The sequence below is a fragment of the Solanum dulcamara genome, chromosome 12 (assembly GCF_947179165.1).
Source record: "Solanum dulcamara chromosome 12, daSolDulc1.2, whole genome shotgun sequence".
Classification (NCBI taxonomy): domain Eukaryota; kingdom Viridiplantae; phylum Streptophyta; class Magnoliopsida; order Solanales; family Solanaceae; genus Solanum; species Solanum dulcamara.
Window position 1 is genome coordinate 21,243,380 of NC_077248.1, and position 72,089 is coordinate 21,315,468.

The 72,089-nt window shown below is 37.0% G+C and overlaps 1 protein-coding gene and 1 pseudogene across 1 annotated transcript; both read right to left on the minus strand.

Annotated features, from left to right (window-relative positions):
• Positions 1-6,162: 6,162 nt before the first annotated feature.
• On the minus strand, positions 6,163-30,618 carry LOC129875679 (pentatricopeptide repeat-containing protein At2g15980-like; annotated as a pseudogene).
• Positions 30,619-35,086: 4,468 nt separating this feature from the next.
• Positions 35,087-39,084, minus strand: LOC129877518 (uncharacterized). The gene is made up of 7 exons (XM_055953033.1): positions 38,547-39,084; positions 37,993-38,384; positions 37,583-37,682; positions 37,430-37,489; positions 37,268-37,354; positions 36,960-37,088; positions 35,087-35,901 (listed from the first exon to the last, which is right to left on the minus strand). Exons 1-7 carry the CDS (start codon positions 38,934-38,936, stop codon positions 35,596-35,598), a joined length of 1,464 nt encoding a protein of 487 aa, XP_055809008.1. The 5' UTR covers positions 38,937-39,084; the 3' UTR covers positions 35,087-35,595.
• Positions 39,085-72,089: the final 33,005 nt, after the last annotated feature.

Consider the following 72,089-nt stretch of genomic DNA (forward strand, 5'->3'; position numbering starts at 1 on the left):
TAATTCGTGATTGGGCTAGGACCACTTCTCCTATTGAGGTTCGCAATTTCATTAGGTTGGCAATCTATTACAGATGATTTATGGAGGGGTTCTCTTCTATTGCAGCATCTTTGACCTGATTGACCAGAAGAATGTTCCTTTCCAGTGGTCTGACGAGTGTGAGGTGAGCTTCCTGAAGCTCAAGGCCTTGTTGACTTTAGCTCCGATTTGTACTCTTCCCATTGAGGGCTAGGGATTTACAATGTATTGTGATGCTTCAGGTGTTATCTTGTGATGCATTCTAATGCAGTAGGGTAGAGTTAATACATATTCTTCCAAGCAGCTGAAGGTACATGAGCGGAACTACCCCGCACATGATTTAGAATTGGCGGCGATAGTCTTCCATTGAAGATTTTGAGATATTACTTGTATGGAGCCCATTGTGAGATCTACACTTATTATTGTAGTCTTCAGTACATATTCAGCCAAAAAGACCTTAATTTGAGATAGCACAGGTGGTTGGAGTTGCTAAAGGACTATGACATCATTATTCTCTATCACCCGGGCAAGGCAAATATAGAGCAAATGCTTTGAGCCAGAAGGCGATGAGTATGGGGAGTTTGGCAATCTTATCAGTTGAGGAGCGGCCTTTAGCTTCGGACATTCAGTTCTTAGCTACCAAGATGGTTCATCTTGATAATTTTTAGCCAGGAAAGGTACTTACTTGTGTAGAGGCTAGGTCTTCCTTGATGGAGTATATTTAGGCACAGTAGTTTGATGACATGCATTCGTGATAGAGTTCTCAGTGGAGAGGCTAGAAAGACGACCTTAGATCCATAGGGCATTTTGAGGATTGAAGGTCGTATCTGTGTTCCTAGAGTTGGCGATCTAGTCAGGCTCATCCTTAAAGAGGCCCATTATTCCAGATATTCCATTCATCCCAATGCGGCAAAGATGTGTCGTGACCTATGATAGCATTACTGGTGGTGTGGGATGAATTGGGACATTGTAGATTTTGTAGCTAGGTGCTTGAACTGTCAGTAGGTTAAGTTTGAGCATTAGAGGCTAGATTGTTTGACCCAACGCCTACCCATTCCAGAGTAGAAGTGGAAGCGGATAGCTATGGACTTTTTAGTAGGTTTACCACGTACCTCTCGGGGTTTTGATTCTATATGGATCATTATTGATCGATTGACTAAGTCTGCTTACTTCTTACTGGTACCTACACTTCATAGATGTCGACTCAGATTTACATCTAAAAAGTGGTCCATTTTCATGGGGTGCCAGTATCTATCATTTCAGACCGTGGTACTCAGTTCACTTTGTATTTCTGTAGGTTTATACAGAGAGTTAGATACTCAAGTCGATCTCAGCACAAATTTCCAGCCCTAGACCGATGGTCAGTAAGATAGGACTATTCAGGTTTTAAAGGACATGCTAAGGGCCTATGTTATTGATTTTGGGGGGTCAATAGGATCAATCCATAGGTTTAACAGAGTTCGCATTTAATAATAGCCACCATTCGAGCATTGAGATGGCTTATTTTGAGGGATTGTATGGTAGGAGATATCAATACCCAATGGGCTAGTTTGATTCTTTTGAGGCTAGGCCTTAGGGCACTAATTTACTGCGTGATTCAAGGGACATAGTTCGTATGATCCAGGAGAGGCTCTGTAATATCGAGAGTAGGCGGAAGAGTTGTACTGATCGGAGGGTTTGGCTTTGGAGTTTATGGTTGGAGATCGAGTATTCCTATGAGTGTCTCCCATAAAGGGCGTGATGAGATTCAGGAGGATGGATGTCCTTTTAGTACTGGATGTTGTAATGACCTCTAAGGTCATTTCGTACTTTTGCATGTTTTTACTATTTTACCCCCTCCTGTAGATTCTTTATAGCTCTTATGTGATATTGATATGGGTGGCATGCTCCCCAAGGTGTTTGGTTGAATTTTTAGGTGCTTTAGCTATTTTTGAGGCTTAAGTCTTGAAAGAGATGACTTTAGTCAACATCCAAAGATTCGGTGTCGTATGAGAATTTTGACGACTCTAGAAGGTCCATTTTGTTCTACGAGGAAGGTTGGTTTGGGTTTTGGAGGCTTCATTTGGGGTTTCTGTGATTTGTCTTTTTAACTTTAAAGTTTTGTCCAAGTTTGACTTTGATCAAAATTTTGAGTAAACATGCTCCTATAAAAGTTTCGTCAGTGTGATTAGCTCTAGAATATCAAGTTTTGTCTAGAATGACCTTTAGTTTGATTTTTGAGGTGCTCGAAATGAGTTTTAGGTTGTTTGTGTGATTTATTTGTTTTCATCATTGACTTTGGTCAACTTTTCATCAAAACGACTTCCATTGGGAAATCCATTGATTTCATTGAGTCTGGAATATTATTTCCAATTGGGTATCAGAGTTTGTTTATGTCAATGGGATCCCGAATGAGTTTTGAGCCCCCATCGAGGGAGTTTTTTACCTTGATGAAATGCACCAGCACAATTGCTGGTGCACTTTTAATTTACTCTTCGCATTCGCGTGCCCTTGGCCACGTTCGTGGTGGTGAGACTTTTGTTCTCCACGTTCAAGGGCCTTTGTCCATATTCGTGGAGAATAAGTTGTTTGTTCTCCGCATTCGCGGAGCTTGTATCCATGTTCGCGAAGGCTAAACGGGGACTGGCAGTGAGGTCTTAAAGACCCAATTTTTTGTATCCTCTTGTTCATTTCCCTTCCATTAAAACACAATTTTGATAGCTCTTCTTGACCATTTTTAATAATTCTTGTTCCAGTGAGTTGAAAATTCTGCTGGAAATATTTCAGGACCCTTTCTCATCCTAAAAATATTGTAAGTTTTATTTAAATTCGTTGTTTCCTTGAATTTTTGACTATTCTAGGGCTTAAAATTGGTGGGGTTGTTTTAAGAACTTCCAGTGCTCGAAATGTGCTCATTTGTTGGGCACAAGTTCCTTGAGTTATTTGGGACCTTGTTAAGAAGTTGGTGTTTTGATTTCATGCGTAGGTCCAGTGTTGAATTTTGACCCTATTTTGGTTCCATTTTTATATAGTAACATGGGTATCGTTGGCTTTATTTTGACGTGTTCTTCTATAATTTGATAGAGTGACATCGTTTAGAGGCGGTCCAAAAAGGATATGTCCCAGTTTAGTGGTTTGTGTGCGTTTCGACCTTGAGTTAGGTTATGGTTTACTCTTGTTAGACTTGTCTTGGTTAGAATTGGTATATTTTGAGTAGTAACGTGTGATTAGGTTGGTGATTTAGGTATTGATATCCTATTGAGAAATTTGGAGTCGATGATCATCATTAGTAACTAGTTTGGGGTTTAGCAATTGGAGCCTTAGTTTAGCTGATATCTTAACTTGTTTGCATCGATTAGAATCCTTAGAACTTGCTTCTAGCTAATTTGAAAATAAGATGCCACTTGCTTGACTTGCTTGGTTTTGGTTGTCTGCTTATTGTCATTTCAGCTAATGTCTATGTCTTATTTACTTTTGACATTGAAATGTTGGACCCGAGGCCATGCTTATGGTATACCGGAGTCTCAGGTTAGTGATTTGATGCCTATGATGGGATGTTGCCTCGGCTTAAGTGTTGTGCGATTTTTGACATGCTACCCTTTTCGGTGTTAAAAACCCTTTTTAAAAAAAAGAATAAATGGTGAGATTAATACTTTTGATTGATGAATAAGTATGAGGAATTTAAGGAAATCCTGGTGATATTTTATTTATGGAATTTCATGGTTGATGTCTTGATGAGCTCAAGGCATGATTCTGGGATGCCCTTTTATTGACTTTGGGCTACATTTTTATATTCACTGTTGATAAGCTCGAGGTGTGAATTTTGGGCTGCCCGTTGATACATATTTCGAGTTATTGCTTCGTTATTAATGAGCTCAGGGATTCTTCCGGGTGCTCCATGATACTTTTGGGGAATATTGATCCATATCTACCAGCTTACATTTATGCATTCATCCGATATTTGTGAGTTGAGATTATTTATGTGATTACCTGATTGGTTGGATTTACTTGAATATTGTTTATTCTTCCTTTACCCTCTTTCCCCGTAATCGTAGTACGAGGCTTCTCTATTATTATTATTAGTATCATCGTGCTGCTTATTATATATTAGTTATTTTTGAGCTCGGTCGGCCTATGATGTCTACTGAGTACCCTCCATTTTCGTACTTATACTGCACTTCTGCATTTTTTTGATGCAGTTCCCAGTTTGAGCCACCCCCCAGCACGCGCTTGATCATCCGTATTTGTGCCAGATCCGAATTGTAGTGAGCTCCTATTATTCAAAGACTTGCTACTTTCCTTCTTTTGTATTGGCTACTATTTTGTATTTTGGACAGTCTGTTCTGTATTGTATATACATATGGTCATCTTCTGTACTTAGTAGCTTTGTATAGGTGACACCAGGTCCGGAGTTTGGTCTAGCGTCAGTCATTTTTGGTCACTTTCGGGCCTTTTTGTATATTTTGTATCGTATATACAAATCTATAACTTATCCCGATTTCTTTTGTTATATTAGTCTTGCTTCCGCCTTCTTATGTTATTATTTATTTATTAAAGATGTGATTTGACTTCCGCTTGAGTTGGGTTGGCTTGCCTTTTCGGGGGTTATAGTAGGCGCCATCATGGTCCGGATTCGGGTCGTGAAAGAATTTTTAGACACTTTTATTTTTATGACTCTTTGGGATTTCATCCCCTTTCTTAGACTAGTGATTTAATAAGAGGTTTGGTACAATGACTTTCAGATTCTAGGGGTAAAATTCCGCATGTTTTGGTTGAATGGTTTAACTTTCTAAGTTATGGGAACTCAATTTTTATTTCATTATTTAAAGGCAAAAGGGCTAAGAATACCCTTAACCTATGTAAATGGCTCAAAGATACTCCTCTTCTACTTTTTGGTCCAAAAATACCCCTAATCTACTGAAAAATGGCTCAAAAATATTCCCCTTCCACCTTTTGGTCGAAAAATACCCTTTATCTTTATTTTTGGCTCAAAAATGCCCCTTCTTCCATCTTTTATTTTAAAGATACTCTCAAACCAAATTTAATTGAATTAAATTCTTTTACTAATTAGTTAATTTTTTATTTGTTCTAAGACAAAAAAATTTTATTTATTCAAAATGTTAATATTAGCTCTCCTCAAAATATTTAAGTCCAAAAAATAAAATAACGAATTTATTGTGTAAATATGAATAATAACATTTTATTCTTATTATTAAAATAACGTAATAAAATTCTTAATATTTAACTTTTAAAATTGTAAGTTTTTCTTCAATCCTGATTTTCTTTCAACTTTTCCACATCTTTCAGTACTTATTACCTATCAAAAATTTATTTTCTTCATGCAATTTGATTCTCCCATCTCCAAACTCAATTTGCCAAACTGGGTTGTTTTAAAAATCTCTTTGAATTTAACATTTGAATTGATTTGAGAGAGGGAAAGAGAGGTAAAGGTTTAATTTTGTATTTTTAGGACGAAAGATGTTTACATTCAAAGTTGGGTTAAACAAAAAAATAAGATGTCGACTCCAAAGGTTTGTCTTTGAGGTGTACAAGCCCGTTTTTATGAAATTTTACTTTTTGGAGATGAAAAAATAATGTCTTGTCTTGCCTTTTTTTCCTCTTTTGCTTATTTATAAAAGTTTAGTGTGTTATTTTAATAATATGAGTAAAAATTTTATTCTTCATTTTTACACAATAAATTTTTTATTTTATTTTATGTTAGAATTAAATATATTGGGATGAGCTAATATAATGAATTTAAATAAATGAAAAAAATTATATTTTAGAACAAAAAAAATTAACTAATTAGTAAAAGAATCAATTTAGTTAAATCTGGTTTGAGATTAATTTTAGACCAAAAGATGGATGGAGGGGTATGTTTGAACAAAAAACAAAGGCGGAGTATTTTTAGACCAAAAGGTAGAATATGGGGAGGGGTAGTTTTGAGCCATTTTCATATCCTAGGATCAAAAGGTGGAAGAGAGGCATTTTTGAGCCAATTTCTATAGGTTATGGGTATTCTTGGCCTTTTCCCCTTATTTAAAATTGTTTCCGCATCTTTAAATATTTTTGTTTTGTTAAGTATGTTGAGTTTTGGGTGGAGTATCGGTTTCTCCCACCGGATGGTTAGTATGGGTAGCGTTGTTCATGGTTATGGTTAAAAAATCAATTTGAACAGCAATCTGAACCAAATCGATTAAAAATTTTGATATTTAATTTGGTTTGATTTGGTTTGATTTTAAATTTTGAAAATAGATACTATTTTGTATGGTTTTGGTTTTACTAAGAAAAAACTTCAAAAATAACCAAAGCAAACCGAGAAATATATATATATATATATATATATATATATATATATATATTATTCATAAATAAATATAAATATTTTATTAAATTATAATTAAGTTAAGTCTTTAACTTTACCATTTTCTCAAGCCCAACACTTAAATTTTGGTATATAATTTTCTTGTATCCCTTCCCCGATAGTTTCTCAATTGTTGAGCTTGGGATTATTTTTTTCTATAAAGATTTGATCTTTTGATCTTTGATGTATAATAAATTTAGTATTGGTTAACTAATTCACTTTGTTCGTATAATAATAACTCTAGCATTGCTTAATTGCTTAATTAAATCCACAGTAACATTCTTGTAGATTGTTAATGTACTAGGTATTTATGTCAATCGAGATGCGTACGTACTCCACAAACTTAATATTTTCAAATAAAAAAAACTGAACCAAACCGACAATAACCAAGCTGAAGTTTCATAGTTTCTTCCATCCACCCCTCATTACACAAGCCCCGTATCAGAAGTTCATATGTTGTCTTCTTTGGTGCAATATCGTGTTTCTTCATTACATCTCTCACGAATTCCAAGGCATCAAGAACTCCACTTTGTCCACAGAGAACCTTAGCCACTACATCTATTGTTGAACTCTCTGGCTTGAAGCTCTTTTGACACATATTCTGATACAAAACTAGAGATGTGTCAACATTCCCACTCATATAATGTCCATTGATGAGATGCTCAAGACTAACACAAGTACATTCTACCCCATTGAAGACCATCTTTCTGAAAACCTCCTCAACTCTCTCAACCTTTCCAACTTTGCAAAATCCTACGATTATGGTATAATAAGCTACAATATCATATTTCACATCCTTCTCACCCATCTCCTCCCAAACTCTCATGGCATTCTCCATCCTTCCAACTTCACAATACATATACATTAAAACACTATATGCATTTGGAGAACAAACTTTTGCCATCATTTCCTTCCAAACCTCCTCAACCTTCTCCACTACTCCCTCCCTATGAAAACAACCATAAGAATTCACCACGACACCCTTTACCTAACATCCATTCCCATTCCCTTTCTCACACCTAAAGATTTTCGTATACATATTGTAAGCAATAAAATGGCCTCGACTTTTTTGATAGTGTATGTCTTGATGATTTAACAAACCAAAGAAACATGTGAGGGATCTGATCCCTTACGAGAATTTAGAAACATTGAAAGTGACAGCCGACAATCATACACTACATACTCTGCCAAGTCTGCAAGACTTGGGTGTGCGCGGATGAGTCCTTTTGCAGAGGAACAATTTTCTAACCAATGAAATGCTTGCAACACTATGTATATCACCCATATATATACATCTTCTACAACTATTCTTCTCGGCTTTTGAGAATTTGAGTAAAGAAATACATTGAAAAGATTTTGCTCTCTAAAACGGAGTCTCAATGAACAAGAAGACCAGATAGGGTAATCAATCCTTATTTTGTTTTAGAGTCTCGGCTTCTTGGTCTTATTATTATAGATCTATTCCTATTCTACAAAGAATTTAGTTCTCATAATCATTCAATCTATGCCAATATAACCAGCGTTAGTTATAGAGATAGCTTGAAACCTAAATCAACTAGGGTTTGTTGGTTTAGTGGGCAATAGAGTTATTTCTCTAAATCTGTTTCCATTCCCTTTCTCACACCTGAATATTTTTGTATACATATCATAAGCAACAAAAGGACCTCGACTTTTTGATAGTATATATTTTGATGATTTAAAAAACTAAGAAAAAAAGTGAGGAATCTGATCCCTTTAAGAATTTAGAAACAATGAAAGTGACAGCCGACAATCATACACTGCATACTCTACCAAGTCTGCAAGACTGATGTGTGCGGATGAGTCCTTTTGCAGAGGGAAAATTGTGTAACCAATGAAATACTTCTATCACTATGTATATCACCTATATATACATCTTCTACAACTATATGTCACGCCCTGGGAGGGTACCCTAGGCGTGACCGGCACTCGAAAGCCATTTCTGGCCTTCAAGCGAACCACTTGGTCCAGTCACACTTTCACTCAATCACATTCTATTGGCGGAAGACTCTATCATAAGAATACTATTCATAAATTAGGGCCAAAGGCCAAACACATACCCAATAATTAACTAACTAGAATAAAACTAGTCAAAACGAACAATTCAACACTTCCACACTCTAGTCTATAAAGCCTCTATCAACAATTCCAGAGGTGCCAATAACAAGTCCATGGCTATCAACGATCAAAATAAAGGAACACAAAACAAAGCTCTAAAGATAATCTCGGTATCCTTCGGAAATTGGGAGGACTCACCAACTAGCTAGAAGTGAGAAGATCTTCAACAGTGCGCCGGTTGATGATCTCTAGTACCTGTCTTTGCATCATGAAATGATGCAGTCCAAATGGCGTCAGTACATGGAATGTACGAGTATGTAAAATGGTCGAATGAAACAACATCAAAAATAATCAAACCAACTCGGAATCTCAACTCAGAAAGAAGAATAACTCAAGCAAGTATCCTAAGCCTAAACAAGAATATGGTTTAGACGGGGCCAATCACATAAAATTTAACCCAATCTGACTCAGAGTACTATCAAGACCTTTATGGGAGTTTCTCTTATCTGACAACCATCACTTATGAGCCAGTGACAGTACAACAAACTGACATTGTTGCCACATCCGTTCATACTTTGCCAGGGTATTAACGAATCAACAAACCATGGATCCAATCCAAACAAGTCCTATAATGTCAGGACAATAATTTTGGGGAAACATCCAACTTAACGGTTCAATCCCCTCCTACTTTTGGCGACGTAGTTATTGGATTCGAGTTATTACTTACTCTTACCCAATTCGGTGCTCGGTACTCCTCCCAAGACTCAATGCTCATAAAACTCCATCCCATCAACTCAATCAAATTATATTGACAAGTCTCATTTGGAACCTTGTCAAATAATCAATTTTATCACAATCAAACCTCTCCCAATCATACTATCCGATCAATCCCAATCATATCTTTCATGAGTAGTTAAATATGCATTTATAACAACATACAAACCTATCCAATTGCTCTTCTATTCATTTAACACATCCTTTGGGACTCATCAATAACTCCAAGATTCTAAATCAACAATTCAAGATTAGCAACATATTTAAGAAAATTAACATATTTGACATAATCAACATAGTTAAGAAAATCAATAAAGCATGTTTAACAACTCATATCCATCGACTCATACTAACATGAAGATTTTAGAAATTTCTTGACTCAACAACATCAACATAACAAGAATCAAATTAATAGATGGAAAGACTCATTTGGACATAAGCCTATCAAGAAACTCCATTCTTATGAACATTTAACCTCAAAGAAGGTGTAGGGCACATGGGTGGACTCAACCCATGCTTTTAGTAGCCTTACATACCTTGTGAAGACTTTGAAGAAACCTTGATGTTAGGTCTTTAATGGAAGGCTTGAATTCTTGTAGTTCTTGAAGGCAATCCTTGTTGGAAATGAATTTGAAAGAAAAGAGAGGGGATTTCTAGGGCTTTTTAGAGAGAGGAATGGACTGAAAATTAATAGTCCAAATGTCCCAAGGCTAAGGTATATATAAATTGGGAAATGCCCAATTTGCCCTTTCTCTAAATATCTAGAAAAAGGGGCTAAAACACTCCTGGCGCTATAGTGGAGCGCCGCGCCACTGCAGCGCCAAGTCGAATATAAGCTTAAAACCTGCACATCTGATAGTGGCGCGCCGCACCAAGGACCAAACTACTGAGGTTGTTTTATGGCGCTATAGTGGCGCGTCGCGCCCTTATAGCGCCAAGCCTAAATTTCCTGGGTTCTGGAAAATAGGCTTAAAAACCCTGCACATCCAATAGTGACGCACCGCGCCAGGGACCAAACTATTGAGGCTGGTTCCTGGCACTATAGTGGCGTGTCGCGCCACTGCGGCGCCAAGTCCAGGTCTTCTGCAGTCACAACCCAGGCCTGAAATTCCTGCAGTACTAGTTCGTCTTAGGATAGTCATAACTTTTGACTCTGAACTCCAAAAATTACGATCTTGGTGGCGTTGGAAAGAAGACTCAAAGACCTTTAATTTAGTAGGTCATGGGTCATCCATATCATCATATTTCAAAAGATATGGTCATTAGAAGTCGACCCCTTATACGAACTCATTCTAAAACTTAGCCAAGACGAATTCTTTGGACTTAACTTGGTCTTAGGGATCCTTTGTGACCCCACATCACCTCTAACACTCTTCAATTACTTGGGAAATCATCCTAACTCATGCATACACTTTACAATAGTTGAGTTTGATCCTACACGCACGTGAAGAAGGGTCCGAATATTAGTGAAAATTTTTAGGGGTGTTACATTATCTCCCCCTTGGGATTATTCATCCTTGAATGATGAGTAAACCAAGGATGGACTCGAGGTACAATTCACAATCAGAGTTCATTCATTCAACCAATCATATTCTCAAAATAATTTACTATCCAAACTCAAAATACACATATGAATTCAAATCTAGAAACTGGGCATTACCATCAACATTCTTATAGATGGGCATAAATAGATGCGGCTATTTAGCTTTCATATCTTCTTCCGCTTCCCATGTGGCTTCCTCAACGAATTGATATCTCTATAAGACTTTGATTGAGGCGATCTCCTTATTCCTCAATTTGTGAATTTGGCGATCAAAAATTTGAACGGGAACCTCTTCATACAACAAGCTATCCTTAACTCCAATACTATCAATGGGGACTACCAATGAGGTGTCGCCCAAGCATTTCTTCAACATCAAAATATGGAATACCGGATGAATGGCGGCTAGTTCCGAGGGTAACTCCAATTCATAAGCGACACTCCCTATCCTCCTCACAACCTGGTAAGGACCAATGTATCGAGGACTAAGCTTTCCCTTTCTTCCAAACCTCATGCCGCCCTTCATGGGTGACACTTTCAAATACACCCAATCATCCACCTCAAACTCTAAGTCTCTCCTCTTCACATCGGAGTAAGATTTTTTACGGCTTTGGGCTGTCTTTAGACTATCTTGAATAACTCTCACCTTCTCCATAGCTTGGTGAACAAAATCAGGTCCAATCAACTCAACTTTACCGACTTTAAACCACCTAATTGGTGATCTACACCTCCTCCCATACAAGGCTTCATAGGGAGCCATTTGAATGCTTGTATGATAGCTATTATTATATGCAAACTCTATGAGAGGTAAGTGATCATCCCAATTTTCTTTGAAGTCAAGTACATATGCCGTCAACATATCCTCTAACGTCTGGATGGTGTGCTCCGCTTGGCCATCTATCTGGGGATGAAAGGTCGTACTAAGGTTCACCTTCAAACCCAGTCCCTTCTGAAAGGATCTCTAAAATTGGGAAGTGAATTAAGCTCCTCAGTCTGAGATGATAGACAAGGGAACCCCGTGCAATCTAACGATCTCCTGAATGTATAATTTTGCATAATCTTCTGCGGTGTCAGTAGTCCTAACTACCAAGAAGTGAGCTGATTTTGTCATCCTATCCACAATCACCCAAATTGAATCATGTTGTTTTCGGGACCTCGGCAAACCCATAATAAAGTCCATATTGATCATCTACCACTTCCATTCCGGAATTTCTATGTTTTAAAGTCCATAGTCTTTGAGTAGCTCAAGCCATCTTTTTTGCCTCAGATTGAGTTCCTTCTGGCTGAAGACGTATTGTAAACTCTTATGATCGGTTAACACATCAACATGCACTCCATACAAATAGTGGCGCCAAATTTTAAGAGGAAATACCATAGCTGCCAGCTCAAGGTCATGAGTTGGGTAATTTCTCTCATGAATCTTAAGCTCTCTTGAAGCATAGGCTATCACCTTTCCCCTCTGCATCAACACACAGCCCAAACCAACTCTAGATGCATCACAATAGATCAAAAAATTCTTTGTTCCCTCAGGCAAAGTTAGAACATGAGAAGTGGTTAGCTTGGTCTTCAATTTCTGGAAACTCTCTTCACAAGCATCTGACCATTGGAACTTAGCCTTTTTTGGGTCAGCTTGGTCAATGGTGATGATATGGATGAGAATCCCTCTACAAACCTTCGATAATAGCCAGCCAAACCCAAGAAGCTTTTTATATCTCTTGGGGATGTGGGCCTAGGCCAATTTTTCACTGCCTCAATCTTCTGAACATCAACCTGAATACCATTTCCAGATATAATGTGGCCGAGAAAAGCGACTAATACAAGCCAAAATTCACATTTGAAGAACTTTGCATACAATACCTGGTCTTTTAAAGTTTGCAAGACGACTCTAAGATGATAGGTGTGCTCCTCCTCATTTTTGGAGTACACCAAAATATCATCAATGAATACAATCACAAATATATCAAGATATGGCTTAAATACTCGATTCATGAGATCCATAAAAGTTGCAGGGGCATTGGTCAACCCAAAAGACATAACCAAGAACTCAAAATGGCCATAACGGGTCCGAAATGCTGTCCTTGGGATGTCACACTCTCTCACCTTCAACTGATGGTAACCCGATCTTAGGTCTATCTTTGAGAAACAAGTGGCACCCTGAAGTTGATCAAATAAATCATCTATTCTAGGGAGAGGGTACTTATTCTTTATGGTGACCTTGTTTAGTTGCCTGTAGTCGATATACATTCTAAGGTACCCATCTTTCTTTCACATGAATAGGATAGGAGCACCCCATGGTGAGATACTCGGCCTAATAAATCCCTTATCTAACAAGTCCTTCAACTGTTCTTTCAACTCTTTCAACTCAGCAGGAGCTATTCTATATGGAGGGATAGAGATAGGCTGGGTACCAGGAAAGACATCGATCCTAAAGTTGATCTTCCTATCAGGAGGGACACCGGGTAGATCTTCGGGAAAGACTTTAAGAAACTCGTTGACAATCGAGACCGACTCAAGGGATGGAGACTCAATGCTATCATTTTTCACTCGGACGATATGATAAATACACCCTTTTGAAATTAGTTTTCTGTCCCTAAGGTAGGAAATAAACTTACCCTTAGGAATGACAGGACTACCCTTCCACTCTATAATGGCCTCATTCGGGAATTTGAACTTGACAATTTGAGTCCTACAATCAATAGAGGCATAACAGACATAAATCCAGTCTATGCCAAGGATCACATCAAAATCGACCATGTCCAACTCAACTAAGTCAGCCAAGGTATCTCTGTGATGAATTGACACAGTGCAATCTCTATAGACTCTCTCAGCTAAGACAGAATCACCGACAGGAGTAGCTACACCGAAAGGCTCAAGAAGATATTCAGGAATTTTATTGAATTTACTAGCCACGTAAGGAGTCACAAAAGATAGTGTGGCACCCGAATCCATCAAAACATAACAGTTAAGAGAAAAGACTCGTATCATACCCATCACGATGCTTAGGGAGTTCTTCTGATCTTGGCGACTACCCATGGCATATAGACGGTTTGTACCTCTGCCCGTACCTGAAGCAGTGCCCCTCTAATTACCTCTAGCTGGTGGGGTGGTGGTAGAATACTGGGCTCTGTCTCCCCATGTTGGATACTCCCTCACAGTTATAACAACACTTATTCCTTTCTCTACACTCTCCAAAGTAGAGCTTACCGCACTTATCGCATGGTGGTTTTCCCCTCAAACCTTGACCTACGCTAGCCTGGGATTGAGAACCTTGGGGTCTGAAATTCTGGTGACTCTGTACCTGCCGATCGTACCTATTCTGCGACATAGGTGCACTTGCGGTAGATGAGGCATAGTTGGAAGACCTCTGCTGGAAAAAGGACCTGTTGCCCTTGTTCTGCCTTTGTTCATTCTCATGTCCTGCTGATTTTTCCTTCTTACTCAGATGCTCGTCCCTGTCTTTCCTCTTCTCATCCTCCACCTGTTGAGCGTACACTATTAATCTTGAAATATCCATGTCGGAGATTAACAATGCCTCTTTTCGCTCCTTTTTCACATTTCTTCCCAATTCGGAGACAAATTTCCTCATCTTCGATCTCATATCTTGGATCATCTCTGGAGCATATCTGGACAACTGGATGAACTTTAGACTATACTCCTTAACGGTCATACCTTCTTGTTTCAAATTCACAAACTATTCCACCTTTGCTTCCCTCAATTCTCTCGGAAAGAAGTGGTCAAGAAAGGCTCCCTCAAATTCATCCCACATAGCAGGTTCAACATCCTCACCTCTACCTTATTCCTATTGGTTATACCAGATGTTTGCCACATCCTTGAGCTGATAAGACACCAACTCAACCCCCTCGATCTCTGTAGCATGCATAGCTTTCAGGATCTTCCACATCTCATCAATAAAATTTTGGGGGTCTTCATCAACCTTAGAACTCGTAAATGCCGGCAGATTCATTCTCAGAAAGTCTCTAATTCTTGTGGCAGCAGACGACTCTTGGGAACTAGAGCTAAGAGTTGGCGAACTCTGGTTACCATTATGGGCAGCCACTAATTGAGTGAGCATGGCTATCGCTCCTCGAAAGTCTGGCTCTGAGGTTGGTGCAGGCGGAGTAGTAGGTACTTGAGGTACCTCAGCATACCTTCAGGTCGGCCCCTAGTCCTCAATAGGCGTACCTCTGACTGTGGCATCTCTGCGTTATCAGCATTCCTCTGGCTAGCAGTACATTTAGGAGGCATTATCTGTAACGTATAAACGCATGAATTAGAAAGGAAGTTTTATAGAGTTTAACTCTATCGCACGAATTCAGAGTATGAAGGAAGTGAAACAATTCTTAGTGTCTTACAGCTTCCTAATTATAAGTGTGGTGCACAACACACCCATAACAAAGACTCTACTAGACACAGCTTCATAGACTCCCTAAGACTCTTGAACTCTGTGCTCTGATACCATGTTTGTCACGTCCTGGAAGGGTACCCTAGGCGTGACCGGCACTCGAAAGCCATTTCTGTCCTTCAAGCAAACCACTTGGTCCAGTCACACTTTCATTCAATCACATTCTATCGGCGGAAGACTCTACCATAAGAATATTATTCATAAATTAGGGCCAAAGGACAAACGCATACCCAATCAATAACTAACTAGAATAAAACTAGTCAAAACAGACAATTCAACCCTTCCACACTCTAGTCTATGAAGCCTCTATCAATAATCCTGGAGGTGCCAATGACAAGTCCATAGCTACCAACAATCAAAATAAAGGAACTCAAAATAAAGCTATAAAGATAATTTCGGTATCCTCCGAAAACTGGAAGGACTCACCAACTAGCTGGAAGTGAGAAGATCTTCAATGGTATACCAGTTGATGATCTCTAGTACCTATCTCTGCATTATGAAATGATGCAGGCCAAATGATGTCAGTACATGGAATATATGAATATGTAAAATAGCCGAATGAAACAACATCAGAAAGAATCAAACCAACTCGGAATCTCAACTCAGAAAGAAGAACGATTCAAGCATATGTCCTAAGACTAAACAAGAATATGGTTTATACAGGGCCAATCACATACAATTCAACCCAATCCGACTCAGAGTACTATCAAGACCTATATGGGAGTTTCTCTTATCTGACAACCATAGCTTATGAGCTAGTGGTATTACAATAAACCGATGTTGTTGCCGCGTCCGTTTATACTTTGCCAGGGTATGAATGAATCAACAAATCATGGATCCAATACAACTAAGTCCTATAATGTCAGGACAATAATTTTGGGGAAACATCCGACTTTAACGGTTCAATCCCCTCCTACGTTTGGTGATGTAGTTATTGGATTCGAGTTATTACTTACTCTTACCCAATTCGATACTCAATACTCCTCCCAAGACTCAATGCTCATAAAACTCCATCCAATCAACTCAATCAAATCATATCGACAAGTCTTATTTGGAACCTTGTCAAATCATCAATTCTATCACAATCAAACCTCTCCCAATCATACTATCCGATCAATCCCAATCATATCTTTCATGAGTAGTTAAATATATATTTATAACAACATACAAACCTATCCAATCTCTCTTCTATTCATTTAACACATCCTTTGGGACTCATCAACAACTCCAAGATTATAAATCAACAATTCAAGATGAGCAACATATTTAAGAAAATTAACATATTTGACATAATCAACATAGTTAAGAAAATTGATAAAGCATGTTTAACAACTCATATCCATCGATTCATACTAACATGAAGATTTTAGAAATTTCTTGAATCAACAACATCAACATAACAAGAATCAAATTAATAGATGGAAAGACTCATTTGGACATAAGCCTATCAAGAAACTCCATTCTTATGAACATTTAACCTCAAAGAAGGTGTAGGGCACATGGGTGGACTCAATCCATGCTTTGAGTAGCCTTACATACTTTGTGAAGACTTTGAAGAAACCTTGATGTTAGGTCTTCAATGGAAGGCTTGAATTCTTGAAGTTCTTGAAGGCAATCCTTGTTGGAAATGGATTTGAAGGAGAAGATAGGGGATTTCTAGGGCCTTTTAAAGAGAGGAATGGACTGAAAATTAATGGTCCAAACATCCCAAGGCTAAGGTATATATAAATTAGGAAATACCCAATTTGCCCTTTCTCCAAAAATCTGGAAAAAGGGCTAAAACACTCCTGGCGCTATAGCGGCGCGCCACGCCACTGCAGTGCCAAGTCGAATTTAAGCTTAAAACCTGAACATCTGATAGTGGCGCACCGCGCCAAGGACCAGACTACTGAGGCTGTTTTATGGCGCTATAGTAGGCTTAAAAACCATGCACATCCAATAGTGGCGCGCCGCGCCAGGGACCAAACTACTGAGGTTGGTTCCTGCAGTCATAACCTAGGCCTGAAATTCCTGCAGTACTAGTTCGTCTTAGGATAGTCATAACTTTTGACTCTGAACTCCAAATATTATGATCTTCACAGCGTTGGAAAGAAGACTCAAAGACCTTTAGTTTAATAGGTCATAGGTCATCCATATCGTCATATTTCAAAAGATATGGTCGTTAGAAGTCAACCCCTTATATGATTCATTCTAAAACTTAGCCAAGACGAATTCTTTGGACTTAACTTGGTCTTAGGGATCCTTTGTGACCCCACATCACTTCTAACACTCTTAAATTACTTGGGAACTCATCCTAACTCATGCATATACTTCACAATAGTTGAGTTTGATCCTACATGCACTCAAAGAAGGGTCCGAATCTTAGTGAAAAATTTTCAGGGTGTTACACTATACTTCTCGGCTTTTGAGAATTTGAGTAAAGAAATACATTGAAAATATTTTTCTCTCTAAAATTGAGTCTCAATGAACAGGAAGACCGATAGGGTAATCAGTCTTTATTTTGTTTTAGATTCTTGGTTTCTTGGTCTTATTATTGTACATCTATTCTTATTCTATAAATAATTTAGATCATCTCATAGTCATTCAATCTGTGTCAATATAACTAGAGCTAGTTATGGAGACATCATAAAATCTAAATCAACTAGGGTTTGTTGGTTTAGTGGGAAATAGAGTTATTGCTCTAAATTTGATTATATCGAGTTGTTGGAGTGAGGAGAAAGGATTGTGAGTGCAATTCCTAGATTACAAGAGATTGTATTCAAAATCTTGGCTCTATGAATAGTGAAGTTGGAGGTGAAATATTGTGGGACAGGCTATGGTTTTTCTCCTTTGAGCAAAGAGTTTTCCATTTAAAATCTTGTGTTTGATTTTAGTTTCTGTTCTTTACTTTTCCATATTATTATTCAGATAAGGGATCTGGTCCCTAATGTTTAGTGGACGCGTATATTCTATCAATTGGTATCAAAGCCTCTCTCTATTTTAGCTAACACTAGGGGAGAATATTGTGGAAGAATGGCTGCTCTACTAAATCTGGAGGAAGGAAAGTCATCAACTAGGCAACCTCATTTCATTGGCAAGTTCTATATTTGGTAGAAGACTCGAATTCATGACTACCTGATTGCTGAAGATAGTGCACTATAGGATGTGATGCTGGATGGTCCATTCATTCCTACTACTAAAGTGAAAGAGGGAGATATCAAAAGGATTGTTCTAAAGACCAGACAATAGTGCACTAAAGATGATAGGAAGAAGATTCAGAAGATCTACAAGGCAAAGAAGCTGCGTGTAGTAGAGGAGCTGAGGAATATAATAAAATTTCTACGTATGAATCAGCTAAGGAAATTTGAGATTGTCTACAAAATGCTCTTGAAGGAACAGAACAGGTGAAGGAATAGAAGATGGATATGCTCACTTCTTAGTATGAAAACCTTACTATGAAGGAGGGTGAATTAATCTATGATATGAGCATAAGGTTTTCAGCTATCACTAATGAACTCAGAGCCATGGGTGAACCTATCAAGACTAAAAAATAGATCAGGAAGATTCTGAGGGTGTTGCCCAAGTCTTGGGCAAGTAAGGTTGATGCTATCACTAAAGCTAAGGACCTGAAGGTTCTTACTATGAGTTCTCTTTGGAAATCTTTAGACCCATGAGATGAATAGAAATCAAGACTCTACAAATAAGGAAATCAAGAAAAGAAGTCACTTGCTCTAAAAGTGACTCCAAATTAACCTTCCGTAGAAGATAAAGATATGGCCTATTTGACTTAGAGATTTAAGAAGATTGTGAGGAAACACAAAGGGTTCATAAAAAAGGGTAACACCAGTTGACCTACAAATGTCATAGATCTATGTGACAAGTATGGTAAACCAGGGCATTTTATCAGAGATTGTCCTATGCACAAGATGGACTACAAGGATTATGTCAAAGATAGAGGAAACAAACAAAAGATGGGACCAGAACCTAGATAAAAAGGGAAGAAAAGTTGCTGCAGACTAAGTGGTCAAGAAAGCTCTTGCCGTTTGGGGAAATACCTCAAGAGATTCTTAGAATTTTATACACCCTGAAGATGCTTCTATGCTTGAAGTGAAGGATGATGAAGAAGTGTTTGATTCAATGTTTTTCTCTATGGAAAAATCTGATGATGAGGAAGTTGAAGAAGAGGTAACCCTTTCTGACTTTAAACAGAACTTGCATGTTTACTCTGTTAAAAGGTTGAGAAGTCTAGAAGCTTTTTTGATTGACTTAATTACTGAGTTAAAATGATAAATATCTGATGAATAACAGCTTAGACATCTTTCAAGATGAAAAAGTGGCTTTAGTTTCTCAAATTTTGAACTTGGAAGAACAAATGATTGTTCTAGTAGTTGATAACATAAAACTTAATATTGATCTTAAGAAGTTGAATAAAAGTTGTGATAAGGTAAGGGTGAAGCTAGCAACTTACAACTTGAGCTTGAAGGTAAGTTGAATGATGGTAAAATAAAGCTGGCTATGGCACTGGAAACAAATGAACAGATAGAAAAGGACTTGGCCCACCTAAAACTAGAGATGAACAGGTCTCTAAAATGGACCACCTCTTCAAAAATTCTTGAAAATTTGACTAGTCAGGGTCACAATGGTGGAAGGGGTCAAGGAAGTTTGAAAATCAATCCTCCTTATAATCTTCATAGAAAGTACGTATCAGTGTCTGATAATATTTTGTGTATTCATTGTAGTTGTAATGGTCATCTGAAGAAGGACTATCCAGCGTGGAAAAGATCTGAAGAAAATTTCTCAAACTATGTTAAATAGAAAGTCATCAAGAACAAGGGACCTGGTCCTAGTTCTGGATCCTACCAAATATGAGAAAAGTTGTATTACCTTACTCGACAAAAATGCTCTTATCATTCCTTTCTCTAATTATTAGGGACTCAGATTAAAATTGTTTCCCAAAGCTAACAACTAATTGATGTTGCAGGGAAGTGGAGAAAGTAGCAGTCAGTGCTGGTTCATAGACAGTGGATGCTCAAAGCACACACTGAAAAGATTGAAAACTTCCTCTCACTCAAGGCACTTCAAGGTAGAGGTGTCTTATTTGTAAATGGTAAGAAGGGATACATTCTAGGAGTAGAAAAAATTGGAAAATTTCTTAGGCACTCCATTGAGAATGTATATTATGAGAATGGCTTGAAGTATAGTCTTCTCATATCTCTCAAATATGTGATAAAGGGAATGAGGTTAGATTTTTGTCAGAAATATGCATTGTGACAAATCTGATGTCAACAGAGTTAATTCTAGCTGCTAGAAAATGCAAAAAACATGCATGTTGTTGATATAGACACTGCACAGGGGACGATCTCACTTGCCTTAGTTCTAAAAGTGAGAATGCAGACTTGTGGCACATGAGACTAGGTCATGTAAGTTCTTCTCTACTGAACAAGCTTATATATAAGGACCTGGTCCGTGGATTGCCAAAAGTGAAGTTCTTTGATGATAAGGGGTGTGATTCTTGTGTCAAAGGAAAACAAACTAGATCTTATTTCAAACCAAAGAAGCAGGTGAGTACAGCAAGACCTCTTGAGTTGATTCACATAAATTTATGTGGTCCTGTGAAGATTCAAAGTAGAGGTCGAAAAGAAGTATATTTTGGTGATTATGGATGATTACACTCTATATACTTGGACTATATTCTTAGGGTCCAAAGATGAAACATATGAAGTACTAATGATATTTTACAAAATTATTCAGACGAAGCTAAACTTCAAAATTATTAGGATCAAGACAGATCATGGTACAGAATTTAAAAATGTCAAGCTTGATAACTTTTGTGCTAAAAATAGGACTCATCATTATTTCTCATCCCCAAGGACACCTCAGCAAAATGATGTTGTGGAAAGGAAGAATATTACACTAGTTGATATTGCTATAACTATGCTTATTGATTCAAATTTTCCAAAGAACTTCTGAGCTGAAGTTATTAACACAACTTGTTATGTGAAAACAGATGCTTGATAAGGTCTATACTAAACAAAACTCCTTATGAGCTTCTCAATAATAGAAAGTCCAAGCTGAGTTACTTAAGAGTCATCATATTCAAATGCTTGGTGTTAAACAATGGAAAAGATGATCTTGGAAAGTTTGTTCCTAGAAGTGATGAAGGAGTTTTTTTGGGATACTCATCCTTGAGTAAAACTTATAGAGTTTACAATAAGAGGACTCTTTTCATTGAAAAAAGTGTTTATGTGATTTGTGATAAAAATGGTGATATCAAAGATATGAAGAATCGAGATGATGATGAACTTGAAGAGTTACTGCAAATTTAGAGAGATAGTCTGAATGAAATAATACAAACTGAAGTGCCTCAATGTCCAGATATTGTTGAATTAGAACCAATACTAGAAGTCAATGAAGATGTTGAACCTGAAGATAGACCTGGTCTGTTTGATAACTCTTCTCTAGAGGGTGTTGCTCAGCCTGAGAATGGAAGCTCTGAGAATAAGGATGAAGAAGTAGATCAACCACCTCAACCCTGGACATCTAAATCATGATGGAAACACAAGACTTCTCATCTACTTGATAATATGATCTTTTCTTTGAATTTTGAAATGCATCCTGGATCCAAGACTAGAAATCTAGTTGTATTTTTAGCTTTTATCTCGAATATTGAGCCCAAAAATATCAAGGAAGCCTTGAAGGATGTCGATTGGATGAACTTTATGCAAGAATAGTTGCATCAGTTTGAGTGGAGTAAAGTGTGGCACTTGGTCCCTAGGCCTTCTAACAGAATTATAATTAGGACTAGGTGGGTGTTCAGGAACAAATTAGATGAACATGATGTTATCACAAGGAACAAGTCAAGACTGGCGGTGCAAGGGTACAACCAAAATAAAGTCATAGACTTTGATGAAATCATTTCCCCCATGGTAATAATGGAAGCTATCAAAATTCTCATTGCATTTGTTGCTTTTATAGAGTTCAAATTGTTTCAAATAGATGTAAAGAGGTTCATTTCTCAATGGCTATCTGAAGGAAGAAGTATATGTAAAACAACCCCTTAGATTTGAGGATATTGATTATCTAAATCATGTCATCAAATTGGACAAAGCTCTATATGGACTGAAACAGGCTCCTAGGGCTTCGTTTGAAAGATTTTCAAAATTTCTTCTGGAAAATGGTTTCAAACGAGGAAAGAATGACAATACTCTCTTTTTAAAGTTAAGAGGCAAGGATTTTCTCATTTCAAGTATACGGTGATTACATAATCTTTGGAGAAACCTCTGAATCCTTGTGTGAAGAGTTTGCTGACTTGATGGAAAGTAAGTTTGAAATGACTATTATGGGAAAATTGAGTTACTTCTTGAAGTTGAAAATCAAGCAGACACCAAATGGGATTTATATCTATCAAGAGAAATATATCAAAGAGCTACTTGAGAAATTTCATATGATATATGCAAAGCCCATTGATACTCCGATTGGGACAAACTCAAAGTTGAATGCAGATAGGCACGATTCTGCAATAAATGAAATAACGTATAGAGGCATCATTGGCTCGCTGTTGTATCTAACTATTAGAAGGACTGATATTGTCTTCAGTGTTGGCATGTGTGAAAGATTTCAAGCTTGCCCGAGGAATCACACTTGAAAGCTGCCAAAAGAATTTTGAGATATTTGAAGAAAATAAGGGACCTGGTCCTATTCTATCGATCATGTGATTCTTTTGAATTGGTTGGATATGCAGATGCAGATTATTGTGGGTACCAGGTTGACAAAAGAGTACCTCTGGAATGGTTCACTTCTTGGGGTCATCTCTCATCTTTTGGTGTAGTAAAAAGCATAATTATGTTGCTCTCTCAACTGCTGAAGCTGAATATATGGCAGCAACATTATGTTGTGCACAATTATTATGGATTAAGTAGAAATTGGAGGATTTTGGAGTTGTCACTCACATAATTCCTCGTCTTTGCGACAATACTAGTGCATAAAACATGGCAAAGAATCCAGTTCAACATAAGATGACTAAACACATTAATATCATGCATATTTTTTGAGAGAATGTTGAAAAAGGAAATATTATGATGGAATTTTACAAAACTGAAGATCAAACTGCTGACATTTTTACAAAGGCTTTGAGGAAAGATCAGTTTGAGAAGAACATGTTGAAGTTGGGAATGTTGAATTTAAACTAAGCTGATTTTATTTGAAGCTCACAACCCTCATTGACTATGATTAGGAGGCAAGTATTTTTGATCTTTGTATTGTATTATTTTATGAAAGTCAATCTCATACTTATGAAGGTATACACACATAAGGAATAAGCTTGAATAAAAGAAGAACTAGAAGAGCAGGAGAAATCATTCTCAACTTGAAAAGGGGGACCTAGTCCTATCTCAAAGGTTAGTATTCTTTACATTGCATGTTAACTGCTTATATGAACCATTGTCATTGCCACGTGTCAGTCATCAGTCATCTGACCATTGTCCCATCATTCAAAATTCAATTATCGTGATTTTTAAAGGGACTTGACACGCCTTTTCCTTTCTTTTTATAGCACCACAAGTCCTTTTTTTTCAAAAATTCAAAACCCTATTTCATCTAAAAGAATCATTCTCTCTCAAACTCCATCTCTTATATTCTCCTCTTAATTCACAAGTATGTCTCAACCAAGTCCTCAAACAAAAGACAAGTTAAAGGCTCTTAAAGAAACCGACCCCTCTACATTTCCCGCTAGTTCTGAAAACCTTCTTCTTCAACTCCCATTTCAACCTTTTTTGTGGTTAAAGGAACTGTAACTCCGGTCACTGATTCTCTTCATTTAGTCAGTGAACCAGCATCTCCTGTATGCTTCCACTCTCTAGATCTTAATGAGCCATAGAATTTGCCCCCTGATGACTCTATTCAGTCCAAAAACCCCATTGAGCCTGAACTAACTCTGTCCCAACCTGATTTGCTATCCTTTGCTGTCACAGAGCAACAGTTTAAAAGGGACCTTTCTAACAGTAGAGGAATTGAGTCTAACATTTTGGCCATGAGTGAGGATTTAGTGTTCGAGAATCTTGCTGCAAAGAGTCTTGCTACAATGAAGGACAAAGTCGTTCCTACTTTCTCAAAAGAAGAAACAGGTACTCCTAATCTTCTCTTTGAAGAACTACCTCCTTCCTTTGACAAAACCCCTGGAACTGCTCCACCCACTCTCAATGCCATTGATGAACGTCTTTTGTCCCGGGGACTTAGAAGGAAAATGATCCCTATTTCGAGTAAGGGAAAAGATAAATTGGTGGAAACTTAGGAATCTAGTTCCAAACCTTACCCTACTACCAGGAGTTCTACTAAAACAAACTCATGAGTGATGCAATGAAGGAGAAAAAGTTAAGAACTATGGAGAGTATGAGAAGGAGACAAACAAGAGTTGAAAAAAGTGTGATTCCTTATGAGGGGGATATCATAGAAGTTTCCAAAGAAAAAGGTGACAGTGAAAATGAGTTTGATAAAGGCGTAGAGACAAAAGAAAAGAAGAAAGGAAAGGCTCCACAGAAAGGAAGGCGAGTCTCAAAACTAAAACCCAGAAAAGTTTCTACAAGAAAGGCAGTCAACAAAAAGGGAAAAGAGAAAGCAGAGGAAGAAAAAGAAAAGAAAACATCCAAGAGAAAGGGAGAACTATCACCTCATAATGATGAATTTTTTGCAACATCTGAGCCTGAGTCAAACAAGAGACATGGATCATATAGTAAGAAGATGAAAGTTGAGAAGGAGTTAACACAGGAAGAAAAAGTCAACATTTTGCGGACTCGAAAGATGCTAAATGGAAGAGTGTTTGATTATGACATTCTAACTAAGCCTAGGATAAGTGATTTGGTCGATGTGGTGGAACTTTAAGGCTGGACCCACCTATTTGTTGATCACACTCCAATGTTGTATGAAGAGAAGGATAGGAGTTTTACTACAATATTATTTTTGAGGATGATGGGAGTCTCTTCTCCAAGATAGGAAATCAAGAAATCCTCTTGGATGAAGGTGTAATTGGTGAAATACTGAAGATTCCAACTTAGGGAATCCAACCTATGAATGGAAAGAGGTGTTCAAGAATGTGGGAAACTTCAAAAGTTGAACACAACTGGTATTCCTAAGAAGTTTCTAAAATGGGGATATCAACTTTACTTTGAATTTGTGAACAAAGTGGTCCTTCTTAGGTTTGAAAAGATAATAGTGGCATCTATTGCTGATCTATTTGTTATGGAAGCACTCAGTAAATTTGATGCCATTAATTTGCCATCTCTTATCCTAGAGCATATGCACAATACTATCACAGTGAAAGATGGAAAACATGGCTAGGGGTATGGTTATTTTCTCACTTAAATATTCAATCATTTTGATATTCCTCTACATACAGGTGTTAAAGGAACTATAAAGCAATCATTCTCTATGAATACTTTAGTAGAGTGTAAGTGTGTAGAAGGTAAGACTGGGAAGGTTGTAAAAATGTCTAAACTCTTGATTGAATAAACACAGTTAAAGCATGAACTAGAGGAAATGACAGCCCTGTTGAGTGTCAAAGATGTTGATATTGTTAAACTCAAGGCACAGTTGGCCAAGACACAATCATAAGGACCGGGTTCTTCTGAACTTTAGGATCTTAAGGATCAAAATACAAGCCTTGCTGCATAAGTCTCAAGGACAAGTTTCTTCAACATCATGAGAGTTTTGGTGATCATCTGTCCCTTATCCTTAAATCCCTCACTCAGAAACCTCCATCCTCCTAGTGTCCCTCCTTCAAAACCTCTATTCCTACTGTCGTCTTTTTGTAATATCACAATGGTTTTAATTACAGTTTTTATGTACTGTTTTGGGTACTAACTTTATCCACTTATTGAATTGAATTATTTTGTTTCTCTTATACTTCTTTATTTCATTTGCTTGTTGATTTGTGCTTGTGTTGTCCAAAGTGGACATGACTTTTCTGATATTTGCATGCTTTATTCTTAGTTTACTGCTGCTCTTTTTTATGATGTCAACAATAGGAATACATTGTGGGAAAGGTGTTTTTAGATTAGTGATAGGGGGAATGTTGAAAAAGGGGAACTGCTGAAAGGAGAATGTTGAAGGGGAGAATTTTGCATAGTGGTTTGTCATCATCAAAAAGGGGGAAAATGATATTATATGTTTTGATTATTTAATAAACCAAGGAAACAAGTGAGGGATCTGATCCCTTGCAAGAATTTAGAAATATTGAAAGTCACAACCGACAATCATACACTGCATACTCTGCCAAGTCTCCATGATTGGGGTGTGCACGGACGAGTCCTTTTGAAGAGGGACAATTGTCTAACCAATGAAATGCTTGCAGCACTATGTATACAATAACAAAAACAACCCAGTGAAATCCCACAACATGGGGTCTGAGGAGGATAAAGTGTACGCAGACCTTACTTCTACCAAGGTAGGACTGCTGTTTCCAAAAGACCCTTGGCTCAATAAAAGCATAAAAAAAGGTCAGATAAGGCTAAGAATTTCAAATCATTATGGGAAAGCAAATAACGAAAGAGACACAGATAAAATAGAGTAATCAAAGTACAGAAAGTAATAAATAGTAATAGATAATAACAAAAATAAGAGCACAAGAAATTATAATGCGCTAATGCACCTACTAATAAGAAAGAGTAACGAGACTATGTACTAGCCTTCTACCTTAATGTAGGTCCTCCACACCCTCCTATCTAAGGTCATATCCTTGGTAAACTATAACTGTGTCATATCTTGTCTAATCATCTCTCCCCAATATTTCTTCGGCCTACCTTTACCTCTTTTGAAACCATCCATAGCCAACCTCTTACACCTCCACACTGGGGCATCTGTGTCTCTCCTCTTGACATGCCCAAACCATCTCAGTCGTATTTCTTGTATCTTATCTTCCACCAAGACCACAACTACCTTGTTTCAAATAGCCTCATTTCTAATCCTATCGCTCCTGGTATGCCCACATATCCATCTCAATATTCTCATCTCGGCAACTTTTATCTTTTGAACGTGAGAGACCTTAAATGGCGAATACTCCACCCCATTTAACAGAGCCAGTTTAACCACCACTTTATAGAACTTGCTCTTAAGTTGTGGTGACACATTCTTGTCATATAGAACACCAAAAGTGAGACTCTATTTCATACATCCTGCCTCAATATAATGGTGACATCATCGTCAATATCCTCGCTGCCTTGCATGATAGACCCAAGGTACTTGAAACTACTTTTCTTTTGGATGTCCTGGTCACCAAGCCTAACTTCCGCACCAACCTCCTAAGGTATCTCACTAAAATTGCACTCTAAGTACTCTGTCTTGGTCCTACTCAGCTTAAACCCTTTAGACTCTAAGGTATGTCTCCAATCCTCTAGCTTAGCGTTAACTCTGCTACGAGTCTTATCAATCAGAACTATGTTGTCCGTGAAAAGCATACACTATGGCACCTCACCTTGAATTTGTCGCATCAATCCATCCATCACCAAGGCAAATAAAAATGGACTAATAACTGATCCTTGATGCAACCCTATCACAACTGGGAAGTTCTCCGAGTCCCCTCCTACTGTCCTTACACTGGTTTTGGCACCCTCATACATGTCCTTGATCACCTTAATGTATGCCACAGGTATATTTTTAGCCTCCAAATATCTCCATAGTATCTCTCGTGGAACTTTATCGTAAGCTTTTTCTAGGTCAATGAATACCATATGCAAGTCTCTCTTCCTCTCCCTATACTGCTCCACCAATCTCCTCATAAGATGGATGGCTTGTGTAGTTGAGCGTCCCGGCATAAATCTGAATTAGTTCTCTAAAATAGACACGACTCTCCTCACCCTCATCTCCATCACTCTTTCCCACACTTTCATAGTATGACTTAGAAGCTTGATACTTCTATAGTTATTACAGCTCTGGATATCCCCCTTGTTTTTGTATAGAGGGATTATTACGCTCAACTTCCATTCTTCAGGCATCATTGTCGTCTGAAAGATGACATTAAACAACCTAGTCAGCTAATCCAAACCTACCAAGCTCGCGCACTTCTAAAATTCCCCAGGAATCTCTCCAGGTTCGATGGCTCTTCCCCAGCGCATCCTACGAACAACACCCTTAACCTCATCGAACGTAATACTTCTGTAACACCCAAAATCGTGGCACCTCCTTGTATGTTCCAACTCTCCCAACACAATCTCTCTGTCCCTTTCTTCATTCAAAAGTTTATGGAAGTATGACTGCCATCTCTATTTAATGAGGGTCTCCTCTACCAATACTTTTCCATGCTCGTCCTTAATGCACTTCAATTGATCCACATCGCGTGCCCTTCTCTCCTGTGCCCTGTCTAGCCTGAACAATTTCCTATCCCCACCTTTCTCTTCTAGTTCAGTATAAAGGCATTCAAATGATGTTTTTTTGCCGTCGAAACCGCCACCTTCGCCTCATTCCTCTCTATCTTATAAAGTTCCATATTGGTCCACTTCTCCACCTTATCCTTGATTTGTATAAACTTATCATACGTTATCTTCTTTGCTTCAATCTTTCCTTGCACTTATCCATTCCACCACCAGTCCCCTCGATGCCGACTACGACTACTTGTCGAGACTCCAAACACTTCCCTAGTTATAACCCTAATATAACTAGTCATCTTATCCCACATATTGTTCACATCCCCACTACTATCCCAGGCCCCCATATCCTTCAACTTCTCTCCCATCTTCAGGGCACTAGACATGGTCAAACTCCCTCATTTAACCCTAGGTCAATCATCCCCGACCCTCTTCTTCCTTATCGTCTTGATCCCTAAATCAATCACCAAGAGATTATATCGGGTTGTAAGGTTGTCGATCGGTATGACCTTACAGTCTTTGCACAGACCTTTATCATCCTTTTTAAGGACTAAAAAATCTATCTGAGTCTCAGCCACCGAACTACGGAAGGTCAAGTGCTCCTCCTTCTTTGGAAAACTCGAATTGGCTATCTCCAACCTAAAAGCTCTTGCAAAATGCAAAAGTGAAACTCCTCCTCCATTTCTTTATTCAAAGCCAAAGCCTCTATGCACATCATCATACCCTCCCGAAATAGACCCGATGTGCCCATTAAAATCTCCTCCCACAAAAATCTTCTCAGTTGGCGGTATGCCTCCCACTAACTCGTCCAAATCCTCCCAAAAGTGCCTCTTATCCTCCTCGCCTAAGCCCTCTTGCGGCGTATAAGCACTAATAATGTTCAACGTGATCCCTTCAATGACCACCTTAATCATATCATCCTATCAGTGACTTTCCTAACCTTCATCACTTGATCCCTTAAATCACTGTCTACTAAAATGCCTACTTCATTCCTATACTTCGATCTACCATAGAACCAAAGCTTATAACCGTCTACCTCCTTAGCTTTAGAACCTACCCATTTGGTCTCTCGAACACAAGCTATATTAATCCTCCTCTTTTTTAGAAACTGGAGGTACCAACTACAGTTTAAATGAACCTGGTTGCCGCCGTAAAACACCAAGTTCTCTTAGACAATTTATCGAACAGATGGGGTACATTAAGTTCTCCTAATCTTCTACAACTATTCTTCTCGGCTTTTGAGAATCTGAGTAAAGAAATACATTGAAAATATTTTGCTTTCTAAAATTGAGTCTCAATGAACAGGAAGACCAGATAGGGTAATTAGTCCTTATTTTTTTTAGAGTCTTGGTTTTTTGGTTTTATTATTGTATATCTATTCCTATTCCATAAAGAATTTAGATCTCATAGTCATTCAATCTGTGTCAATATATCTAGAGTTAGTTATGGAGACATCTTGAAATCTAAATCAACTAGAGTTTGTTGGTTTAGTAGGCAATAGAGCTATTGCTCTAAATCTTATTTTAACGAAGTTGTTGCAGTGAGGGAAAGGGATTATGAGTTCAATTCATAGATTCCAAGAGATTGTAATCTAAATCTTGGCTCTTTGATTAGTGAAGTTGGAGGTGAAATGTTGTGGGACAGGTCGTGATTTTTCTCCCTTGATCAAAGAGTTTTCCACATAACATTTTGTGTTTGATTTTATTTTCCTTTTTTTACTTTTCCGCATTATTATTCAGATAAGGGACCTGGTCCCTGACGTTTAGTGGATGCGTACATTCTATCACTTTTGGAATCAACTCAATCAAAAAACTGCATATAACAATATGTGGAAAAATACACTTGGAAGCGAAAATTCTCACAAGTCGAACAGAAACATCAATTTTTTAAGAATCCAAATAAGCTTTTATTAACAAATCAAATACAAAAGGAGTTGAATCACAAGGTTTATGGATGTCATTGTCACGACCCAACCCCGTAGACCGTGACGGGTGCCCGAACTGTACACACACGTGTGCCCCTGCCAACCATACATAACCCATCTCCTGTTTGTACTCAAAATGCATCAACAGATAAGAAAACATACAAGCCGACGAGGCTGTAGTAATGTATATGGTTGTTCCATAACACGCATATACGCGAGCCGGCAAGGACGCCACGACACAGGGAACGCCCCCAAATCATAATTCATATCAATACAGTTGTACATACATATATATACAACTCACGTACACATACAACCCATATACATACAACCCACATCCGTATCCGTAGACCTCTAAGAGTAAGAAAATAGTAACATAAGGCAGGACAGGGCCTCCGCTGTACCCGTGAGCAAAACAAATATATACAATAAGGTTTAGTACCCAAAATTAGGCTACAACACAATGGAGCACTTTCGGACTGCTGAGTGGGACTCCTATGCTGGCGGATCCCCAAATGGTGTATCTGTACCTGCGGGCATGAACGCAGCCCCCCCAAAGAAAGGGGGTCAGTACGATATATATACTGAGTATGTGAAACATAGTATAGCATAACATAGCTGGAAACATATCTGACACAGAGAAGCAGGGAATAAAATGTCATATAAGGAACCTATACCTGAATCCTGGGAATCATAAACATGCATGCTGAAATTATACAATATAGCCGGCCCTTTTAGGGAACCGGGGAAGCATACCTGTAGGACCATCATAGGTCCGGCGCCATCACCACCTTATTACATCACATTATCATATATATATACATACGTACCCGGCCCTCTAGTGAGGGACTCGGTGAACAATGCAGTGAGATTAAGCACGAATTTGTAGCTGGTCCGGGACTCGGAGAAAGATGTGTTACCGTATACACGAGTAGAGTAGTGAGCAACTATATGCAGTTTAAATCATTATTGGAGACTCGACCGTATAAGAAGAATAAGCTAGCGCCTGAGGATCAGAGTAGTAATGTGATCACCCCACATGTCTTCTAGTTACCCTTTGGGGCTGCATCAATTAGAATCTCAGAGATCCTAGACATGTACTAAAGTAATACTAGCCACTTATGAAATCGGCAGCACTTATCATCCTATAGTCTTTAAGACTAGGAGTCTGTACATTCATTACTTCCTTAACATATAGAAAGTTCAAGAAACGTAATTCATCATCCAAAAGTGAATAAGAGACACTTAGAAATGAAATTATTTCAGAAATCATATCACCTTTTACCTGCCTCTAAGAAAATGCCAAAAGAAGAGAATGAATAGGCCTTACATACCTCTTACGAGTTACTCTTTATCCCATTCGCCTCGTCGTCCTTTGAACCTAGGTAACATGAAAGCAATACGAGTATTAACAACTTTAGACTTTTCAGCGCCTTAGGTTACACACGATTATTCACAGAACTCATCCTCTCGCTCGCATTCTCGACTAGTTCTTTGACTAGTTAAGAAGTTAATGGAAATCGGACAACACCTCCCCTATAATGTGCCCTATCCGAATCCCCAATTACATCCTTAATACATACATCCAACCAACAACATAACCAACAGCTCATATATATATATATATAACATGGCAACATTACGCAATATAAACTCCAAACGACTCGCTCGAAACTACGATACCAAAATGAGGTTTCTAGTTTCCATTTTGTAAAACCTTTAACCGCATGAAGCGGGGGTCATGTGGATGAAACCAGCATCTCCCCCATCTATTTTAGAACCCATTTAGTCCCTGCAACACACACCACACAACCAGCAGCCGCCTCCAAACACACAACGCCTCACTTCGACTACAATTTAACTACGACGACTTCAATTTAGATTGTTTCTTTCGCTGAGCATATCCACGATTTTTTTATACTTTCAGCAGTATAAAAGGTACCTAATACATTTCAAAACAACCCCATAAAGTCCAAATTTAAATGAGAACCCTACCTTACCCGAAATTGGCCAAAACTAGCCAAAATTGTGCCTCAGAAACCTCCTTAGCGCAGCTGAAACTTCGGGGCTGTTTGGTAACGTTTTGGGCTGCTCCAAACCATAAATTTTCATTAATAACACCTTCATAACATAGTGGTTCACCCTAGATAATTAATTCACGGAACAAAATCGGAGACTCACCTTTGTTTCTCCCAAATCCGAGCTCCCTCTCTCTCTAGCTTCAAGTTTCTCCCCTTTCTTTTCTCTAGATTTTTCTTGTAGCTTCTTGTTGATAAAGAGGACTTAATGGATAAAGATGACTTAAAAGTCATCAACATATATATATATATATATATATATATATATATATATATATATATATATATATATATATATATATATATATATATATATATATATATAAAGGCTACTTAACTAATGGGATATCTTTACAAGACTTGGGCCTTTTCTTTTGTTGGGCCTCAATATACTATTATTATTATGAGAGCCCAAACTACTTATTGCACTTATTATTTAAGCCCAAAAGCTACAAGTCTTCTCTCTTTTTGCAATTCACAAACTACTCTCCAAAATTCCAATTTTTCCCTCGACCTTCCTCCGTATTCCCACATCAATATTTTTCCATGAACATCACCCCGGTACAAACTAGAATAAATAAAATAAATCACAACGTCATTCCTTACAAATCAAATTTTTTTTTCTTTCCGAATGCCCAAAAGTGCGGGATATAACATCCCTCCCTTTCTTAGAATCATTTGATAGCGTCATAGCTTATCCGGTTCTCATGATAATTTTTAAGGAACTTAGGAGACATTCCAAGTTTTAAAGTGAGGGGCGTAACAGTCATGATATACGAAAGGCGCATTTTATTAGGTCTAGGGCTTGAGACTTGAGGCGTGAATAGGAGAGAATGTGAATGACAGTGGCATAGGAAGAAAGAGAGATAGAGCATATGGATATTTACATATGTGAAATGGAATTATGGATGAGGTGCATTGCTAGTAATTATATGGTATATTTACAAGCTGGTTACTTTTTTATTCTATCCTTTTTTATTTATTTTTTTCGTTTTAATTATAAATTGTGCGTGTTAGTCGCAAAAATAGATCTGAAACCGCATTGGAGGTCAAAGAGTGAAAAGGAACCTTGCAATGTTTCAGGCAACTACTGATGGAGGAGAGGGAGACGAGTTTATCAGAGAGGAAAAATGAATAAGGGAAAACTTTATTTTATATTAAACCTAGTTGTCCAGTTGGAGAATATTCATAGAACCAGTGGCAAACCTAGAATTTTGTTCAAGTGGGTTCAAATTACAAAAAATCACGATGACGATCTATAATAATAATTATCATTTTTTATTAATTTTCTCATTATATCCCTAAAAAGTTGTTTTGAGGTATATTCCTAACCAAAAATATACTCTATTAAGTTTTTATCTACCTGAAAAAAATTCCATATATTTTCAATTTAACATGCTACTTATTACTCTTATATATAACAATAAATATAGCAATTTTGAAAAATCATAAATAAAATTTAAAAAATAATTTTGTAAAATAATACTCCTTCCGTTTCAATTTGTTGGACAGATTCAATTTGTTGGACATACTTTCCTTTTTAGTCCGTTTAAAAACTAATGATCCTTTTTCTTTTAATAGCAACTTTTTAATTTTTTTTTCATAGCATGTTTAAGACCACTAGACTAAAAAACATTTTAGTACATTCCACGTATCATCAATTTTAGACCACAAGATTCAAAAGTAATATGTTAAATTTTATGTGAAGTCAAAACAAGTCACTCAATTTCAAAATAGAAGGAGTAAATAAATAAAAATGCATTAACCTAACTTTTGGTTATACCAAGTAAAAGGGGGGAAAATACAAAACATTGTATATTACAAAAAATTCAAACTGAGTACTATTTAAAAACTGTAAAAATATAGCTTAATTATTAACAATTTAAAATAATTTCAAATATGAAACTTAAAAAGAAAACTGAATAAAATAGTCTACATCTACTAGTTAATTTTATAAAGGAAAAGTACCTGGATCTACCACTTATCACTTTTAAAAAAAATTAAATAAGCATAAATTATGCCGAAAGTGGGGTTTAGTTGCCTAGGCGAATTTGATCCCACAAGCCACTGATCCACACTTTTCACACTGCTATGTGGTTCATTTTATATACAATTTCTTAAATAATTTATAAATGTCTATAGCAAAAATTTTCGACGAAGTGGGGAATCAATGTAGATCCGTCCCTGCATAGATAATCGTTATAATTTTAGATTTACAAATAAAAAAGAGGAAAAAATGCATTTGAAAAATGTGACATACACATCATGACAGATCGATGTGACTTCATATTATATTCAATCTAACTATCTTGTTGGATAAGAATTACTCAAAAACCATACCGAATTGTCATGATTTTAAAGCTATAAACAAAATGAGGAGAAACTATATTTCAAAACTGCATGACAACCCAATATAATGTCATGCTATATTCAACTTAGCCTTCATAGCCAATTAAAAAGTAAAATTAAAATTGTCACACCTAACTAGAAATCCCATTGCAGCTCTAGTTGGTCATATACATGTGTTTGCTTCTAAGACAGAGTGCAGACAGGAGAAAAATGGATAACAGAGAACAGAACAAAACAAAACAAACAGAAACTTAAATGAGAAGCGAAAGGCAGTATATGCTGCCTTTTGGGCTTTTTGCATACATGTCCCATCTAAAACAACTGTTCAAACTCAAAGATGTTTCAGTTTTTAATCCGGCATATTACAAAACTCATTCATTACAATGAGAAAATGACAGATGAAACACATTATAATACATGGACTCGATCGACTATGTAAGGGTACGTATTGCATACAGTACAAGTACATGTAGTTTTAGTGTATTTTGAAAATCCATACAAAGTATATTTCACACTTGTGAATACTGGTGTGTCAAGACAAATGAGGACCCTGTAACAAGGGGTAAAGCTATTTTCACTTCTCAGATTAGCAGCTCAAAAACATCTGCTAAACTGTGCCTCGTTTCACGACTGCTCTCAAACCTGTTTCAGCTAAGGTAGATGAAATTGTGTCTTGAAATATATCCTTCTGATTAACTTTTTCTATAGATTTATTTACTGCAATTCGTCTGTCATTCAAAACCTTTGACAGTGAGTTTGATCAGAAGGATACGATGGACTCAAGCAATTCATGTGAAATTAGGTAGCGGAAAGTGAAGTTGTGAGGAAGCCACTCAATTTTCTTCCATAATTTCCCCTGATATTTTCTTGTAAAATGTTCAGGCAACGCGAGCTCTATCATTTCCTTCAAGCCAGAAGGGCACAAATCGACCTCCTTCACATAAGATTCCACATTCTTGGGGAGAACTAGTTTTTGTTCCTTGTGTACTGTTGTGTTTGTTTGAAGGTACTCTTCTTTAGCCACTTCAAGCTCCTGGAACACTCTCTTAGGCGTGTACAACCGGAGCTGGACATATTTCATTGAATGAGAAGCCAAAAAAAAATGATACAAGTATCAAAGTAGAAAGATAATGGGTGTGTTTGACTGTTTGGTATAAAGGAAAATGTTTTACTAAAAAATATTTTCTTCAAAAATAAATTGGTTTCTAACTTATTTTTTCATATTTGGTTGGTGAGTGAAAAATATTTTTCGATACTCGACCCGAGATCCAACCTCGCCCCCTATCAGAGCCCCGAACCCGACCCTCGAAACCCAACCCACGACCCAACCCCGACCCCACCCGAGACCTGACCCCGATCCCAACCTGACTCTGACCCAAGACCCAATCCCGATCCCTACCCGACATCGAACCAAGACTCACCCCCAAGCCAACATCGACCCGAGACTCAATCCCCGACCCAAGACCTCGGACCCCAACCCGAGACTCGAGAACACAACCCGAGCCCCGACCTGACCTCCGACACCAAAGCCCAACCCCCGACACCCGACCTCAACCCCGACCTGAGACACTACCCCTACCAGAGACCCGACCCGACCATAACACCATCCTAAGACCCAACCCGACTCCCAATCCCCGACCTGAGACCCGTCTCCTAACACTTGACCCAAGATCCGACCCTGACCTCGAACTCGACTCGAGACCCAACCCCTGACACCCGATTCCAAATTGAGATCCGATCCTAACTCCCGACCCCTACTCGAGATCCAAAATTAGTATCTAGAATCAATACCCGAGACTTAAGTTAAGATGGAAAGTTAAGTATAGAGGATCAAAATGATTTTGAAAAATATTTTCTTTACTTTTTTAAGGGAAGTTATTTTCCTTAAATTTGAGGAAAATAAGTTAATTTGGAAAACATTTTCCAAAATATTTTAGCTAACCAAACATGAAAAAAGTTGGAAAATATTTTCATACCAATAACACCCAATTTCTTCTTTTCTTATGTTAAAAAACTCAATTATGTAAAAAGATTCTAAATGATATCAATGGTTATGTTCAAATTACTGAATGATGGATAAATATATAACTAGCTCAACTATGAAAATATAGAATCTGCGCGTACCAGAGCATCAGAATGGCTTCCAGAGCATAGAGCAAAACGTAGACGAGGGTCTGGGTGCTCTATTGCATATCCTTTTCTTGCATCTCCACCCTTAAATTTTTGTTTTGGAAAGAACAATGATTGAATCCACTACAGGAAAAGTTAAGTTCAATAAGCCTCATTGAGAACATACATAGTTACTAGAACAGTTTCAACTCCTTATTGACGATAAGATTCACGAGTCAGCTATCAAATGAGCAATCTATTATGCATGAAGCAGAGGGAATCAGGGGGCTTAATCCAAGTACAAAAGCAAGAATGTGATTTACCTGACCCGGACGGGGCAGTCGACATCCTAGTACAGAACTCTGAATCATCTCCACACTTATTGTATTCCCTCCAATGTTATAAGCAGCCTGAAACATATAATTTTCCAAGTTATAACCACCTCAGTAACACATAACTTTTCACAGATATCGGACTGTTATGACCTTGAGAAGTTGAGATACTCTCTTGAGAGTACTTCGTGGAATCCCATAAACCAAGAATGCCTGAAATATATAAATGGTCGTTAGTAACTTTTCACGTCCTGATATGCAGTAAAAGATCTTCACAGAAATTTTTAGCTACAGATATGTTATTACATGCATCACTAGTGCATTGTGGACATTAATCCAGAAAGCCAGCTTCTCGTCATGCCTCATTTTTCTAGGATCAACTTCCTTCAACTTCGAGACAAGATACCTGTATTGGCAAGCCGAAGACCTTTTAGCACTTACAAAACTCAGCAAGCTTACTAAAACACTATATGTTACATATATTTATTCTTTCAAATTATGGAGATCCAATTTGTACAAGCAATTACCATTATCATTAGACATATAGATGTATTTAATCTAACTGCAACTGTTAAAAGTTCCGTAAGTGATGTGAAAAAACTGTAACATATATTTTCATCTTAATTCTCCAGATAACTTTACATACAGAACATGCTTTTAGTGTCCAATTCTTTATTTGAGGAAAATGCAGACTACAAATTGAGGTAGTAGCTTACCTAAAATGTTGTAACATGCGGTCCACACCATCTACGCTCCGTTTATCTCGACAGAGCCCTTGTACTTCAGGCATTGTGACAAAAGATCCATTAAATTCTCTTGGCTCTTTAATGTGAAAAGGGTTATTCAGTATTGAATTAGATGAATTTTCTTCAGATTGTAAATCAGGCCCCATATCATTCTGACCTTGAGGAACTGATGATGATAATGAGATTGGAGAGAATGGGTAATCATAGCTGAACAAAGGGGGGTCAGCAAGCTGAAAATATATGGCTGAAATACACTTAATCATTTCTTCAGACAGCTGATTTGGGGCATGATGAAAATGATTTGAAGAAGCGTTAACAAAATTATCCGCCGCTGTCCAATTTGAAGTGGATACCTGAGCATTCTGGTTGCAATTACATGATCCAATTTAGCATTTTTAGTTGCATCACAAATAGATATTAGCAATACTATAAGTCTAGTCTCACTCTGTGTTTTTTCCCTATATGATGAATAAACAAAGTAATGCCCAAACGTTTTAACCGGCTCTAACAATGAAAAGAATTACCTGGAGCATGGATAAAGGCAAGGAATGGTAGGAATCTAGAGCATCAGCAAGAACTCCAACTAGAGGTGAAGGCTTGAAAGAAGCAGCAAGAGCAGTGTGAGAGAGTGATGAGTGGCATCTCAGAATTGAAGTGTCAACTAGACTTGGATCTTTACATTGATCTTCTGGTGGATTACTTTTATTTTCCTTTGTGACTTGGGAAATATGTTTGGTTTCATCCAGTGATTCTAACCGCTTAGCAAATGTTTTTCGGTACATTGATAGAAGATACTTCTCCAAATACATAATTTCCAGCTCCAGAAGAGCAACTTCCTTAATCAGATCCTCATGAGCAGAATTATGATGTTCACTGCCGCCTCCTAATTCTTCATAATTCTTTTCTAGCCCCATTACAACCTCTTGCTAACTCTAAAATATAAACTTTTATTTATATAATGACAAAGATGTTTCAATTAAACTATCAGAGTTATGCTGTAGCATTCCATCTGCCAATGAAAGTTGTTGCAAAAACAAAGTGGATGTTATCATTGCTTTTAAAACAACCTTTTTCTCCCCCCCCCCTTTAATAAAGCTAGTATTTAAAGAGTTGAATTTCCGCTCAACTATTCTATTGTGAAATAGTGTTCACTAACATCTTTTTGTTGTATTGCTCTGATTCTTTAGAAATATTATAGCTCCATGTCAAAATTTTTAAACATGGTATATTTTGATAATAATTTTTTATTTTGTGAATGTTTGTTGAAAATTCTAGCTCCATGAATGACAAAAAAGGATTTGGCTCTCCTCTATTACACCTTTTTTTCATTTCCTCAAATACATAGTTGGATGAGTGATATTTATCCTATTTATTTATTAATGATAGTAATTGATATCAAAATTTATGAAGAGATATCTTTTTCTTATCAAAGTTAAAAATATTTTTTTCAAAATCAATTATTTTAACTATAATTAAGATATTGTTGAGTATTGGATGTCTCTTTCTATTGAATATTGGATGTCTTCCTCAAGTGTGGCCCACTTAAAAGTGGGCATGTTGACCACTTGGTATTGTTGCACAATTTGTGCATTCTCATATTCTATAAATGCCATCCTTGGCATTGAGAAGAGAACAGATAGATACGAAATTTAAGTTTCCTTCTCAGTTTCTCCTTTCTTCTCTGTTATATTTCTCCGCCTTATTTTATTGAATTTAGTTTATTTCATAATACGTTATCAGCACGAGGCTTCAACTATTTTTAGAAGGTAACAAAAAGTGGTAAGAGTTTTATTTAAATTTATTTTCATAAAATGTCAAATATTTCCAAACTTGAATTTGTTGCCCTTGATATCTCTGAAAAAGGCTACTCATCATGGGCACTTGATGCCGAAATTCATTTAGAATCAATGGGTCTGGCAGACACCATTAAAGATGACAATACGGTATCCAATCAAGATCGTGCTAAAGCCATGATATTTCTCCGCCACCATCTTGACGAGGGCTAAAATTATAATATCTTACATTAAAAGACTCCCTTAAATTGTGGAAAAATTTTAAAAAAAGATATGACCACCTGAAGTTGGTCATGCTTCCACAAGCTCGTCATGATTGGCTAACTATGAGATTAATGGATTTCAAAAATATAACTGAATATAATTCTGCTCTGTTTAGAATTATAGCTCAGTTAAATTTATGCGGAGAAAAGATCACTGAGCAAGATAAACTTGAAAAGACATATTTCACATTTCCACCCATGAATATGCTCCTACAGCAGCAATATCGCGAAAAAGGATTTAAAAAATATTCTGAATTACTTTCTGACCTTCTTATTGCTGAAAGACATAATGAATTATTAATAAAAAATCATGATAGTCGGCCAGTTGGTTCTTTGCCACTCTCTGAAGTGAATCAGACAAATTATAACCAACGAAAAAGAGGTCATGACCCCAGTCGTGGTCGTGGTCATGGGCGAAAAAGAAATTATAATCATGATACTCGGCTGGCACCGAGAAATGATCAGCAGTATAAAAGGCAGGGTAAAAAGCCAGAAGTTTTATCTAAAAAAATTTCAAAAAGTGTATGTCATAGATGTGGAGGTGTGGGGCACTGGTCGCGGACTTGCCAGTTGTCAAAATATCTGGTTCAGCTATATCAGGCATCATTAAAGAGGGAAGAAAATAATCTAGAGACAAATTTTATCGTTGAAGATAATATTGAGCCCATACATTTGAATGTAGCTGATTTCTTTAATTTTCAAGAAGACAATATGAATATTGATAGGACTAATAATATGTAAATATTTTTCCTTTTATCTGTATTAAATATGATATTTGTATTTTTCTAGTCAATGTAAATAAATAAAATTTATGTAATATACCATATGTTGATACTTATTTTATTTCTTATTGAAGAAAATATGGAAATGCCTCAAATATTGTTCGGATCAATGATAAATCAAAAAGATATTTGTATAATTGATAGTAGAACAACTCATGCTATTTTTAAAGACGAGAAATATTTTTCCAATTTGCTTAGAAGAAAAGCTAATGTTACTACAATTTCTGGTAATTTAAAAATGATAGAAGGCTCCGGAAGAGCTACTATAATTCTGCCTAAGGGGACAAAAATTGTGATAGAAGATGCACTATTCTCTTCTAAATACCCTAAAAACTTGTTAAGTTTTAAAGATATCCGCAGAAATGGATATCATGTTGAGATACTAAATGAAATGAATATTGAATACCTTGGTATAACCAAGAGTGTCTCAAGCCAGAAATATATTTTGGAAAAATTACCAACTTTGTCATCTGACCTATATTATGCAAAAATTAGTGCAATTGAAGCACATATGATCGTAAACCAGAAGTTTACTGATCCAAATATATTTTTGTTATGGCATGATCGAATAGGTCATCCTGTATTAATAATGATGAGACGAATTCTTGAAAATTCAACTGAACATCCTTTAAAGAACCAGAAGATTCTTACGACTAATGAATTTTCATGTGATGCTTTTTATCAAGGCAAATTAATTGCTAGACCATCGACCCTAAATGTTGGCATCGATTCTCCTAGCTTTTTAGAGCGTATACATGGAGATATATGTGGACCTATTCATCCACCTAGTGAATTGTTTATATATTTTATGGTCCTAATAGATGCATCATCTAGATGGTCTCATGTGTGCCTGTTATCATCTCGCAACCTGGCGTTTATAAAGTTGTTAGCACAAATAATAAGATTGAGAGCGCAATTCCCAGATTATCCAATTAAGGTCATTCGCCTTGATAATGCTGGAGAATTTACATCCCAAACTTTTAATGATTATTGCTTATCAATTGGGATAAAAATTGAACATCCTATTGCTCATGTTCATACTCAAAATGGACTTGCAGAGTCATTTATAAAACGCCTAAAATTGATAACAAGACCCCTACTAATGAAAACAAAATTGCCAATTACTGTTTGGGGTCATCCTATCTTACATGCAGCAGCACTTGTACGTCTCAGACCGACACATTATAATAAATACTCTCCGTCACAATTAGTATTTGGTCATGAGCCAAATATAGCCCATTTAAGAATTTTTAGTTGTGCGGTATACGTGCCTGTAGCACCACCACAACGTACAAAATGGGCCTTCAACGAAGGTTGGGCATATATATTGGGTTTGACTCACCCTCCATAATTCGATACCTTGAACCGTTGACTGGAGACTTATTCACTACTCGATTTGTAGATTGTCGGTTTGATGAAACAATTTTCCCGCTATTAGGGGGAGAGAAAAATGAAACCAAAAAAGAAACAGAAATTGCATGGAAAGTTTCATCACTATCTCATTTTGATCCACGTACCCGCACATGTGAGCAGGAGGTCCAGAAGATTATCCACTTACAGAAAATAGCAAATCAAATGCCAGATGCATTTACTGATTTAAAATGGATAACTAAGTCACATATCCCTGCAGTGAATATGCCTATCCGTATTGATGTCCCAAAAGGACCATCTACTAGTATCAAAGCTTCTGAATCCCAAACACGGCAGAAGCGTGGTAGACTATTGGGATCAAATGATAAAAATCTTAGAAAGAGAAGTATAAAAAATAATCAAAATGATACTACACAAGAACCTCCTGAAGAAGGTCAAGATTTGAGTACTCCTGATATTCCTGAAGAAATCAGTGAACCTGAGACTCAAGTGAATGAAGAACTTTCAATAAGTTCTACCGGTGATGAGATAAATCTAGATCGATCAAAAATTATGGTGGATAATATTTTTGCATATAATATTGCAATTAACCTCATGCAAGATAGTGAAAGTCTTGAACCTAAATCCGTCGAAAAATGTCGACGTAGATATGATTGGCCAGAATGACAAAAGGCAATTCAATCAGAATTAGACTCACTTGCTAAACGTGAGGTTTTTGAATCTGTAGTCCAAACCCCTAAAGGTGTAAAACCAGTTGGCTATAAATGGGTTTTTGTACAAAAACGAAATGAGAGAAATGAAATTGTAAGATAGGAAATTCAATCAGAGTTAGACTCACTTGCTAAACGTGAGGTTTTTGGACCTGTAGTCCAAACCTCTGAAGGTGTAAAACCAGTTGGCTATAAATGAGTTTTTGTACGAAAACGAAATGAGAGAAATGAAATTGTAAGATACAAGGCACGCCTTGTTGCACAAGGATTCTCTCAAAAACTCGGAGTCAATTATGAAGAAACATATTCACCTGTTATGGATGGAATAACTTTTCGATATATATTCAGTTTAGCTGTACATAAAAATCTTGATATACATCTAATGGATATAGTTATAGTTTACCTTTATGGTTCACTTGATAATAAAATTTACATAAAAATTCCAGAAGGATTTAAATTGCCTAAAGCATGTAATAAGTCTCAGGAAATATACTCAATGAAATTGCAAAGATCATTAGATGGTTTGAAATAATCAGGGCGTATGTGGTATAATCGCCTTAGTGAGTACTTAATAAATAAAGGCTATATAAATGATGTTATTTGTTCATGTGTTTTTATTAAGAAAATGGAATCGGAGTTTGTTATACTCGCCATTTATGTTGATGACATAAATCTCATTGGAACCCCTGAAGAGGTTCAAAAAGTGATTGAATATCTAAAGAAAGAATTTGAGATGAAAGATCTCGGAAAGACAAAACTTTGTCTAGGTCTTCAAATTGAACATTTAGCAGACGGGATTTTTATCCATGAATCTGCCTACATTGAGAAAATCTTAAAAAGATTTTACATGGACAAAGCACATCCATTAAGTACTCCAATGATTATTCGATCACTTGAAGTGGAAAAGGATCAATTTCGACCTCCAGAAGAGGGTGAAGAAATGCTTGGTCCTGAAGTATCATATCTCAGTGCTATTGGTGCACTTATGTACCTTACTAATACAACCAGTCCTGATATAATATTTTCTATTAATTTGCTAGCAAGGTATAGTTCATCCCCAACGCGAAGGGATTGGAACGGTATCAAACATATTTTGCGATACCTAAAAGGTACTATTGATATAGTATTGTTTTATACTAACAAAGGTTGTGCAGACCTTATTGGTTATGCAGATGCAGGTTATTTATCAGACCCACATAAAGCTCAATCTTAGACAAGCTATCTATTTACACACAGAGGAACTGTTATATCATGGCGATCTACAAAGTAGTCCATTGTTGCTACTTTTTTAAATCATGCTGAAATAATAGCAATTCACGAAGCAAGTAGAGAATGTGTGTGGTTGAGATCGATGATACAGTTCATCAAAAAAGATGTGGCCTGAAAAATGATGTCAAAATACCCACAATTATATTCTAATACAATGCCGCGTGCATAACTCAATTGAAAGGTGGCTTCATAAAAAGAGATAGAACGAAACATATTTCACCAAAATTATTCTTCACACATGATCTTCAGAAGAATGGTGATATTTATGTACAACAAGTTCATTCAAGTGATAATCTTGCAGATTTATTTACAAAGGCATTACCAACATCAACTTTTGAGAAATTAAGATATAAAGTTGGAATGCGCCGTCTCCAAAATATCAAATGAAGCTTTCATCAGAAGGAGTAAAAATACGCGCTGCACTCTTTCTCTCTTAACCAAGGTATTTTGTCCCACTAGGTTTTTTCTGGTAAGGTTTTTAATAAGGCAACACTCAAAGCATATTACCAAATATCTATATTATTTCTTATAGAGTTTTTATAGAAGCACATTATACATAGACATCCAAGGGGGAGTGTTGAGTATTGGATGTCTCTTTCTATTGAGTATTGGATGTCTTCCTCAAGTGGGGCCCACTTAAAAGTGGGCATGTTGACCACTTGGTATTGTTGCACAATTTGTGCTTTCTCATCTTCTATAAATGTCATCCTTGGCATTGAGAAGAGAATAGATAGATACGAAATTTAAGTTTCCTTCTCAGTTTCTCCTTTCTTCTCTGTTATATTTCTCCGCCTTATTTTATTGAATTTAGTTTATTTCATAACAGATATTTATTAAATTGATCTAATATTAGATCTTTTAATAAATAAATAAAACAAAGTGTGTATTTAAGGACCCCTTTGTAAAGGAATTGAGTAGGTGTGTAGATGTACCTAGATGATGTATCTAGTCTGGATTAGCTACATTATTTGTTAATGTGATTAGTTACACAGTTAGTTATAGTTAGTTAGAAAAGATTAGTGAGCTGTCAATTAGTGAACTAATTCAGTTAGTCAGTTAAGCTCTAATTGTATATATACAACACTTTGTGCAGTGAGCTCAATTAATGGAGAATAATTTTTTTCTCCAAACTCTCTCAATTCTTCTGCATATTCATGAAGTTAACATGGTATCAGAGTCATTAGAGCTCAGATCGAGGGGATTCTTACACATGCAATGAAGAATTCAAGAGATTTTCTTGCTTAGTTCTAGTGCTTTAGGGTTTGTTTCTCTATTTCGATTCTCTATTTTGTCTAATTCTTATGGAGAATTCCGGAGTTACTGGTGTATCTGCGCTGGGGAATTCAACAGCTTCTACCACAATTGATCATATTCATCCATTGTATTTTCATTTGTCAGATGCACCGAGATCGCTTAATGTAGGGATTGTACTTATCAGATTTGATAATTAAACCGTGTGGAGAAAAGCTATGGAATTAGCATTAATTGGAAAGAGAAAGGTAGGATTCATCGATGGAACAGTGAAGCAAGATCACTACACAAGAGATGTGACTCGACTATGGGATCGATGCAATGCAAATACAGTTTCATGGATTCTATGCAATGTAAGTAAGGAACTTCATGGTGGAGTTTTATTTTTTTCAGATGCATATTTGATCTGGGAGGATCTGAAGGAGAGTATTAACAAAGTTAATAGTTCTTGAATTTTTCAATTAGATAAAGAGATTTTCACTTTAGTTCAAGGTGTTTCTTCCGTATCTATTTACTACTCTAGGTTTAAAGAGCTCTAGGATGAGTATGACTCTATCATGCCTCCACCCTCTTGTAATTGTTCTAAATCTAGGGAGTTTTTTTAACATCTATAATATAAAAGGATGATGCAATTTCTCATAGGACTCAATAATGAATACAGTTAGGCTAAGAGTCAAATTCTGTTGATGCCGCAAATTCCTAGTATCAAACAGGCATATGCCATGGTTAATCAAGATGAAAGTCAGAAAATGATGGCAGGATCAAGTAGGATGACATCTGAAGAATGCTTCCCACAACAATGTTTACTTCTAGATCTAGTCGTGGACCTCAAAAGTAGAAGAAGCCTTACACTCCAAATGCATTCTGTGATTTTTTTCACACTAAGGGACACTTGAAAATTTATTATTATAAGTAATGAAATGTGATTTTTGTCACAAAACTGGATATCTCAAAATCGATTGTAATAGGCTAATTGGTTATCCAGCTGACTACAAAGGAAAGAGAGAGACTGTAGTTGCTAGAAACTCCATATATGATGCAGGACCTATGAAAAGTAAGGGGAAGAAAATAGTATATCATGATGCTCAACATCACCATCAATACATTCCACATACATATCAACAATATAGTCAACCAATATATCAACAGTATGGTTCTTCTTTCAATCAGTCAGTCAAATAATCAAACAAGCAATTACTCACATCAGATCAACAACAGTTGCTTAGGATGCTTAATAACACCACCATTAGTGAGTCCAAAGGTGTTGTTACTAATGTGATAGGTACTTCTTTTTTTCTAAATAAAGATGTCTTTATAAAGTAGATAGTAGATACTGGTGCTACTAATCACATGATAGGTGATCCTAAGCATTTACATCATGAGGGATTGATAGAAAATGCATGAAAAGTTCAATTGCCTCTAGGGGATTTTGCTCATGTTTCATATATTGGAGATTTTCATCTAGGATGAGGTGATATTCTTAGAAAAGTTCTATGTGTACCAGAATTCAAGTTCAATCTTATGTCAATTTCACTAGTGACAAAATACTTGAGCTGTTGTGTCTCTTTGTTTCTAAAATATTGTATTTTTCGAGATCTCTCATTTGGGAAGGTAAGGAAGATTGGTGAGGAAGAAGGTGTACTCTACACTTTATGCTCTCAAATAGGAGGAAAGGATGCAGGAGCTTAGACATGCTTGGCAGTCCACAAGGTGCTGATGTGGTCACTTGGCATTAGAGGTTATGCCATGTACCTATGGTTGTACTAAGAAAAATTCCTAACTTTCATAGTTTTGGTAATAAGTTTATTTTGAATAATTGTGAAGTATGTCCTCTTGCTAGGCAAACCAAGTTGCCATTTACACAAAGTACTACTTGATCCACTTGTAATTTTTCAGTTACTTCACATGGATGTTTTGGGGTCCATATAAGGTTGAAACATTTGATAGCATGAGATATTTCTTGACCATTGTTGATGATTACTCAATATGGACATGGATTTTTTTAATGAGACTTAAATCTGATATCATTAGTTTGTTGAAGTATTTCTTTATTGAAGTTGAAATTCAGTTTGATAAGAAAATTCAAAAGGTCAGATCTAATAATGGATATGAGTTCTTTAATAACAATTGTAATGATTTATTCAAACTTCATGATGTTGTACATGAGAGTTCATGCCCCTACATCCCTTAGAAAAATGGTGTAGTTGATAGAAGACATAAACACATCCTTGAGACAGCCAAAGCTATTAAATTTCAAGCTAGTTTTCTTGATAGATTTTGGGGTCTTTGCATCCAACAAGTTGTATATGTTTTGAACAGGATATATTACACTGTCCTAGGAATTATGTCTCCTTTTGAGAAACTATATGGAAAATCACCTTCCCTAGATCACCTAAGGGTCATAGGGTGTTTGTGATTTGCCATTAATCTCACCAAGCAAGACAAATTTAGTCTAAGAGCATTAAGGTCTGTTATGGTAGGTTATGGGACAACTCAGAAGGGGTATAGGTTGTATGATTGGGAAAATATAATATTCTTTGTTAGTAAAGATGTCATATTTATGGAATCTATTTTTCCATTCAAGGGAAGTATTGTTGATCACCAGAATCAGACCAACCCTTAAAACTTCTTTGCTTATGATGATTTAGTAGAAGCATTAAATATTGCCATTCCTGTGTCTCTAAGTATTACTCCTCAGAATGTTGCTCCTGATATTGCAGTCCCTAGTATTGTGAAATTTAGAAGGCACTGGTCCCACCCTTGCACCTTCACTAAGGAGGTCATCTAGAGAACAAGGCTCCTATTTGGCAACAAAACTATGCTACTAAAGCTCGTTCTAGTAGTTGCTTATATTCTATTGCATTAGTCTTAGATTATACCGGTCTTTCAACCAAATATCAGAGTTTTGTCTCTAAATTCTCCATTGATACGGAACCAGCTAACTATAATGAGGTTGTGAAGAATCAAAGATGGATAGATGCCATGCAAACTGAAATAAAGGCTTTGGAGGACAATAAGACATGGGAGTTAGTTGACTTACCCAAAGGGAAGAAAGCTATAGGCTTCAATGGGTTTATAAAATCAAATATAAGGAGAATGGTGAAGTGAAAAGGTTTAAAGCCAGGTTGGTAGCTAAAGGCTACAATCAGAAAGAAGATTTTGGTTATCAAGAAACCTTTTCCCCAGTAGTCAAGATGACTACTATTAGGTCTGTTATTTCTATTATAGTTTCTAAGCATTGGACAATACATCAAATAGATGTCTATAATGTTTTTTTACAAGGAGACCTATATGAGGAAGTATATATGACTATTCCTGATGGTTTTACTAAGACAGCTGGAACCAATCAGGCATACAGATTGTTAAAATCCCTTTCTGGTCTGAAGCAAACTTCAAGGCAGTGGAACATCAAACTTACCACCACCTTGATTTCCTCAGGTTTCCACCAAAGTACCAGAGACTACTTATTATTTACTAAGAGAAAGGATGATAACCTGATGATTGTCTTTATATATGTGGATGATTTATTATTAACAAGCAATGATCAAAACATGATACAGGACACTAAAGAGATCTTGCAGAATGCTTTCAAGATTAAAGACTTGAGAGAGCTTAGGTATTTTCTTGGTATAGAATTTGCTAGGAGTAAAGCTGGTATTTTGATGCACCAAAGAAAATATGTACTAGATCAGACATGGCATTAGCAGGAGCTAAACCTGTATCCACTCCCATGGAACTAAATCAGAAACTTACTACTGTTGAATTTGATGCTACCATACCACCCTCCAATCTGATCCACTATTGAGTAATTCGGCTGGTTATCAGAGGTTGTTTGGGAGGCTGTTATATCTTACCACTACTAGACTAGACATATCCTTTGTTTTTAAGTGTTTGAGTCAGTTTTTGCATCCTCCAAAGGCTTCACACATGGATGCTTCCCTCAAGTTGGTGAGATACTTGAAATCAGCCCCAGGTTTAGGAATCTTAATGTTATCCATTGGTAGTTGTCATCTAAAAGTGTTCTGTGATGCTGAATGGGGTTCATACATCAATAGCAGAAGGTCCATAACAGGGTACTTGGTTTAATATGGAGGTTTACCTATTTCTTGGAAGTCTAAGAAATAAGTAACAGTATCTAGAAGTTTTGCAAAAGCTGAGTATTGAGTCATGGCTTATACTTTTGCTGAGGTGGTTTGGCTTGTTAGATTGTTCCAAGAACTTGGTGGAACTATTCCACTTCCTGTGCCTCTTTATTCATATATCACCTCAGCTCTTCAGATATCAGCTAATCCTTTATTCCATGAAAGGACTAAACATATTGACATTGATTGTCATTTCATCAGGGGGAAGATTTAAGCTGGTCTGATCACCACTGCCAATTTAAGGTGGTCTAATCACCACTGCCTACTTATCTTCATCTGATTAACCAACTGATGTTTTCACCAAAGCACTTAGAGGAGGCCCTCATGCACACCTAATGTCCAAGCTAGGCATGAAGAATGTCTTTATAGTTCCTAACTTGAGATGGGTTGTAAAGGAGTTGAGTAGGTGTGTAGATGTATCTTGATGATGTATCTAGACTGAATTAGCTACATTATTCATTAATGTGATTAGTTGCACAGTTAGTTGTAGTTAGTTAGACAGGATTAGTGAGTTGTCAATTAATGAACTAATTTAGTTAGTCAGGTAGGCTCTAATTTGTTACACCCCGTACTTTGGTACCTTAGAATGCTTCTTAAGCTTCTCAAGTTTCTGGGAAGGCTCTTAAGTTTCTTAAAAGTCGTTATGTGAGTCGGATAGGTAATAATGCTATCAAATAACTCTAAGGAAAGAAGATTGTGATACCTCGTGAGAAGGAAGGTTGGAAATGGAGTCATAAGAATCCGAAAGGAATTGGAGGCCAAGTAATGAGTCGTAGGACTCGAGTTACCTACGTAAGCTACTAACTTGGAAGTCTTACATACTTAAGCTATTGGAGTACGTACCAAGCTTGCGAAGCATGGATTACATAGGCTCTTAAAATAAGATGAGATTACAAACTCATAAGGAATAGGAGAAGATGACACGTGGCAGCCAATAAGAAGGTGCCACGTGGCAACACCTCAATAAAGTAGATGACCCACCTATTTTAGGGTGGGCCCCACAAAGACACGTGGCAGCCTAGGAGAGTAGGCAAGGATTTGTGGCCCAATAAGGGTTTGACACATGTCACCCTTAGAGGTTGACACGTGTCACTTCCTAAGGGACCCTATATATGTATGTTAATGACTCTTAAGTCATTTGGAGTCTAAATATCAGCCAAATTATAGAGAGAAACGTGAGAGAAAGAGAGCTCACAACAGCAGCCACAAATTAGAGGAAATTAAAGTAAGTTCTTCACTTTTCTTTCGTGAATTAATTATCTACGGTGTTCCTCAATTATGTGGAGGTGAATATATGTATATTACGATGCCTACGGATCTATCCGTCATACTTCGGCATTATTATGCATTATATGGATCGGGCCATCGTACCTCGACATTATTATGCATTATATGGATCGGGCCGTCGTACCTTGGCATTATTATGCATTATACGGATTGGGCTGTCGTACATCGACATTATTATGCATTATATGGATCGGGCTGTCGTGCCTCGGCATTATTATGCATTATACGGATCGGGCCATTGTACCTCGGCATTATTATACATTATATGGATCGGGTCATCGTACCTCTGCATTATTATGCATTATATGGATTGGGCCGTCGTACCTCGGTATTATTATGCATTATACGGATCAGGCCGTCGTACCTCGGCATTATTATATGATATACGGATCGGGCTGTCGTTCCTCGGCATTATTATATGATACATGGATTGGGCCATTATTCCTAGGCATGTACTTTCGATATACAGGGATTGGGTTGTACGTCCCATAGCATTAATGGCATATATACACCTATCATGATAGATGATATGTTTATAACACCGAGTCTCCGAGCGGGCCGGATACGGTAAGTGATAGTGGTATACATGACTTTACTTTGTGAGGTGCAGGTATAGTACCCTATTAAATGTTATACTTGGTTTTCTGCATCCTTGGTTCAGTTGTTATCTCAGTTATGTTATGCTTATATACTCAGTACATATATCATACTGACCCCTCTTTCTTTGGGGGGTTGCGTTTCATGCCCGAAGGTATAGATGTTCATTTTGAAGATCTACTAGTGTAGGATTTCCGTTCAGCTATGTTGGAAGTGCTCCACTATTTCGGGGCCTAGCTTTTGGGTACTGGTCTTGTGATGTATATATTTGTTTATGCAGGGGTAAGGCGGGGGCCCTGTCCCGCCATATGATGTCATTCCTATTCTTAGAGGTCTGTAGACATATGTGTGTAGGTTGTTTAGAAGTTTATTTCGGTTATGCCTATGCGATATATTGTAAAAGCTGTTATGTTGTGGCAGCCTTATCGGCTAGCTTTCCCTTTCATGACATGATGCAAATAAAAGAGGCCACACATGTATGAATATTTTATCACCCACTGGGTTCATATGTTTGGTTCCTATATCTAGGAGGCTATATGAACATGAAAAAGTTTTAACCCATTGAGGTTTTTGTGAGCAGTATCATATTATACATAGTCCAATTTGACTGTAGTCAACAGTTACATAAATGGGGGTCCAGGTCGGACCCCAGTCGCGGCCCACGGGGTTGGGTCATGACAGAAGTGGTATCAGAGCAGTTCGTCTTTGGAATGTCTACAGACCGTGTCTAGTAGAATCTTGTTTATCGGTGTGTTGTGCACCACATCTATAGACAGGAGGCTACAGGACATTTAGGATGTTACTTTCTTTCTTATCTAAGATCGTGCGATAGAGCCGAGTCATAGGAAATGAAATTTCTCATACTAACCTGCGATTTTAGTAGGAGGACAACGCCGATAGAAGAAAGTAACTGACAATATTGGATGTTACGAAGTACGCAGGTAAGCAAAGTTACGAAGGACCTATGTCAGGTAAGGTGCTGCAATACAATTGATATATAAAGTTGGAAAATGAAAGGAAAATTTTAGAGGAAAGTCTAAACAGGTGCAGTTCAAGTTGGACATACGAGGTAAGTCCATCAGTTTATACTATTGTTAATATTGGGCGCCCTGTGAGGCTGCGATATGACGTGATATGATATGTATATATGTATCTTTATGCGTATTACCCCTGTGAGGCATTTATGGCATTTTCTGCATGCAGGTGTTGAGATAGTAAGAAATACAGAGGAAACTTTGCCCAAATCTTCCTTGAAATAAAAGGAAAATGATTTAGGAAAGAGTGGTAGTTCTGAATAGAATGGTATATTAAGGATAAGACTAACTAAGAAGGGTAAGTAACCCATAGTAAGAATCATGAAAAAGGTTAAGAAGTGTTATAGTATGGGGTAGAATGCGAACAGGATATGATATGAATATAATGAGGATAGTTATGAAAATAAGTAAAGCCTTGGGAGAAAGTGGCTTCGAATAAATTGCTACGTGACTCGAGTACCCATAATTAGACTGGATTAGCACCTCATGATTTTGTTAAGTTGTCGTATCTAGGCAACCAAAGGGATGGAAGATATAAAAGAAGGCATAGATATGGTGCAGTATACCGAATATGTTGGAAAAGAATCATACGTATTAGAAAATTGGAGATAAGGGCATGAGGTAGAACACAACAAATAGTGACATGGGTATACCCTAAAGGGGGGAAGTGGCTTCAAGTGAGATCCCATATTGGCACGAGTTAATAAGATCTAAAGGCCAGTAATAAATGGATAGAAGCCATGATACCAGAGACAGTGTGGAGAATTAATAATAAGGACTTGAATAGTATGACATCAAAGAATAGGTGCATACAAAGGGGATGAATACAACAAGAGAATTATGATGAGAACTTAAACATACTGTAAGGAATATCCAGGCTATACTCAACTGAAGGTAAGATGTTGGTAACAAAGTTACCGACTACTAGTATTGTGGTGTACAAGCATCAAAATAAGGAAAGGAGGAGAGATCTCTCCTCTACTGGAATATGAGAAAACTCAAGGGTAAGTAGAGGAAGGAAGTAAGAAATGATATAGGTTTACGTACAAGCTAGTATGGTGATGCTAAAGCATCTTTCGGGCTACTTTAAGCTCCTACACATGTTCGTGTAAAGGGTGCAATATGATGTGTGGTAAAGGAACTGGAAAGAAGAAATGGAAAAGAAATATCACCTGTTCCCTATGCCTACAGGTAATCTACCTTCTTAAATAAACCATATGAGTTAATACAAGGCCGATGAACGGCAGCCAGTATAGAAGAATCCTGAAGCACTCGTAAGACCTTATGAGGCTAGTTAACATTTGGGGATGAATGTTCTAAAGGGGGGAAGGATGTTACACCCCGTACTTTGGTACCTTAGAATGCTTGTTAAGCTTCTCAAGTTTCTGAGAAGGCTCTTAAGTTTCTTAAAAGTCGTTATGTGAGTTGGATAGTTAATAATGCTATCAAATAACTCTAAGGAAAGAAGATTGTGATACCTCGTGAGAAGGAAGGTTGGAAATGAAGTCATAAGAATCCGAAAGGAATTGGAGGCCAAGTAATGAGTCGTAAGTCTCGAGTTACCTATGTAAGCTACTAACTTGGGAGTCTTACATACTTAAGCTATTGGAGTACGTACCATGCTTGCGAAGCATGGATTACATAGGCTCTTAAAATGAGATGAGATTACAAACTCACAAGGAAGAGGAGAAGATGACACGTGGCAGCCAATAAGAAGGTGCCACGTGGCAACACCTCAATAAAGTAGATGACCCACCTATTTTAGGGTGGGCCCCACAAATACACGTGGCAGCCTAGGAGACAAGGCAAGGATCCGTGGCCCAATAAGGGTTTGACACATCTCACCCTTAGGGGTTGACACGTGTCACTTCCTAAGGGACCCTATATATGTATGTTAATGACTCTTAAGTCATTTGGAGTCCAAAAATCAGCCAAATTATAGAGAGTAACGTGAGAGAAAGGGAGCTCACAACAGCAGCCACAAATTAGAGGAAATTAAGGTAAGTTCTTCACTTTTCTTTCATGAATTAATTATCTACGGTGTTCCTCAATTACGTAGAGGTGTATATATGTATATTACGATGCCTACGGATCTGGCCATCGTACTTTGGCATTATTATGCTTTATACGGATCGGGCCATCGTACCTCGGCATTATTATGCATTATATGGATCGGGCCATCGTACCTCGGCATTATTATACATTATACGGATCGGGCCATCGTACCTCAGCATTATTATGCATTATACGGATCAGGTCGTCGTACCTCAGCATTATTATGCATTATACGGATCAGGCCGTCGTACCTCGGCATTATTATGCATTATATGGATTGGGCTGTCGTACCTTGGTATTATTATACATTATATAGATCAGGCCGTCGTACCTCGGCATTATTATGCATTATACGGATCGGGCCGTCGTACCTCAGCATTGTTATATGATATACAGATCGGGCAGTCGTTCCTCGGCATTATTATATAATACATGGATCGGGCCGTCATTCCTCAACATGTACTTTCTATATACAGGGATCAGGCTGTACGTCCCATAGCGTTAATGGCATATATACACCTATCATGATAGATGATGTGTTTGTAACACCGATTCCCCGAGCAGGCGGGATACGGTATATGATAGTGGTATACATGACTTTACTTTGTGAGGTGCAGGTACAGTACCCTATTAAATGTTATACTTGGTTTTCTGCATCCTTGGTTCAGTTGTTATCTCAGTTATGTTATACTTATATACTCAGTACATATATCGTACTGACCCCCCTTTCTTCGGGGGGGCTGCATTTCATGACCGCAGGTATAGATGTTCATTTTAGAGATCTGCCAGTGTAGGATTTCTGCTCAGCTATGTTGGAAGTGCTCCATTGTTTTGGGGCCTAGCTTTTGGGTACTGGTCCTGCGATGTATATATTTGTTTATGCAGGGGTAAGGCGGGGGCCCTGTCCTGCCATATGATGTCATTCCTATTCTTAGAGGTCTGTAGACATATGTGTATGGGTTGTTTAGGAGTTTATTTCGGTTATGCCTATATGATATGTTGTAAAAGCTATTATGTTGTGGCAGCCTTATCGGCTGGCTTTCCTTTTCATGACATGATGCAAATGAAAAAGGCCACACGTGTATGAATATTTTATCACCCACTAGGTTCATGTGTTTGGTTCCTATATTTAGGAGGCTATATGAACATGAAAAAGTTTTAACCCATTGAGGTTTTTGTGAGCAGTATCACGTTATACATAGTCCAATTTGATTGTAGTCAACAGTTATGTAAACGGGGGTCCAGGTCGGACCCCAGTCGCAGCCCACGGGGTTGGGTCGTGACATAATTGTATATATACATCACTTTGTGAATTGAGATCAATCAACAGAGAATAATTTCTTTCTCTAAACTCTCTCAATTCTATTGCATATTCATGAAGTTAACACCCTTCCAACAAGCAAGATAGATGTGACTCGTGAATCCATTCTAGATGACCTTTTTGTAAAAATATTTTAATATATTTAATTAATTAATTTCCAATGTTGGTAAATAATACTTGAGGAGCCTCCTCCTTTTGTGGTTCTTAAAAAGCAGTAGAGCCTTTGTCCTGTGCCCTTTTTCCCTTTTGCAAAGTTGGAAGATTATTTAGTTTGCATTAAAAGTAAATTAGATGCTGCGATTTTTAGCTCGTAAAAAACTATAATCACCAAATTAAAAAGACTAGTTTTTATCTTGCATATTACCAAAAAGTCATGAACATAATTGTGCTCAACAGATTACCTATACTTAAAATCCTGAATTCATCTTTGATGGCAAGCTCTCTCAAGGATTATATAGGTTGATCGATCAGCTTGTTCTCATTTATTAATGGAGTGAAAAATAGAATAATCTGTACAATTTTGTTGAAGTAATTTTCATTGTTGGGCGTGTATATATGATCACTAAATTTTGTTGATCGTATAAAGAATCAATGATGAAGTGCTAACTACTTACTTATAATAAAAGGTATTGAGCATTATAGTAATAATAATTTGAGCTTTATTTTCCTCTTTCAACGTAGTTCTTAATTAGGATAAATCAAAGTAGGAGGGTCATATATCATATCATGTGGGAGTTAGCACTAACAAGAAGAGAATTAATAGTAAAAAATTCACCTCAAAAGGACAGAAAGGTGAAATGCCAAAGCAAAAGCCAAAAAGAATACAAAGAGAGATTGAAATGAGTATTTTGTTGCTTTTACTACCCCACCTTGCCATGACCCATTGAAATTTAATGTTAAAATTTTTAGCAGCAGGAAAAAAAATATTGCTTTTTTCAAATTAATTTATTTATCTGATTTTAATTTGGCATACAATTTTAAAAAGTAAAACAAATTAAATTTTGTTGTCTAAACATTATTAGGACTTCTAGTCCAATATTCCTAGACTAGTACTTGAAGGAGTCTTATAGTTTGAGTTATGTTATATTACATATCTATGTACTCATACTATATATATATATATATATATATATATATATACTTGAGGATGTATATAGGCTTCTTGAGCCATGAGTTATTTGTTACATGGTATGAGACGTCCAGTAATACCCATTCCAAATCCAATTTTCCTTCTATCCTATTGTTCTTTTGAATCTTTTCATGTGATATGGCTTCCCAGACACTTTCAATTTCATCCTCTTCAGATATCTCCTTGCCTTTTTCTACAACTACTACCAGTACTATTTCATCAAGCTCTTCTCGTCAACCTTTAGCCATTCCTTAGTTGCCTTCTTTATCTTTATATATCCCTGTTCATTCTGCTCCTCCCAACATTCTACCTGGTTTCTCTATGGGCCAAACTGGAAAGCCATATCTCTTACCTTATGTTGGATCAATGGAACCACCCATTCCATCTATTTTTCACTCTATAGCGGCATTGGCTGCACCTAACGTCACTAATTTGATGAAAATCAAATTGAACTCAGATGAAGATTATCCCACTTAGTATAGTCAGTTCACCTCTTTGTTACTTTCTGTTATATTTTTGTTTTGATGATTTGATAAACTATGGGATATGGTAGAGGAATCTGGTCCCATGAGTAACGTCGGCCTAAGACATAAAGTGGAAGTCAGCTGTAAAGCTCCAAAAGCTACAGAGGTAAGTGGGCACAATAGTAGAGGTACACATGTGTGTTTGATGAGTGAAAACATTATGGGACCTGGTCTCATAAGTAACATTTGTCTAGAATAAGAAAGTGGACTACAACTATAAAGCTGCAAAAGCTGCAGAGGGAAGAAGGCATAGGAGTAGAGGTGCACATTAGGTTTGATGAGTGAACAAACTATGGGACCTGATTGAAGGATTTGGTCCCATGCATTATATATGTCTAGAACAAAAAGAAGGTGGACTATAGTTGTAAAGCTATAAAAAGCTGTAGCGGGTATGGGCACGACAACAGAGGCACAGAAAGGTCAGCAAACCTCAGGCCATGCGTTGCTCCCATATTATTTTTGTCTCTTTTATTAAGAGAACATTATGAAAAAAATATTAGTTTTTGCACATGAAGAATATACAAGCAAAGACCATTATTTTCTCTCAAGGAAGAACAGCTTCCTCGACTTGATCGAGCTTCTTTTGAAGAATAATTTTTAGGTTGTAGCTTTGTTGTAATGTTGTGACTTATGTGCTAAATATTGTAACATCAGTTCCTATGCTATAAAGGAACATTGATCATTTCATATTCCACTTGTTTTCATCGAGTTCATAGCTAGACTTAGCTTTGAAGGATTAATTTCATCTATATTATATATTAATTTCAACTAGATTGTGTGTTTAAAGTGTATGTCAACTAGAGTTAGTTGGGTAGTGGGTAATAGATGTATTGATTAGTTGGTGGATAAAGTTAGCTATGGTGCATTGTTGAAGTCTGCACTAACTAGAGTTAGTTTGTGCAGTGGGCAATAGAGGTGCTTAGGCTCAAAGTCTTGTAATAGTGGTATTACAAGCCAAGGAGTGGAGAGGGTTAGTGTCTAGTTACAATAGGTTTTAATAGACTACTTTGCTCTTGCATCTTAGTGAAATTGGTTGTGAAACCTTGTGGGACAGGTCGTAAATTTTTCTCCCTTGAGTAAGGAGGTTTTTCACGTAAACGTTTTGTGTCATTTTACCTTCTGTACCTAACTTGAGCATTATGACTGTGTCAAGGGACCTGATCTCCTAACTTGTGTGGTGAATGTTTATTCATCAATTGGTATCAGAGAAGGTTCTTTTTAAAAGGTTAACACCTAGAAATGATTGATCCTTATGGATGCTCCACCAAATCGCGAAGAGGATGAAGATATGACTTACCTAACCCACAAATTTCATAAAATCATGAGAAAACATTGCGGATATACAAATATAGAAAACACTAGCAGAACAACAAATGGAACTAACTTGTACCACAAGTGTGGAAAACTTGGGCATTTTATTAGAGATTGCCCATGCACAAGTCGTTACACAAAGAATATGCCAAGCCTGGAAGAGACAAAGATAAGTGTAGGGACTAGGTCCCTGAAAAATCAAGAAGAAGAGAAGCTGTTAATTATGTGGTGAAGAAAGTTTTGGCTGTTTTAAAAATATCTCAAGTGATTTAGATGAATCAGAACATCCTGATGATGCCTCCATGCTAGTATTAAAGGAAGATGAAGATGTTCTGATCGTATGTTTGCTTTCGTGGAAAACTTTGAAGATGATGATGCTACTGAGGAGGTAACTCTGTCTGATCTCAAGAAAAACTTGAATATTCTTTCAAGTAAAAAATTGAGAAAGCTGGTTTATGTGTTGATTGATAATGGGCTAACCACTGAGAATGATCACTTGAACAATAATCTTGATATTTGTCAAAATGAAAAAATTGCTTTAGTTACCCAAATATTTAAATGGAAGAACAACTAACAGTTCTAGAAGCTGCAAATCTAGAACTAAGTAAAAAGTTAAACGGGGTAACTACAGGTGTTTCTAAAGAAAAAAATGAGGCAAACATTGTAACACCCCAATTTTCTTTTTATGGTTTTTCTAAAGGATTGCCAGGTGATCCACGTTATCTATTAAGTTCTACGTAAGCTATTGATTGGGATGCCTTACATAACAAATCTACTTGAGTAGACGTTGAGCTTTGGTAGCAAAGATTACATAGGTTCTTAAAGTGAGATGAGATTTCGAACCCACGGAGCAGAAAAAAGAGGCGTAGCACCTACTTGGACTAAGTAGGTGATGCACCTACTTGGACTAAGGAGGTGATGCACCTACTTGGACTAAGTAGGTGATGCACCTACTTCGACCAAGTAGGTGACACACCTACTTGGGGTGGACCCCACACTGCCAAGTGACAGCTTTGGATTGGGCGCATGGATGGGTTGCGCCCTAGGGGATGGACATGTGTCACCCCTAGAGGCTACCACATGTCACACTTTAAGGGAGAATATATATACATTTTAAGATGACTAAGAAGTCATTAAGTCATCTTTCCTTGGAGAAACTTAGAAAGACTTAAGAGAAAAATCAAGAGAAAGAAGAAAGAGAGCTACGGGTTTGGCCAATTAAGGTAAGCCCTTCGATTTCTTTCCGTCAATTAATTATCTAAGGTATTCTTCGGTTAAGTAGTGGTGTTTAACAACATAAAATTTATAGTTGGGGCAGCGAGGAGGTTCTTGTTCTTGGTAGCAAACCTATTTTTGGATATGACAGTCGTTAGTAATATTAGTATAACTCCTTGTGTAAAGCTTCGTTTTGAGTGATTCAAGATTTTTTAGAAATATATTTCATAGGGCTATAACTTTCATTTAGGTTTGGAAACCCAGTTTTCCTTTTAGATACTCAAAAAAGGATGATGAAGTATAGGGGAGGTGCTGTCCAGATTTTGTTTTGGAAATTCTACATGGACATCTGTTGGTATTTTGGGCATATCTTTTAGTACAAAATTGATGTAGGGGTGATTCAAAATTGTATGCTACCCTAAGACACATGTATATAACTCTTATTAAGGCCATAAAGCCTATTTCCCCTATTTACCCCTTCGAAATGGAGCAACAATATAAGACAGTAGGCTATCCAGAATTCCAGTTTGAATAGTTTGGGCTGATTTTTATTAATTTCATGTTTAGTTTCGATATGATGAGACTCTTAAACTTAAGTAGATATTTGATTGTGTATTTAAGGTGTATATGTGCTTATACAATGAAGAAAGGGAATTTCTTGCTTAATTTCATTGAACTTGGTCAATATATACAAATTACAAAATATGCTAAATACAAAGATTGATACTAATAGTTAAAACTAAGGAACCTAAATATATGCTTGATATAATTATAAAAGTACAATATTAATTAGAATATATTCAAAATATATTATTAAAGACATAATATATTTTAACATATTCTAACATATGCTTGCTATAAATACAAAAATACAATATTAATTAGAATATATTCAAAATATATTATTAAAGGCATAATATATTTTAACATATTCTAACACACCCCTTCAGTCGAAGCGGGAGGTTCTCGTATGCTTAGACTGTCCCAAAAATCATTAAATAAAATACGCGGAAGCCCTTTTGTGAAAATATCAGCAATTTGATAACGGGACGGCACATGAAGCACACGTACTTCGCCATGAGGTACTTTATCATGAACGAAGTGAATATCCATCTCAATGTGTTTAGTGCGTTGATGTTGAAATGGGTTGCTTGATAAGTATATCGCACTCACATTGTCACAATAAACTAGGGTAGCCTTTTGAATAGGACAATGCAACTCTAATAGTAGGTTTTGAATCCAGCATGAATGAGAAACAACATTAGCAACACCCCTATACTCCATCTCTGCACTACTACAGGAGAGAGTAGGTTGCCGTTTGGAAGACCAAGAGACCAGATTATCCCCAAGAAAAACACAATACCCAAAAGTGGAACGACGGGTGTCAGGACACCCACCCCAATCAACATCTGTATAACAGATAAGTCGATTAATTAAGGATTTGTACAAATACAAACCGTGGGTTAAAGTTCCCTGAAGATAGCGTATAATACGCTTGAGGGCACACATGTGCTCATTAGTCAGAGCGTGCATATGAAGACAGACCTGCTGCACGATATATGAAATGTCTGGCCGAGTGAATGTGAGATACTAAAGAGCACCTCTAAGACTACAATACATAGTCGGATCATCATATGGAGTATCTGCAGTTGCACTAAATTTGGACTTAGTGTCAACAGGAGTAGAACAGGGACTGCAGTTAGACATTCCAACACGTTCAATAATTTTTGTAGCATATTGTATCTGAGATAAGAAGACACTGTTGGTGTTATGGGTGACAACAATACCCAAGAAGAAACTCAGATGACCAAGATCTTTCATAGCAAATTCAGAAGATAAGAGATCCATAGTATGCTTACGAAGATGGTCAGAAGAAGCTGTAAGAATAATGTCATCCACATACAACAGAATATAAGCAATAGCAGAACCATTCTTGTAAACGAATAAAGAGTGATCTGACTTACTATGAGAGAACCTAATGGAATCCATAAAATCAACAAATCTTTGGTGTCAAGCCAGAGGAGCTTGTTTTAATCGATATAAAGACTTTTTTAGAAGGCCAACATAGTCTGGAAATTGTTTTCTACGGAAACCCATGGGTTGATGCATATAAACTGTTTTATTGAGACGACAATGTAAGAAAGCATTCTTGATATCCATTTAATGAATGGGCCAAGATTTAGAGAGAGCAATGCTGAGAACTGCTCTAATGGTAGTCGATTTAACCACAGGGCTAAACATTCTATCATAATCAATGCCCTGTTATTGTGTATTTCCGTTACCAATAAGACAAGATTTGTAATGCTCAAAAGAACTGTCAAAATTATGTTTATGACAAAAAATCCACATAGACCGAATAACATTCACATTAGGTGGCCTAGGCACTAATTCCCAAGTCTTATTTTCAATTAAAGCATTAAATTCATCTAACATTGCACTTTTTCAATTATGATTATGAAGTGCACTAACAGGATTTTTTGGGACAGGATAAATATCAGTACTGATCGTAGTGTGGTAGTTGGAAGAGTATTTTAGGTTGGGTTTAAAAATGCCGTTAGATGCACAAGTGGTCATGCGGTGTGAAATGGGGTTAGTAGGCCTAGAAGTGGTATGAATAGGGGTCAAGATAGCTGGGATGGGTGTAGGAGAAGCAGCATGAGGTGAGGTGTGATCTAGACCCATGTGAGACTACGACCTCAATTGAGGAAGAGAGGCAGAATTTGTTTTGGGCTGCACTGGTTGGTCCGGTTGATTAGGTAGGTTAGTTTGCAATGTAGGTTGAGTGGAATTTTATGAAAAATGATTTATTAAATGAGAATTAATAGTGACACTAAAAATATCATAATCCAAATGTTTTATTTTGTGAAGTTTGGAGAATGGAAATTCAGTTTCAACAAAACGAACATGACGACAGATTATGATTTTACCACTCAACATGTCATAGCATTTTGAACCACAATGATTAGGAGCTGGACCTAAATAAGCACAAGGAGTGGACCTTTCTTGTAATTTATGAATAGTAGATGAGTGGAATAATGGGAAACATAAGCAACCAAAAACACGCAAACCTGAATAATCTGGATCACTTTGATATAAGATTTGAGCGGGTGATTGGTTATTCAATACCTTGGAAGGAAGGATGTTGAGAAGATATATGGCCATGGAGAGTGCATGATGCCAAAAGGATAGTGGCATGTATGCATGAGAAAGAAGATTTCAGATGATATTATTGATGGATTTTATGTGTCTTTTGGCCTTGCCATTTTGAGGAGATGTATGAGGCCATGAAAGACGGAAAAGCATGCCACGTTTCTCAAAACATTCCATAAAATTTCCATTTATGTATTTCGTACCATTGTCACACTGAAATGTCTTAATATTATGATCAAATTGAGTTTTGACTAAAGCATGAAAAACTAAGAAAAGGTGTTTGACTTGAGATTTCTTGGCAATAGGAAATGTCCACAGAAACTTACTATAGTCATCAAGAAAAAGAACATAATAACAATGGTCGGAAGTACTAACAGTGGGAGAAGTCCAAAGATCACTATGAATAATATCGAACGGAAGAAAAGTATATGAAACTGAATCATAAAAAGGTAGCTTAGAATGTTTTCCAAGAGGACAAGAAGAATAAAAACTTTTACAAGCCTTATTACAATCAATAAACTTTTTACTATAAAGAGACTTAAGTATATTATCTCCAGGGTGACCTAGACAATTGTGCCAAATATCCGAAGGCAAAGCAGTAAAAACAGATTGATTGGTGGAAGAAACGTCTTGAGAGTTGGAGAAAAGTGGATATAAGGCTCCGATGTTGTCACATCTCATTAGTCTGTTCACCATCTGTAAGTCATTAACAGAGAAACCAAAAGGGTCAAATGATATAGAAACCATATTATCTCTGGTAAACTTACGAACTGAGACTAGATTTTTGATGAGTTTTGGAGCATGTAACACATTGTTTAAAGTAAATAATGGATAGGGTGGGGACAAAATAGTGCGACCGTGACCAATAATTAGAATTAAATGACCACTACTAATAATAATGTTATGATGCTTATTGCTTGAATTAAAATAAGAAGAGAGAATACCTACATCCGCCGTCATGTAAGATGTAGCACCGGTATCTATGTAGTAGTTCCCATCAGGTTGATAAAAGGAAAGAGCATGCATAGAGGTCTCAATATCGGTGGGTGTGTAACTAGGAGCAGTAGGTCCAAGAACATTAAAAGATTGAGGTCTGGGCCCAAGTACGCCTGGCCGAGAAGTTGAAGGGCGTTGGGCCCCTGGATTGTGCCTTGGCTTCCACTGGAATGCAGGAAACAGGCAATAAGGCACTGTCTAACCTCCCCAACTAGGATGCGACTGCCACTGGTGTTGCGGCTAACTTAGACTGGGTCAACTTAGAATTTGTTGAGCTGCCTTTTTCTTGCTATTTAATTTTGAATAATTTTTGTTTTTATTATTGTTTTTTATTTTATTGCTAGCAGAGGAGTCATTCAAAGAGGAAGAAGGTGCGGCAACCATGGAAGCGCTATTGGCCCGACTTCCGGACACACCATTTTCATGAGCTTGGTGAGCCTTTATGGTATGCTTAGCCATTTTCAACCTGGAACGACAACTTTCAAAGGGGGGCAATAGCTCTTAATTTTGTATAAAATCCACCGTACCACTATATGCCTCCGGTAAGGAGCTAGTAAGACGTAAAATTAGGCGACTATTAGTCACCGAAGCATCAATATCAGCCAACCGGTCCGCAAGAGATTGTAAATAATTACAATAACTGTCAATTGAGGTGAAACCTTCGAAAATAGCATTCGGAAAGTCCTCCTTGAGATGGGTGGCTCGGGAGGCTTTGTTGTCTTGAAAAAGAGATTCAAGACAGTTCCACGCGCCCTCTGCCATGTCATTGTATTTGAGGATAGCTAGAAGAAGATCAGGAGCAATGATAGTGTAAATCCATTGCAATATAACAACGTCCAAATGCTTCCAAAGAGTCGGATCAGCCGACTTGGTCATAATGTTGGTAGCCAGAACCGACGCTTCCGTGGGTGGAACCAAATGATCATAAAGATCATAAACCCTAGCAAGATTAATGAACAGAGTTGCTCAAGAATGATACAAGCCTTTCTCATTGTCTAATATTACGGGTATGAGAGACTTAATATTAGTGACGGTGAGAGCGGGATAAAATTTAGGCGAATCTGCCATGAGAAAAGATGAAAAGAGATAGGAAGAAGAATAGATGAGGCTAGGATTAGAAGATCGTACTAGTCTGATACCATAAAGAAAGTGAATTTCTTGCTTAATTTAATTGAACTTGGTCAATATATATAAATTACAAGATATGCTAAATACAAGATTGATACTAATAGTTAAAACTAAAGAACCTAAATATATGCTTGCTATAGATACAAAAGTACAATATTAATTAGAATATATTCAAAATATATTATTAAAGGCATAATATATTTTAACATATGCTTGCTATAAATACAAAAGTATAATACTAATTAGAATATATTCAAAATATATTATTAAAGACATAATATATTTTAACATATTCTAACATACAAGCTAAGAGGAATTGTTTGACGAAGTGGATTTTGGTTGGTCTATGGCGGAGAGGAATTGAGCTCCTCGAGTTGTGGTAGAACCTGTTGTATGCTAAAACGCCAAGGTTCATTTATAAACTTAAACTTGGAATATTTTACTTTCCTAAATTTGAAGTATCTTGATAGGTTGTTTTCTTACTCTTTGTCTTATATCTTAGTTTGATTATTATCTCAAGTATTGCAAAACTTTTGCTAAATCATTCACTTGTACGAATTGCTTGATCATTTTGCATTCTTAATGGGACTTTGTCCTTCTTGTTATGGTGACTTGTCATCGATATTGGCATGCCTCTCGATTTGGATCTTGCCCATCTTGACTTTGGATTTACACTTCATCTTGACGATGGAGTTTTGCCCATTTTAGAGTATGAGTGGAAAGCCATTTTCAACATGGTTCTTGATTTTGTTGATATTGGGTGACGAACCTTCTTGATATGGGCTTCGGTCCTTTTTGATTTTGGGGCTTCAGTCCGTCTTGATAGTGATTGTGCTTAGTGTGAATGCATGACGTACCTATTAGGCGAAATTAATTATTTGGCAACTCTTTCGAATTGAATTATAAGTTTCTTGATACTTGAGCCTTCGAATATTGATATTGATTTGGAAACTCTTCAAGGTTTGTATTCGATACTTTGATATACTTGTTAACTTGGGCTTACTTTTACCTTATTGAGCCACTTGCGATGAACCAGGGAGTTGAAGAATTTAATGGCTCTAAGCCCAAAGTTTTTACACCACTAAGCTTTATGCTTAGCGATAGTTGTTTTCTATCATAGGTAATGTGCGGGACGAGGTATGAAGATGGCCATTTGGAGTAGAATTTTTGGATCCCTTATGAAGATCACATCTACATATACATCTAGTTTTTGTAAATATTTTGGGGGACTTGTACATGATATATGTGGTTTGTGAAAACAAAACTATATGCTTGTAACTTAAACAGGGTGACTAGTTTTGCTATTTTGGAGTGTGCTTTTAACTCAAGTCATGCATGTATTGCGTTTATATGTTGGCTTGTCATTTTGCACAAAGGAGGATAATAGTTTTGTAATAACTATTAATTCGAGTTTTGTGTGTTTTATGGACCCGTAACGGTGTTGACTATTTGTGATTTTAAAAAAAAAAGTAAAACTACCTTTTGTTTTGCAAGTGGCATCCTCCCAAAGGGGGGTGATATAAGAGGAGTCTTCCACCCCCTATCAAGTGGAGTTTTCCATCCAAGCTATCTTTAAAATCTTAAAGGTCATCATGTGTCGACCTTCCATGAGCTTCAAGTGCCTCACATGATAAGGAGAGATGAAGCCAAACCATGGGTTTTTAAAGGAGATCCTGCCATGTTTCAATTCAGTATGATATTCTCATGTTGTGTTTTTCGGTCTTTTCCTTTTTCCCTTGGCTGTTCTTGGCAACATCATGATTTTCATATAAGAAAGTAAATCTGAAGACGCACTTTCTCCTTGCAAAAGATACTGTTATTTCCTTCGTAGTATTCAACCAGTATCAGATGAACAACACATGGGGTTCCTATTTCTATTGTATCTGACTAAGACCCAAGGTTTACATCGAGATTCTGGACTAGATTGCAAGAAGCTTTGGGCACTAGGTTGAACTTTAGTACATCTTTCCATCCTCAGACAGACGGTTAATCCTAGAGGGTGATTCAAATCTTGGAAGATATGCTTCGAGCTTGCATTATGGAATTTGAAGGTAGTTGGGACAGACACCTAGCCTTGATAGAATTTGCTTATAATAAAATCTACTAATCAAGTATAGAAATGCCTCCCTACGAAGCCTTATATGGGAGAAAGTGTAGAACTCCTCTTTGCTGGAGTGAAGTTGGTGAATGAAAACTGGTTGGTCCTGAGATTGTACAACAAACAGAAGATAAGGTAAAAGTCATCAAGGATCATCTAAAAATTGCTTCAGACAGACAAAAGTCTTATCCTGATCTTAAGAGGCGTGAAGTTGAATATCAAGTAGGAGATAAGGTGTTTTTAAAGGTTTCTCCATGGAAGAAGGTTATGAGATTTGGCAAAAAAGGAAAACTTAGTCCTCGATTTATTGGACCATATGAAGTACTTGAGAGAGTTGGTTCAGTTGCATATAAACTGGCTCTTCTACTGGAGTTAGATAGAATCCACAATGCCTTCTATGTTTCTATGCTTAGAAGATATCGCTCCGATCTATCTCATGTTCTCCCTATCGAATCCATTGAGATAAGTCCTGACTTGACATATAATGAGGAACATATCCGAATCTTGGCCCGTGAGATAAAAGAGCTTAGAAACAAGAAAGTTCCTTTAGTAAAAGTCCTATGGAGGAATCAGTTTGGAAATGAAACAACCTGAGAGCGAGAAGAGGATATGCGAATTCAGTATCTACATTTGTTTTGAGTATACGATAAATTTTGAGATGAAATTTCTTAAGGGGAGTGTTGTAACACCCCAATTTTCTTTTTATGGTTTTTCTAAGGATTGCCAGGTGATCCACATTATCTATGAAGTTCTACGTAAGCTATTGATTGGGATGTCTTACATAACAAAGCTACTTGAGTACACGTCGAGCTTAGGTAGCAAGGATTACATAGGTTCTTAAAGTGAGACGAGATTTCGAACCCACGGAAGAGGGAAAAAGAGGCATAGCACCTACTTGGGGTGGGCCTCACGCTACCACGTGGCAGCTTTGGATTGGGCGCATGGATCAGGTGGCGCCCTAGGGGCTGGACATGTGTCACCCCTTGGGGCTACCACATGTCACACTTTAAGGGAGAATATATATACATGTTAAGATGACTAAGAAGTCATTAATTCATCTTTCCTTGGACAAACTTAGAAAGACTTAAGAGAAAAATCAAGACAAAGGAGAAAGAGAGCTACGGGTTTGGCCAATTAAGGTAAGCCCTCCGATTTTGTTCCATTACTTAATTGTCTAAGGTATTCTTCGGTTAAGTAGCAATTTTTAACAACGTAAAATTTATAGTTGGGGCAGCGAGAAGGTTTATGTTCTTGGTAGCAAACCTGTTTTTGGATATGACTGCCGTTAGTAATATTTGTATAACTCCTTGTGTAAAGATTCGTTTTGACTGATTCAAGATGTTTTAGAAATCTATTTCATAGGGATATAACTTTTATTTAGGCTCGGAAATCCAGTTTTTCTTTTAGCTGCTCAAAAAAGGGTGATGAAGTATAGGGGAGGTGCTGCCCAGATTTTATTTTGGAAATTCTACGTGGACATCTGTTGGTATTTTGGGCATATCTTTTTATACAGAATTGAGTAGGGGTGATTTGAAATTATATGCGACCCTAAGACACATGTCTATTTTTCCTATTTACCCCTTCGAAACGGAGCAATAATACAAGACAATAGGCTGTCCAGAATTCCAGTTTGAATAGTTTGGTCTGATTTTTATTAATTTCATGTTTAGTTTTGATATGATGAGACTCTTAAACTTAAGTAGATAGTTGATTGTGTATTTAAGGTGTATATGTGCTTATACAATGAAGAAAGTGAATTTCTTGCTTAACTTCGTTGAACTTTGTCAATATATACAAATTACAAGATATGCTAAATACAAATATTGATACTAATAGTTAAAACTAAGGAACCTAAATATATGCTTTCTATAAATACAAAAGTACAATATTAATTAGAATATATTCAAAATATATTATTAAAGGCATAATATATTTTAACATATTCTAACATATGCTTGCTATAAATACAAAAGTATAATATTAATTAGAATATATTTAATATATATTATTAAAAGAGTAATATATTTTAACATATTGTAACACACCTCCTCAGTCGAAGAGGGAGGTTCTCGTATGCTTAGACTGTCCCAGAAATTATTAAATAAAATGCGCAGAAGCACTTTTGTGAAAATATCAACAATTTGATAACGGGACGACACAAATTTATAGTTGGGGCAGCAAGGAGGTTCTTATTCTTTTGTAGCAAATCCGTTTTTGAATATTAGTATAACTTCTTGTGTAAAGCTTCATTTTGAGTAATTCATGATGTTTTGGAAATCTATTTCATAGGGATATAACATTCATTTAGGTTTGGAAACCCAGTTTTTCTTTTAGCTGCTCGAAAAAGGGTGAAAAAGTATAGGGGAGGTGCTGCCCAGATTTTATTTTAAAAATTCTACATCGACATCTGTTGGTATTTTGGGCATATCTATTTGTACAGAATTGCTGTAGGGGTGATTCAAAATTTTATGCGACCCTAAGACACATGTCTATAACTCTCATTTAGGCCACAAAACCTATTTTGTCATGACCCAACCCCATAGATTGCGACTGAGGTCCAATCTGAACCCCCGCATATATGTCTATCAGCTGTGGGCAAGTCGAATTATAAATAACATAATACCATACAACAAAACCCTATTGGGTGATAACATTTTCATAAACCTGTAGCCTCTTTCATTTGTATCACATCATGAAAGGGCACGCAAGCCGACAAGGCTGCCATAACATAATAACATATACCATACATTATGTAGACCCAGCTGAACCAAACTGACATACACAACCCACATATACATGTCTACAGACCTCTAAAAATATTAACGATAGCATATGGAGGGACAGGGCCCCCGCCGTACCCCTAAATAACAGAACAATGATATACATCAGCGGCAAGTGCCAAAAACTAGGCTCCAAGAAAATAAAGCCTCTTCCAGCTGAGCTGAATGGAATCCTAAGCTGACAGACTTCCAAAACCTGTATTTGTACCTGCAGGCATGAAACACAGCCCCCCAAGAGAAGGGGGTCAGTACGACATATGTACTGAGTATGTAAAAACATAACATAGCACAACTGGAAGTATCTCTAAAATACAGAAGCAGGGGATAAAATATCAAATCAGAAACCTGTACCTGTATTCTGTGAATCATAAAAACATACATGCTCAAATTATACCATATAGCTGGCCCTGTCAGGGATTCAGTGAATCATGTCTGTAGTACCATCATAGGCCACGACGCCATCACCATCTTATTACAATATATCATTATATATATACATACATAACCCGACCGTCTAGTGAGGGGTAGTGGACAATGCAATAGAATTGAGCACGAATCTAATAACCGCCCCGGGACTCAGAGAAAAAGTGTTACAGTATACACGAGTAGAGTAGTAAGTAACTATATGCAATCCAAATCATTATCAGAGACTCGACAGAATAAGAAAGTTAAGTTTTTGCCTGAGGACTCGAATAGCAGTGTAGTCATCTCGAGTGTCCTTTAAATACCATTATAGGCTATATCAATTGTAACCTTGGGGACCCTAAACATGTACCAACGTAAGTCCAAGTCTCTTATGGAACCGGAACACTTGTTATCATATAATCTTTAAGACTTGGAGCCTGTACATTTGGTACTTCTTTAACATATAGAAGTTTCCAGGGAAATAGTTTAACTATTATAGGAGTTCGATATTCAGAAGTCAATAGGAGATGCCTAAGAATGGAATTACTCTATAGCTCATATCATACTTAACTTACAACTAAGACATGCCAAAACACAAAGAGAACAAGTTCTATTTAGTCTGTACTTCCCTTTATCTGGTCATCATGTACATAATTCGTACCCGGCCCATCCTGGGGCTCGGTGAACAACTATGGAATCATAATCTCATTTTCATACAAATTATATATCAAGATATAGGAGAGATAGTTTTCCACATACTACTTTTTAACACGTAGAAGCCTTAACAGGCAACACTCAATTCTTGCAGGAGTTCCAATACTAAGTAGTGAACAGGGATTATGAGGTGTACTTGGAATTCTGGGAATAGAATTATCCCCACATTTCACATACAATTCATTTAAGGCTAAGATATGCCAAAAGGAAAGAAAGATAGCTTTACATACTTATGCCAAAAACATGCCAAGAGAAAGCTTCACATACCTCTTACGAGTTGCTCTTTATCACATTTGCCTCATCGTCCTTTGAACCTATTCAAAATGGAAGCAATATGAATATCAACCATCCCTTACTTTTCATCATCTCAAGTTGCACACGAGTATTCATAGAACTCATTTCCTCGCTTGTCTTCTCGACTAGTTCTTTAACTAGTTAAGGAGTTAACGAAAATTGGGCAACACCTCCCCTATAATATGCCCTATACAAATTTCCAATTAGATACCTAATCACTACATCCAACCAACAATAACAACCTGCAGCTCATGTACACATAAAACATGGCAACATTATACAACATAAGGTCCAACAACTTGCTGAAAATTACGATACCAAAATAGGGTTTCTAGTATTTATTTCACAAAACCTTTAATTATACGAAACGAGGGGTCTTTTGGCTGAAACCAACATCTACCACACCTCTTTTAGAACACTTTTAGTCCCTGCAACACACCACCACACA

Bases quoted from the DNA above. Each gene is read 5' to 3' on its own strand.
- LOC129877518 (XM_055953033.1), bottom strand. From the start codon at position 38,936: ATGGGGCTAGAAAAGAATTATGAAGAATTAGGAGGCGGCAGTGAACAT. The intron at 37,683-37,992 runs GTAAGCTACTAC...TTGCCAATACAG, and splicing joins CGCATGTTACAACATTTTAG to GTATCTTGTCTCGAAGTTGA. The intron at 37,355-37,429 runs GTCATAACAGTC...TATATGTTTCAG, and splicing joins GAGTATCTCAACTTCTCAAG to GCTGCTTATAACATTGGAGG.